This window comes from Carex rostrata, chromosome 29 (assembly GCF_964058835.1).
Source record: "Carex rostrata chromosome 29, lpCarRost1.2, whole genome shotgun sequence".
NCBI lineage: Eukaryota > Viridiplantae > Streptophyta > Magnoliopsida > Poales > Cyperaceae > Carex > Carex rostrata.
Window position 1 is genome coordinate 4548157 of NC_135946.1, and position 72089 is coordinate 4620245.

Consider the following 72089-nt stretch of genomic DNA (forward strand, 5'->3'; position numbering starts at 1 on the left):
CACAAGGATAAAGGACGATATTTATTTTAATATCCATCATTAAATAAAAAATATCAAATATATTATGCAAAACTGGGTATTTTAAAAATTCCTAGACCTGCTATTTTTTGGCCGGTTGGAATAAAAATACGAACCGAACATGTTTTTGGCCGGTCAAGACTTTTTTTTTTAAAAATATTCAACCATATATTATCATTTTTTAAACCTTCAAATATAAGAAGTAATTCTTGATGGTGTGCGTGGTTGGAGCTTATGCTTTAGTAGAAGAGGTCCTTGGTTCGAATCGGGTGTTGCAATTTGTTTTGTTTTCAAATGAGGACTCTAATACAAATGTCCAAAATTAATTATTGCTAGAAGCGGGACTCAAACCCGGGATATATGGTTCTCAATTTTGCCAACAACTATCCTTTTGTGTTGGAGTATATATCTATTGCTATAATACAAGTGTTGGATTAGATAAACTAAAATAAAAACACGATTAGTATAATTACTTTATAATTAGTAATTAATTAGTATATTTTTTTTATAAATAGTTATTAATTAATATTTTTTAAATAGTTATTAATTAATATATTTATTTATTAATTAGTACAATTTGTACCAAAATTAGTATAATTAGTCAATTATTTGGTATACTTAGTTATAAATTACTATACCAATTTATAACTAAATATACTTTTTTTAGATAACTAAAATAATACTAATTAGTATACTGAGATGGGCTACGGTGAGTTGCGAAGTAAAGCGACTATTTTACTTCACGCTCATATTTTACAATTTTAAAGTTCGAAACGTCGATCCGAACTGTTCATCTTGTTCTCCATATTGAAATGTGCTTGGAGACCAAATTTTACATTTTTTGGAATTTTTTTACTATTTATTAAGCAATTTTGAAAGTCGCTGATCTGATGGTCCAGAAAATTTTACTGTTTTTTACTATTCATAGCAAGACAGTAATTTTCAAAAATGCTTAATAAATAGTAAAAAAATTCCAAAAAAATGTAAAATTTGGTCTCTAAGCACATTTCAATATGGATTAAACATCTAACGGTTCGGATCGGTCATTTGGACTTTCAAAATGAAAATACAGCGTGAAGTAGAAATGCGTTTTACTTCGCAACTCACCGTAGCCCATCTCTTAGTATACTAATTTTTTTAGATAAATATACTAATTAGTATACTAACATTTTAGTTTATCTTAAAAAATTAGTATATTTACTTATATAACTAATTAATAACTAATTATATTTATTAATAACTATTTATAAAAAAAATATAGTAATTAATAACAAATTATAAAATAATTATACTAATCGTGTTGTTATTTTAGTTTATCTAATCCAATACCTGTATTATAGTAATAGATATATATTCTAACACAAAAGGATAGCTAGAGTAGGGGTAGTTGACAAAGTTGAGAACCATATGTTACTGGTTCGAGGTCCCGCTTTTAGCAATAATTAATTTTGGACATTTTGTATTGGAGTCATCATTTGAAAACAAAAAAAATTGCCTGCACCAGAAAATTCGAATGAGGGACCTCTTTTAGTGAGGCATAAGTAGAGGTGCTACTTTTACCCGATTATCCGGATCCGATCTGGAACCGGATCTGACCCAGAACCGACCCGGATCCGATTAATTTGGATAGGGTATGGTTTAAAAAATATAACCGGTTAAATTATGGATATGGTTACAAAATTATTAATTTAATATCCGACCCGGATCTTAACCGGAACCGATACTGTAATGAGTAGGATGTGGGTTTCATTTAATTATCCGACCCATAACCGAACCCGACCCGATACCCGTATAAATACCCGATAAAATATATATTAATAACTATTAATATATAAAAATACAACTTTGCATATTAATTTTTGCATAAGCTATGGTGAGCCCAGTACTTTTTTGAATGTGAGAAAACATAATGCAGTGACATATTCGCTATGTTTATACATATAAATGGATACCAAATTTATTTCTTCCATAACAGCAGAATTAATTTTTTAAATAAAATTCATTACTATGGATACATCCTTCAATATTTGTCTTGATATCCTCTGCATAATAATGGAAATTTATTGCTCTCATTGATATGTCATTTCTACAAATTTAACTCGAATTGGATCCTAGATTGATTATTATCAGGTAATTGTATTTGCCTATAATATGTGTTTTCAATTTGTTAAGTTAAATTGGGTACTGGATTATGATGCATATTTAATGGGATAGCGAATCTGAGATTTAAATTTGATTTGTGAAATAATATGATTGTGTGTTCTAAGAAATTGTGAAATGATAGGATTGTGTGAAATGAAATGATACATATATTGTGTGAAATGAAATGATACATATATTGTGTGATTTGTTTTATTGATAAGCTAGACCCAGGTGCTATTGCCGGTTAAATATGTATTCATAATTTAATGTGAATTTGTGTGGATTAATGCAGTCTGTTTGAATGGATTAAATAACCAGTTACTGAGATTTGTAGCTTATTCCGTATTGTTTCTTGGTTGTGCTTTTTGTTTGCGACGTAGGTTGACGGGGCAAAGGATCGATGGATGCGATGGTGCCTCTCTTGTTGCAACTTCTGGCCCGACGACGAAGTTGTGACTGTTATTGCTTTGTCACATCGTATTAAGTATGGTTCTAAAAATTAAAATCGGAATCAGAAAGTCCACAAAAAAATCAGAATCGGATAAATCGGTATGAATCGGCTGAATCAAATAGGAAAATATGATTTTCCGAAATAAAAAAAATGTATTAAAAAATAGGAAAGAAAATATAAAAGACCTTTGTTGATTGAAAGCACGTTATGGGCGTATAGTGTGTTGATATATACTTCATATTATAGAAAGGCCACCATTCTGAATTCGTATCCTCTGAATTAACTCAAAAAAAAATCTTTTGAGTTAATACTCAAAATGCATATGGACCGTCCGATCAGTTTTAAGATTTCTGCAAATTAAATCTGCACTAATATTAAAGACCTTCTATGTTTTAGACAGAGACTGAATGAGCTCCGATTACAATCGAACGGTCGATATGTATTAACTCAAAAGATACTGTTTTGAGTTATTGCAGACGATGCGGACTCCACCCTTCTCTACTTAATAACTTCTATGGACATAACTCACAATGAATCAAGTTATATTCTCCAAACAAAACAGTACACGCACTCGTACATCATGTCAATTCAATATTTTACAATGTTTAATCTTCTTCTCTTTTCTTTTTTCGAGTTGCATGTCACATCTATATTTCTGCCCCAAATCCCTTCGATTGGCCATGCAAGAATACAAAATTGGTTCAGACATTAACCATCAAAAAAAAAAAATTGGTTCAGACAAAATTATTAAAATAGTATAACAGAGAACACAAATATAATCACTTCCATAAAACTTTCTTCTATCCCTTAGTTTTATTAATTCAGAATAAAATTACAAAATATTTTTTTCGTATCAATTTTTCTAGGCAGCATACCTTCATATATGTAAATCTGATTACTGATCTATTCTGTCTTAAATTTATCTTTTCTAACCAAAAAAATCAGTTCGCATCCGGCCGATTCCACTACTAATTGGCCGAGTCAACTCGGTCACTTAAGTCGTGTACATTTTTATCACATTCTTAAGTTTAAACTAGAGGCATATATTTACTAAAAGCACTTTAAATCTAATGAATACTTGAATGTAGTATATATATATATTATATTGTATATTTAGAAGATAAATTAATTGTTACTTTGATTTTGTAAATTGGTAATAATGTTAATAGAGACAACTGTTGGATTTATTGTCAATCTCCACTACTACAGAATAAGTGATTATACACGGACATAAACAAGCGAGCTACACGGATTTCCCGCCGCGTAGGCTGTCACGGTTTAGAAATCCTTGTATATATACACACGGATATTTACCGCGTACAATTACCGAATAGCTACACGGATTATTACATACACAGCCGTTTACAAATACTTGACACTGGCGCTCTCCATAACCGAGCTTCACGGATTATTACATAAAAAACCGTGTACAATTAGATTTCTACACGGTTATTTATCTAAATATCCGTGTAGCTCTCTTATTTTTTAATTTTGTTTAATATTGAAATATCTTTCTACACGGATGTATAAATAAATATCCGTGTAGCTCTCTTATTTTTTAATATTTTTTTAATATATAATTTTATGTATTAATTTTCTTCTTTATTTTTTTAATGTGAAAACACCTTTCTACACGGATGTATAATTAAATATCCGTGTACCTCTCTTCTTTTTTAATATTTTTTAATATTGAATGACCTTTCTACACGGATGTATAATTAAATATCCGTGTAGCTCTCTTATTTTTTAATATTTTTTTAATATATAATTTTATGTATTAATTTTCTTCTTTATTTTTTTAATGTGGAACACCTTTCTACACGGATGTATAATTAAATATCAGTGTATCTCTCTTATTTTTTAATATTTTTTAATATTGAATGACCTTTCTACACGGATGTATAATTAAATATCAGTGTACCTCTCTTATTTTTTAATATTTTTTAATATTGAATGACCTTTCTACACGGATGTATAAATAAATATCCGTGTAGCTCTCTTATTTTTTAATATTTTTTAAATATATTATTTTATGTATTAATTTTCTTCTTTTTTTTTAATGTGGAAACACCTTTCTACACGGATGTATAATTAAATATCCGTGTAGCTCTCTTATTTTTTAATATTTTTTAAATATATTATTTTATGTATTAATTTTCTTCTTTATTTTTTTAATGTGGAAACACCTTTCTACACGGATGTATAATTAAAATCCGTGTACCCCTCTTATTTTTTAATATTTTTTTTATATTGAATGATCTTTGTACACGGATGTATAATTAAATATCCATGTAGCTCTCTTATTTTTTAATATTTTTTTAATATATAATTTTATGTATTAATTTTCTTCTTTATTTTTTTAATTTGGAAAAACCTTTGTACACGGATAAATTTTAAAATGTCCGTGTATAATTGAACTACTTTTTTTTAAAAATTTTTTGCTTTTTTTTGGCTAGCCTCCAGTTTTGCCAGCCATTTAAAATCAGATCAATTCCAGAACAGAGAATTTCCAAAATAAGAATACCAAAACCGGTAAATTTTCGAAATTTCCAAATTATATAAAAAATTAATACAAAATTCATGTACACTGAATTATACAAAGATCATACAAATCCATATTCTGGTTTACAAAATTCTTTTATAAAAAAATCTGCCCACATACATCTAAAGTGATCTAACTGCTCCTTGGAGTAACTCTTTGAATCTGGTGAATACTACAAAAAATTCGAAACATGCAAGTTACAAAAATACGGCAACTACATCTCTGTTTTGCTTTATAGAAATAAATTATTGCAATTATAACAATGCAACTAATAAAACAAGTTTAGAGGAAATCAATATTAATTGTATGGACAAGTCAAGGCAAAACATATGAATTACATACCGGATATGCTGGCCATTTGAATTGTATGCTCTCAACAAAGTGAAACATAAAAATCATCGTGTAATAACCGCACTCCCAACCGCCAATCTGTTGCGGGCACTGATATTTACATTCAGCAGCATATGTCAGAATGACAATAAATTTTTGAACCCAAAAATATGAAATTATAAAATTATAGTGTGCTCACCTCCTTCCAGAGCCCATTCATTTTATTTCTGCTCTTACCCGTGCTCTGCACTCCACCCTCTTTAAGATATTGCCGAAAAGCCCTTACAAAATTGAGTGACTGTAATTAGCAATTCCACAATTATAAAAAAAAAAATCAAACCAAGTGATATTTAGATAACTTACTTAATTATAACAGTCATGACTCTTTTAGACTGCTGAGTGGTGATGGATTTGTCGGGCCGCCTTGAATCCATGACATAAATCGTATTTTCAAGTGGCACAATCACCAACAAACACCAGTGGGAGCTGTGGGGGGAGAAGAATTGTAGTACTTTAGCATAAAATTAGTGACATATATATTTCAGCATGTAATGGTGACACAACTGTTTGCTATGGTTCATTGTGTAATTGTTTAACTGAAAATATAAACAATTAAGAGTTACAAGTAACCTACTTTTGGTGGTATGGCAGGAGAAGAAATTTCTTTTGATCCCCACGAGCATGATGCATCGCTTTACGCAAGTAGTCGACACAATCATCCTCATACCATTCCAACATGTTTCCATTAATTCTGCCGGGGTCCAAAAGTGCACACAAGTTCACCTTACCTTTCGATGCGGTCTTACGGCATTTCTGGACTAGGAACCTGAAAAATCATCATTTTACATTAGAGTATATATATTTGAGTGCTATACACATGATATAAATAATTGATTGGTCACTAACATGAGGAAAACGGTGATGACTCCCACATCGAGCCATTTATCGCTTGACGAGGCGCCCTGTAGAAAGTCGTTGAATTCTGTGAAAGGCAGCACGACCTCCCTGCCATCGTGTAGAAACATACCGGGGGGGACACTGAAGGTAACAGCCGTCATGTCCTTGGGTGCCTTGATCAAGTGGGCGTGGAGAGTCTGCAGCTGACCAGGCAAACGGCTAACCTCTTCTGCTGTGAGCCCCGTACGGTCTAGTGGCGCATCCACTGGCGCATCTACTGGCGCATCCACTGGCGCATCCACTGGCGCATCTACTGGCACATCCACTGGCGCATCAGGCACTTCTGGCGCAACAGACACCAAGTATAATTCCATGTCCCGTACCGGTGACAACGCTTCATCCTCATTGATTGTCTCACCTCTTCGTATCTGTATCAAATTTTGTATATGTCTTTTTCAAGTATTTGAAAAGAATGATTTGAATAAGATATCCCATTAATTTGGAGTTTACGTACATTGTCCAAAATAATTTGATTTTTCGGCCATTGGACTGTCGAATAGCGGGCATCATCAAGCACCACCATTTCATCGACAGGGACAGGAAGAGGTATTCTCACAGCCCAATCCTGCGTGATCTTCTCAATCGCTACGCGGAGATAGTTGGGCCTCAACTGATCACCGGCTGCAGGAGGATATACAGTGCCCTTAGCAATGGTCAGAGGAGTAGTACCGAAATACATGACGAGGTCGCATGCTGTGGCCTCCTGCAATAATTATCAGCAATTAGTTGTCTTTAGAATGAAATAATATTGTCTAGCGAATTAACCGCGAGAATCAACAATACCTTTCGATTATGAACAAGTAGTGGTTACCTTTAGATTGTCCAAGCCGCCTATCACTTCGGTCCCGGATGCCTGACTGCTTCGCCGAATTCCCGGAGAAACGGGAGGTCGGTCCTCGAATGGCTGCCTAATTTGGTGCATTTGGTTCACCATCCTTGATTCCAGCTCAGCCAGCTTCTGGTTGTACTCCATTGAAAGCTCCTCGCGTACCTCCTGGCGCACCTGCGCCAACCTTGATTCCATCTCGTCTTTGTTGACCTTGGCACGAGGTCTTCTCCGGGGTTTTGCTCCATTGAATTCCTCCTTCCAGCCCGTGTAGACCCCTCTGCCCCTAACTCGACCGGTGTGTTCTGGATTCGGGAGCGCCAAGGACAAGGAATCTTCTTGACTTGCGACAGTCCGGGCACCAGAATTGACCTCCTCCACCTCCAACTGTTAATTAAAAAATTGGTTATAACAAAACACTAAGTAATGTACACAGAGTTATGATTTTGTTTGAATGACACAGTTATAACAAAAGACTCTTACCATTTTATGAGCAACGGGCTCCACGTCTTTTGGGAGTACTATCCGCCCCTCAAGGGTTACCTCAGATCTTCCCATGAGCCAATCTTGGCCCCTAGGATTTTTTATCTTAACCACGGGTGAGTCAGACTGTTGGTTTTTCAAAATAACTTTTGCCCATTCTTTCGACTTACCCTCGTAACCACCTGACCCTAATTTGTGCGGGTACTTGTTCATTTTGGCGATCTTCCTGCCCTTCTCACTTTTTTTCTTCGGACATCAAAGTAAATCCATTACTTAAAGAAGATGGGTACAGATTGAGAAAGAACAAAAACTAAGAGCATCTCCAATCCAGCAATTGAAATTAATTGCTAATTTGTGCGGTTATGAAATTAATTCCAACAATTGCTAAATAAGCAATAGCCGTACAACCCAGCAATTACAGAAACAATTGACGCATCAGCATAAGCAATCACTGTTGGAGATGCTCTAATGAGTTACCTAAATTTACATACCTTGAATTCTTCTGTTTTCTTCAAAGCTTGGAACTCCTCCCACACCTCTTGTGTCAGCCAAGGATACACTGGCAACGGATCTTTCCCTTGATCCATGTAAAGTGTTTTCAACCTGCTCTTGAATTGCTTCCAAGCTTCATTCATTATCTTCAAAGACACTCCTTTTATCTTGTCTTTTGGGTCGTCCACGATGTTCCACTGGTCCAGATTGACAACGAAACTACTGCATGTAAGTTCATCTACTCCAAAAAAAAAATTAGAATTGTTAGGTACTTTACCTTCACAATGTTCCACCATTGGTCCTTGTCCTTCTTTTGATCAAACTGATCCCAGCGCTCGACCAGGATAGATGCATGTTTCTTCACCGTGGAGGCGCAAAAATTTGAGTACTTTGCCCGATTATCACCCGTCGCACAGCCGTTCTTGTGGAATTCGATTGGCAATATTTCCTTCTGCTCAGTGATCTTCTTGCACATTGTCGGACCTCTTTTCCTTTTTTCAGGCCGAGCCTGCGAGACCTCTTCTTCCATGACAGCTACATTCTCTCCTTCTACATTATCCATCACAGCTACATTCTCTACATTATCCTCACCTGAATGTGTCATCGTTCTTTCTACAATCTACCGAGCGAGCGAGAGGAGCTTAGAGGTTCACCAACTACAGGAGGACAGAGCGAAACACCAACAGTGGCAGCACTAAGAGAGAGGAACCACGGAAAGAGAGAGGAGGAGACGCGTGGGTTTAGGGTTAAGAGGAGACGAAGGGATTTTGAAAAGAAAGTGACCAAGTGACCAGGCCGACCCAGCGCGCATTTTATTTCGCGCAAACCATTTATACACGGATATTTAATTAAACATCCGTGAAGGAAGACATTTCTAGACGGTTATTTCATTAATAATCCGTGTATAAATTCTATGCGTTCGCGGAAACAAATTCGCGCCTTGGGAAGTTCGAAATGTAAAGACATATTTTTATTTTTTTTTTATATTTTTAAACTTAATTTGCATCTAAACTCAAATATTTATAAATAATAAAATTTCAGAGTTTGAAGCGACGTCGTTCCGACTTCCATTAGATAATTATTTAAAAAGCACATTTTCAGTTTAAATAGCAAATCTTTTAACTTTCTACACGGATGTTTAAGTAAAAAACCGTTTAGAAATGATAGAGAACGTCTCCACGGATATTTCATTAAACGTCCGTGTGCAAATATTTATTAATTTAAAATTCTTAGAAGACGAAACGGCTCTTCAAAATTCTATATGAAACTAGTTCGATCAAGATATTTATATAAATTTTATTTGCAAGTAGAAATGGCCGAAGTCCCTCCGGCCGGCAGTGCTCACCCCTCAAATGTGCCGTGGCCATTGCCCTCCGGCTACGTCCCGCCCGAAGAGGTTGATGTTAATTTCGAACTCCCCCCCGGTTTCGAAGTCCCTCCTGGCTATCTCAGGCCTCCTCCCAACTACAGGAGGACATGGCCGTGGCCGCCTTCAAATGTGCCACGCCGAAGTCCAAGGGGGCATCCACCACCAAAGCCGTACATAAGGAGGGGCGATCGCTGGATCAGGCCAAAGAGCCCCTGGATTAGGAGGACATGGCCGGGGTCGCGCCAGGGCCTTTATGAAGGCATGTTTCATTAATTTAGCTATCTTTTTTTGTTTTCTTCTTCTGTATTTTGTTTAATCAGTTTTTTTTGTGTTATATGATGTATTAGCCAGGATCCTTTTTGATGTAATATATTTTGTTTGATTTAATCAACATTTTGTTTTCTATAAATTTTTCTTTTTTGTTAAATAAATGATGCTATCTAAATAATTAATAATGTTAATATGTTATAGATATAAATTAACGTGTTAAATTAAAGTGTTAAAATACCTTTCTACATGGATATTCAATTGAAGTGTTAAAATACCTTTCTATTAATAATCTCATATTTATATTAATATTTAAGTAAAGATTCATAAAATATAAACAGACAAAATATAAACAATTAAAATATAGACAAATGAAATATAAATTATTTAATATTAAAAATAAAAATAATCTATTTCTTGGTTTTATTTGAAGATTCATCTTTTTTGTCTTTATTGCTTTCTTGATCTTCTTCATTTTTTTTCTGCTTCTTCCTCGCCATTCTCTTCTCCTCGTCTTCCTCTTCTCCTTCCTCCTCATCATCTTCTCCAGCAGCCTCTTCCTCTTCCTCCTCTTCCTCCTCTTCCTCTCCCTCCTCTTCTTCTTCATCGTCGTCTTCGTCATCATCTTCTTCTTCTTGGTCATCGTTCTCGCACCTAGGGCAGATCCATGAATTGTATCTCGGATCTCTGCTGCCTTGGTAAGTATTTGAGCAGACGCATAACGGGTGGTATGAGTCTTGACAGTGGTTGCAATGGAACAACCACTCATATTTTCCGACCTCTTGGCACACTGTGCACTGTATGCCTCCAGTGGGTAAGTCGTTTTGTGAGTCGTCTGAGTCTGAACCTTCAGTTTGCTGGAAGAACTCACTCTCAGAACTATTTGAATCGTTAGAGTTTGAGTAGTCACTGTTATTTTGTGAGTCATCGGATGAGTAGGGATCCATTTTTCCTGGGAACAAATTAAAGAAGTAAGTTCAAAAGAATTGTACAATTCAGATTGTTTTGTAATGGAGTTTCTCGGATTATATAGAATTATGAAGTTGTTTTGATCGTCTTCTCAGATAATTACATAGAAAGGCAACTATTCGAATTCCGCGCTTCAAAATAAATGCAACATTTTACAAGATTCATGCATAACGGACGTCTTAATTAAAATAACTATTTCTACACGGACGTTTGATTAAACGTCCGTGTACGATTCTTTCTAATAGTTTTGGTCAATAAATATGGCTCTATTTACTAAAGGGTTAGGGAATGAATATGGTGCCCTTTCAATTTTCTTTTATTTAATAGTCATAAGTTCCAACGATGCAAAAGCCTGCTCATAATTAATACATGTAAAAGAGTAAAAACTAATTAATAAAGAGTAGGGCTAAAAGTCCGTGTGGAATACCTTTCTACACGGATTTTTAGTTAAAAGTCTGTGTGAAAAACCTTTCTACACGGAGTTTTAATTAAAAATCCGTTTAGAAAGGTTTTCCAAACGGATTAAAGGTCCGTGTGGAAAACCTTTCTAAACGGATTTTTGTTGGTACTTACATAAATAATAAGTTGCCTTTATTTTTTTATTCTTAAATGATGCACTTAATATGTCAACTAAAAAAAAAACACTACATATAAACAATGATACGAAATCATAATATTGAACAACAGATCATACAAAACCATATTAAACAGTAAGAATAAATGCAAAATTTCATAATATGGAGCGTAGTTTCCTTTTCCAGTTTAAATAATAAATGTAAAAACTTAAGAATAAATGCAAAATGGCTGCGAACATTTAGAAAGGTTTTTAAACATTTTAAAATATTCAAAAAAAGAAATACAGAGCTAAAAGAGAGCTACACGGACATTTAACTACATGTCCGTGTAGAAAAGCAATTTGTCATTAAAACTCTTCTTAAAGGAAAAGGGGGCTGTTCGATGGGTTCTCTCACCATCGGTTCTGCTTATCAGATATCTATATTCATAAAATTTATATTTAAAAGGAATAAATAAACAAATAAAATGTAAAATACAAAAACACAGTAAAATATTATCGATCGGTTTACAGTCATCCAAAGATCTCATCAGTAATGCAAATAAACTATGCTTATCTATTCGGCTATTCATCTCTGAAATATTATAAAAGAAATAAATATTATAAATTGTTTTTTTCTGGAATATAAATATGAAATTGTTCACGGTTAAACGAAATAAATATTATACATTGGTTTTTTTTTTCCTTTTTTTCTTTTTTTCCACTGTTTGAACATTTTCCCATAGTCCTTCACTGTGGTCAGATCTCATGTAATTTGCTTCGTCTTGTTCTTCAGTAGTTGTTGCTATCTCAGCCTGCACATCGGCACAAAATGGAGGTATCTCATCGAACTGGTCGTACTCTTCTTCGTCGATTACGTTTTCTATCCCAACAATCCTTCTTTTTCCGGGTAAGACGATGCTCCACCTAGCATCACTCGGGTCAGTGACATAAAAGACTTGGGTTGCTTGCTTGGCGAGTATGAACGGATCATCAACATACCCGACTCTGTTAAAATCTACCACTGTGAACCCGTCGTTATCAACTTTAACACCACGGTCTTCGACCCATTGACACCGAAACAAGGGAATGCTGAGGTGAGCATTGTAAACGAGCTCCCAAATTTCTTCAATAACACCGTAATATGACTTTGATGCCATTACAGGCCGGGCATCCCCTGATCTACTAAATTCTTGAGACGTCGCCACCAACGTCACCCCACTATTTTGCATGGTGCTCTTATCACTTTGTAATTTAGTGTAAAATGTATATCCATTAATCTCGTATCCTTGGAATGTTCTAACAACCATTTGGGGTCCTTGGCCCAGCAATCTAACCGTTTCACTTACGGGCGACATTTCGGAGTGTGACTTCACTCTTTCTTTTAGCCATCCTATGAAACAACGGTTATGCTCGTCAGTAATCCACTTCTGACTTCTCGTGTAGTTCTGTTGTCGAAGGATTGCCATGTGCTCATCTATATAGGGAGTGACATCTGCCATGTGCTGTAGTACAATAAAATGTGCCTTTAACAGTTCATCTCTATCAGCAAGTATGGCTTTCAACCCAATAGTCCCTACTCCTTGGAGCCTTCCCTCGTATCGAGATTTTGGAATGCCAATAGGACCAACACCGGTCATGTAGTTGGTGCAAAACTCAATCACCTCTTCCGTGGAATATCCTTCTACGATGCTACCTTCGGGCCGATGTCGGTTCCTTACGTAACTTTTCAAAATACCCATGAATCTCTCGAATGGATACATATACCGCAGGAACATGGGACCACAAATCTTAATTTCCCTCACAAGGTGAACAACAAGGTGAACCATAACATCGAAAAAAGATGGCGGAAAATACATCTCAAGATGGCAAAGAGTAACGACGACCTCCTTTTGCAGAGAGTCCAATTTTAGCGGGTCTATCACTTTGGAATTAATTGCATTGAAGAAAAAACAAAGCTTCGTGATGGCTTGCCGAACGGGCTTTGGTAAAATTCCTCGGATTGCAACAAGAATCATATGTGTCATTAAAACATGACAGTCGTGGGATTTCGGACCAATCAATTTCATGTCCTTCATGGACACAAGCTTCTTAATATTCGAAGAATACCCTGATGGGACTTTAATACTATGAAGGCATTTACAGAAGCTTGTTTTCTCGGTCTTCGACATTGTGCACATTGCGGGAGGTAGGTATGCCTTTTGCTTCCCTTTATCCTGCGGTGCAAGCTTGGGTCTTATTTTCATTTCCACCATGTCTTTTCGAGCATTGATACCGTCTTTAGTCTTCCCCGGAATATTCAACAGTGTGCCGATCAGACTGTCGCAGACATTTTTCTCAATATGCATGACATCTAGGCAGTGTCTCACTTCTAAATATTCCCAGTACGGTAGCTCCCAAAATATGGACTTCTTTTTTCAAATATTTTTCGGTGGTGCTTTGGCACATTTTCCGAAAACAACTTTAAGATTTTTAACCAGCAGGAAGACACCCTTCCCGTCTAACGGACGACGTGCCACTCCAAGCTCAGTGTTCCCGTTGAATTCTTTCTTCTTCTTACGGTATGAGTGATTAATAGGAAGAAACCTACGGTGCCCCATGAAAACATTCTTTTTACAATTTTTCAACCTCAGCACCTGCGTGTCATCTTCACAGATAGGGCACGCTTTTGCTCCTTTAGTACTATAGCCCGATAAATTTCCGTACGCGGGAAAATCTTTATGGTGCAAAATACCATGGCCCGCAGCTCAAATTGCTCTTTACCGTACGCATCCCACACCCGGACGCCATCCCTCCACAATTTTTGGAGGTCCTCAATTAATGGTGCGAGATATACATCTATGTCATTTCCGGGTTGTCTGGGTCCTTGGATTAGTAATGACATCATTATATACCTGCGTTTCATGCACAACCAAGGAGGAATATTGTAAATGCATATAAGAACTGGCCAAGTACTGTGCCGACTGCTCATGCTTCCAAACGGACTCATTCCGTCTGTGCTCAACCCTAGCCTAAGGTTTCTTGATTCGCCACCAAATTCTGTGAAATCTCTATCAATGTTTCTCCACTGAGGAGAATCAGCTGGGTGTCTTAGTTTACCGTCCCTTTTGCGCTCGTCTTCATGCCAACGCAATAATTTCGCATCTTTGGGATTTGCAAATAACCGTTTGAATCTCGGTATTATCGGAAAATACCACACCGACTTAGCCGGAGCCCGGCCCTTGTTTCCTTCATCGTTACCATCATCAGTGTCCTGGTTCTTACGTCTGTACCGTGAAACACCGCATTTAGGACAAACATGCATGGCCTCGTACTCTCCACGGTACAATACACAGTCATTCGGACAGGCATGTATTTTTTCGACCTTCAAGCCCATTGGACAGATCAACTTCTTCGCTTGATATATTGTACAGGGTAACTCGTTGTTATCTGGGAGCATTTCTCGTAAGAGCTCTAATAAGGACGTGAAACTCTTGTCGCTCCAACCATTGTCTGCTTTTAAGTTCAACAATTTCAACACAGCTGACAGTTTTGAAAATTTGGTACACCCGGGATATAACGGCCTTTTGGATTCATTAGACATATACTGAAATTTTTTATAATTTTTATCACTAATTTCATCTTCCACATCACGTAACATGTCTTCTAGATTTTCAATAAAATCGTATTCTGCATTTTCATCAATATTCACACAATCATCCTCGTTGTAATTAAGTTCAAGTAGATTATCAAAATTTTCGACATTCTCAAAATCATCGTTGGAATGAAGCTCAAAATTATCATCAACTTCTACATTAATATCAACATTGTCTTCCAAAACAAAATTTCTATTGGTAGCACTACATTCCCCAATTTTCTCACCATGCATAAACCAACACGTATATCTCTTCTGAAATCCCCGACAAATCAAATGAGCTCTAATTTCTTCCAAGTCCCCAAATCTTTTAAAATTGCTACAATCTCTACAAGGACACAAGATGTCGTTATCCTTTGTCTTCGCTCTATAACTCTCGGCACATTTTATGAACTCATCAACGCGAGCCAAATATTCTGCAGTATCACGTCGCAATTCGTACATCCAACTTCGATCCATCTGTAAATTAAATTAAAATAATGATTCCAATTAGTCATGGTGGTCGAGCAACATACATTGTTACAAATTCTTGGCTTACAAACGGGCCGGTTTACAATCGTAACCTACTCCTTGAATATTATGCCTCATATGTGAACACATTAATTAGCGGGATTTAATTAGTGTTTAAGAAAAATTCGACAGCATTTCCCCTTAACTCCCCAAGTATGCGTAAACCACATACTCGTAGGAGCAATAAGGAGAAATGCTGACGAATTTTTCTCAAACACTAATTAAATCCCGCTAATTAATGTGTTCACATCCTAAATGAGACACAATATTCAAAGAGCAGTCCCAAACGGGGGACTATCCAAAATTAATCCCTATTAGATTAATTTTGAACGGGCATGGACCTAAAAGCATCAATAGGTCGGTTATTGGACCACAATACACTAATTATTTACATTACCTTAACAGATCAAGCATGCATGCATTAATAAATAATTGACCTAAATAATTAAGCAATAATAAGTACCAGAAAATTAGCGAGAGAAAAGAGGAAGACTAACCCTAGCAAGATAGAGAGGAGAAATGCAAATTAACTTCAAAGATCTCAGCTTCGGTCTCGATCCTTCTGCGCAGAAATCAGACCAACAGAGAGAGAGAGAGAGAGTAATTGATCAAAACGGCGCTGGAAGAAGGCCTTTTTGTAACCCTAAACCTTTCTACACGGACATTTATCTATAAAGCCGTGTAGAAAGTCGAGAGAGCTACACGGACTTTTATATAAACAGCCGTGTATAATTATTTTTTAACTCTTTTTAATTAAAAGAAACAACCTTTTTTAATTCTACCTTTCTACACGGCTCTTTATTAAATGTCCGTTTAGCATTGTATTTTTTTTTGGTTTTTTTTTTTATGTTTTTCAGATAGCAAAACAAACAATTTCCAAAAAAGAGGAAGACATTTAAAATCCTGAATTCCAAAACATATATAGCAATTTGAACAAAAAATTCATGTACATTAATTTATACAAAAATTACAAATTCTTATTGAGCATTAATTACAAAAGTTAAATCCATATAAACTAAAAAATTCTATCAAGGACTGGAAGAGGTGGATATATGAAGGACCCTCAGAATCGGATGGAGAGTCAGATGAAGACGATCTCGTCCGACTCCCCACCCGGCTCTGGTCCTTCATCCGACTATCCGGCTCTGAAATTATCCTCCAAAAAAACTTTAGCGCACAAATCAGACCAATTAATTGGGGAAATGAAGCAATTCGCATGGGAATTCGAGATGTAGGTTATCAATTATATCGGACTGGTCATCTTATGAGCTCCAAAAACAGTAGCTCATCTTTATAGATTTGCGATCCGAAATAATTGATAAACCTAAATTTCCGCCCAATTGTTAACTGCGAGAGGGAGAGTACAGATTGATCAATATGTTCTAATAAAGAAAGAGTTCAATAAAGATTCATATGTAAACTAAAATTTCCATTAAGGACTGGAAGAGGGGATCCCCTCTTCCAGTCGTTAATGGATATTTTTAGTTTACAAGTGGGTGATTCTTTCCTTTTGGTGCCAGTAGGGTTTAGAGAGGGTAATATGAAGATACATATTTTAATAAAGAAAGAGCTAGCTGAAAATAAAAAGTTGGATGAAGGACCTTCAAAAAAAAGAGAAGAGGTGGATGAACAACCTTCAGAGTCGGATGAAGAGTCGAATGAAGAGTCGTCCGACTCTTCATTGGACTCTTCATCTGACACTTCGTCTGGCTCTGAAGGTCATTCATCCCTCCTCTTCCATTTTTTTTGAAGGTCTTCATCCCAACTCTTTATTCGATCAGCTCTTTCTTTATTAAAACATGATCTTCATATTACCCCCTCTGTAAATAATCAGATTACAGAGAGAGAGAGAATTGATCAAAACGGCGCTGGAAGGAGAAGGCCTTTTATATAACCAACTTGGTGCTCGAAAAGGCGCGCCCTTACCAAAACCCTAAAATAACCTTTCTACACGGCTTTTTATTAAACGTCCGTGCAGCTCTCTCAAGCTTTCTACACTGTTATTTAAACAAACATCCGTGTACAAGTTGGACATTTCTTCACGGTTCTTTAATTAAATATCCGTGTAGCTCTCTCAAGCTTTGTACACTGTTATTTAAACAGACATCCGTGTACAAGTTGGTCATTTCTTCACGGTTCTTTAATTAAATATCCGTGTAGCTCTATCAAGGCTTTCTACACTGTTATTTAGACAATAAGCCGTGTACATTCCCTAATAAACGTCCGTGTAGCTCTCTCAAGGCTTTCTACACCGATTCTTTAATAAAAAACCGTGTAGAGATTTCACAGATATTCCGGGCACCCAAAAAATTACAATTTCTCCACGGGTTTTACGTAAAATTGTCAAATCCGTGTACAATGTGCAGTGTACAATGACCATTTTTGTAGTAGTGCTCGTTGGATTTAATGCTAACATTGAGCATATATGTAATCTAATTATGGATTGTTTACTATCATATATGGTTGTCAATTAAAGTGATCAAATAAAGTAATAGACAATTAATATATTCATTAGGATGTGGTTCATAAATGTGTATAACAATTTAAGCAAAGATCAAATAATTGATGGACTGATTTAGAAATTTGCAATTCAGAAAAATACATTTACAGAGGTTAGAAATCTGATTTTATGGAGAGTTGAGCTGTTTGCACGGATATCGATAAAAATAAGTAGAGATGTTCAGTAGAGATGTTCAACCAGTCGAGTAAGCACAAAATATAAAACAAAAGAATGTTCAAAGGGCCAGAACAATAATTTGACATATATATATTTTTTTAAATGCTTGGTAGAGTAATAATTTTGACAAATTCAACGAGTGAAACAAAATTAGATTTAGATTAAATTAATATGGGGTTGGAACTTCCGGGAAGTTAATATAAAAGGAAATAAAAGACGAGACGTTGATGTCCCGTCTGACATTCGTCAACAAAACAAAATAAAAAATTATTGATGAGATAACTGTCCTTTAATGTATGCTACAATGTGAATGGATTAATTATAGAAACGACTAAAATATAATAATTAAAAAATATATATATGCTTGGATGCATCCGGTCATTGTCATGTGGGGTGTCAAGATTGGGCTCTGATTGTTATACAGTTGGCAGGATTTGTTTTGCAGACCGGTTAGTAGAAAATCACCATTTTCGAATGGTCCACAATATTTAGATGAAAAGATTTTTTAACATATCTAAAAGAAAATAATAAAAAAATTGTGAATATGTAAAATTTGGTTTTTATTTACATTTTTATATGAAGATTATGTTCGGATCAGCTGTTAAAAAAATTTAGGATGCTAGCCAGCAAATATATATGAAAGCTGGCCAAATAAAATATTTTTTTTTAGATTCAATATAATATTAGGATCGGTTATTTTGGAAAAACCGATCCTAATAGTACCATTAGGATCCGTTGTTTCAAATAACTGATCCTAATGTTACCATTAGAATCCGTTGTTACAAAATAACCGATCCTAATGACCAACTATTCGGATCGGTTGTTTGAAACAACCGATCCTAATTGTACTATTAGGATCGGTTATTTGAAACAACCGATCCTAATTCAAATTTTTAGTATCAGTTTTTTAACCGATCCAGATTAGTTTAACATTTGTATCGCCTGGATTAGGATCGCCTAGGTCCAATCCTAATGTGCCTAAATAACCGATCCTGATTAGTGTTTCTCTACTAGTAGAGGCAGCGGCTAAGTAAATCTAGAGTTTGAGATTTTTTTTATTTTTGTTTGTGCTGCACTATTTTTGAAAATCTCTTTTATATGTCCACCCATCCAAAGATTAGAACTCCGTCTTAATTTGTGTAAGAAACCAAGCATTCACATGGTGGGAATAATTCTACTATATTGTAAAGTCAACTCAAGGCAGGTCTGTGTTGTATTCATCTTATGAATTAATTAACTGAGTTGTTTGATGCATAAATAATCTTCTCCATCTTATGAATTAACCTACTTTATAAATTCTCTCAACTCTTGAAACACGTTATTTTTCCCAATGTGTTAGAACTATTGACTTTGTCACATCTAGGCAGGGGCGGATTCACATAGTTCTAGGGGGGCAGCCGTTCCCTTGCATTTTGAGTTTTAGTGGTGATCTATTGGTTCCGATCGACTTCGTCCTCTTTGAAAAAAAAAAAAATTTCTCCTCTGAATGTTTGATTTGTAATTTGGATTAAATTTAGGGTTAAAACTAAAATATTTTTTTGAATTATAATTTGTAATTAATTAGAATTATCAAGTCAAGAATCAGAAATTATAATTCATAACATTAAAAAGTATAAGTCAAACTGTTGTTTTTTTTTATAGTACTCAATTAGTTAATGGGTTTAAAGTCGATTCGATATTTTTTTTCGCGCCCCCCCCCCCCCCTCCTTCCCCGGCCCCTGCCCCCTCTCCCCGGACAAAAATCCTGAATCCGCTCCATCTAAGCTGCCCCAATTTGATTTTTTATTTTTTTTAAATATTCACGTACACTTGGGTTTCATGCATGATCCTTTCAAATGGTTATCCCATTCCCACGTCTTATTTAAGTTATGATATCATGCACTAAGTCTAAACTAGATGCATATTTACTAAAAATAACTTCTAAATAAAATCCTATTGTGTTCTCGTATAAGAAATATAAAACCAAATGAATACTGCATGTAGTATTTAAAACCCAGACTTTACAATATATATATTAACTGAGTATGCCAAAAAAAAAAAAAAAAAAATTAATACCAAAGATTCATCACCTGAAACTTGACTTCATGAGTACATTACAAAGGCCAATATCTTTTTTTATGTCTTTCAAGAGTTATAAAAATGTAAAAAGCACAAAAGTAAAAAAGAAAAAAGAAGCAACAAAGCAACAAGATCCAAGTTGAATGGACCCGCTAACGTGATGACCTTCCATCTTTTACCCAGTTATTGTTAAATAGTATCTAGTTTTGTACTACTGATACATAAAAAACTGAAATGTAGCTAGATTCGGATAAAGAAAACAACCAATTTTGTACAGACGATAAATACACCGTCGGATCTTTTCTCATAGGTTTGTACAAACCGTTGGATCAGACTTTTCTCATAGGTTTCTACAATCAAGCACGTGGCGACAACACAGCATGTGCGATAATGTTGATTCCCCGTTGGATCAGACTTTAAAGATATGATATCAACTGCATACATTCCTTGTTGCACTAAATTAACTCTATTTTTCATTTTAGCCCATAATATATTTATTACATTTTGTTTAATCCAAGTTCAACAGTGACTATGTTGAGTAATATATTTATTACAAGGGACAAAGTATCCACTCTACAATTGAGCAAATTCACTTTTAAGAAGTATTAAAGAAATAAAAATTTCAAAATATAGTGATTTATAGTCTTAATATGAGTTAGTCTCGTTATTTCATTATATAACATGTTAGAAAGCACAATTCCAATCAAAATCCGCAAAATTTAATCAGAATATGTTAAATTTCTTCAGAAATTCGTAACGATTGTTGACATATTCATGACAATTAGAATCAAAATATTTAAAATACCATGTCATTCTCAGCTATTTGTAGAGCTATTAAATATCTAATTAAACACACCAGCCGATCTATATCAAATAAGAGAAACACTAATTATAAATTAGTAAGATAACTTTTTTTTCCTTGACAAGTTTGTAATATCTTGAAAAATGGAGTCCCATCATCATCATCATCATCATCATCATCATCATCATCATTATTATTATTATTATAATTATTGCTAACAATGTTTTTTTCTTAATAAATAAAATTGTAGATATTTTGTAAAAAAAATTATATATGATAATAAAAAATATATATTCTCTTAAAAGAAAGAAAAAAAATAAACTTCGGAACAAATATGATCGTTAAAAGAAAATTGAAATATTAAAAATATCGTTCCCTAAATCATGGATCGAATTGGCCGCATTTATTGTCACTGTTAATAAAAAGAAAGGGGAATAAAATATAAATCTTTCCATGGTTAACAAAAACTTTATTATTTTCTATTTGTTACCACCATTCCTCTCTTTATTTCTCTTTATTTCCATGCATTAAACGATTCTTTAACCGACCTCCTAAGTACTCATTTAAAGGGTTGAATTCCTCTGGCTCTCCGTCAATAGAAAAAAAAAACAGAAATCCAATAAAAATAAAATAAAAGAGAGAGAGAGAGTGAGCAATTAGAAATAAATAAGTAAATAAAAGTTAGTGTGATAAACAATTTGATTTTGATTTCAATGTCCGAATTGAATTCCGACTACGTCGCAGTGATTTTGAGCTACCATTGCAATCAAATATCTCGGTATCAGGTAACCAGACTTCTCTATAATATGTGTTTTCATTTTGTATGGTTGATTTGGATATTGGTATTGTGTATTAGATTATGATGACATATTTAACAGGATAGCGGGTCTGAGGTTGGAATTTGATGAGAATGTGTGTTCTGGAAGTTGGGAATTGCCTATGTGACGGGATTCTAACTATGTGAATATGGTGTGACATGTTATAGGGATAACCTAGACCGACGTGCTATCGTCGGTTAAATATGTGTGCATAATTTGATGAATATTTGTGTGGACTAATCCGTCATGCTTGAATGGTTGTTAAAATAAGCCAATTATAGAGAAGCGTGTCGTTAAATAACCGGTTACTGAGCTTTGTAGCTGACTCTATTTTAATTTATTATTTTATTTTCCTTTCTTTTGCGACGTAGGTTGGCGGACCAAGGAAAAGTGCAATGATGATATTATAATCACACTCTGGATGGTCAAAATCTGAGGTGTGACATATGGTATCAGAGCATTCGTTCCTCGGACTATGTTTGGATTCAAAATTTCATTTGTTATCTATATTCAATCTGAATAGTTTGAGAAATTCTGTTTGATTATCCATTTCAAAACATCTATTATTTGTATACCATTTGATTATTATCGGCTTTTTATATTCCCTGTTTATATATGACTCTAGCAGAATAAATATGATATTATAAATTTTAGAGGTGGAAATACGTAATTTTTATGTTTTTGAGTGGTATATAAATTCCTCCTTGTAAACTAATCTACACTAATGGAATAAGCGCAAGTTATTTTCTCATAAATAAAACGCAGTAGTTGTTCACCCTTTTGGTATTATAAGTATTTTTTGCAAATTTCATTCTGTAATTGAAAAAATACATGTCTATTTGAAGAGCGCATTTAATTATTTACGTTCTAAAATTAATCATGTACATAAGATAAAACGTGTTTGGAAGTAAATAAAAAACCGAAGATGTTTTATTGTTATTGTTCTAACAACCTCCAATTAATTGCAAATGGATGTGTCCATTACTTTTTGAAGTGGATGAATCATCTATTTATTATTAAATAGAGTCAAAAAATTATATCGATTTTACCGATCTAAACTAATTTTGGACCTATCTTAAAAATAAAAAAAATTTAAAAAAAAATTGATCTCCAAGCACATTTAAATATGGATATCATGCTGAGCAGACCAGATCGTATGCTTATACTTTTAAATCGGAGATAAAGATCTGGAATATGATTGGAGCATGAAACAATGGGGCATTTGAGCCCTCTTCTATTTTCACAAGTAAACAGAAAAAAAAAAAAATTGCCCATGTAGGTCAACATACACAAAATAAAATTAAACTAAAATTAAATCCAACAACAGCTAGCTTAGTTTCCCCTACCTGCTGCCGCCGATCTTACTGATATTGGACCGACAGCCCCTCAAGGCATCCAGCAAAGGTCAAAAAACCAGATTATTTATTAGATAGATCCTACGTAACTGGTGAATTCACATCCCCTCAGGTTACCGGACCGAGTACAATTGAATAGGATGATCCAAAATTGTTCTTTTTAACTTGGCACGAATCTCAAAGCACAAATAATACTGCCCCCTGCATCATCCCGAAGAAACACAGGCTGTTATTTAGCAAATCAAGTTCAAACTTATTTGAGATTGGCTGTATTTCTTTCCATTGTTAATTTTTGGCAAATCAAGTCGAGAGGAAAAATAATCTCATCTAACAACAACTTGCCAACTCATAAAGAAATACACTGCTACAAAGGGGGACGAAAAATGAAGCATGAAAAGAGGACCCAAAAGAAATCCTATCAATGGATTTCAATAGATATATATGTTGAAGCAGTCAAGCAAGCACAAAATATAAAACAAAACAACGTTCAAAGGCCCAGAACTTCAATTTGACATATTAAACGAGTAAAACAAAATTAGATTTAAATTAACAAGGGATTGCAACTTCCGTGATGGTAATCATATATATAGTAGAACAATATAAAAAGAACTAAGGGTCTAGACATTGATGTCCCATCCAATATCTCTCAAGAAAACAAAACAAAACAAAACAAAACAAAACATAAAGACTGAGTCTATGGTACTATGCATATCACGGGGTGGTCCGTAATACTAATCAATATTTTTACTTTAAAATTCCAATGATCAATCTGAACTGTTCAACATAATCCCCATATGAATATGTATTTGCAGGCCGAATTTTATAATTTGTAGAATGATTTTACTATTTTTTAAGATAAGTAGAAAATCACTTGCTCTGAAAATTGTGGACTATCTAAAAACTGTGATTTTCTACCTATCTTAAAAAAATGTAAATAAATTCAAAACAAATTTAAAATTCGGTCTACAAGTATATATTTATATGAAAATAATGTTGAATGGTTCGAATCGGCTGTTAAAATTTCAAAAAGGAAAATATTGATCCGTATTATAGACCAAATCGTGCTATGCATAGTACCATAGACTCAATCAAACAAAAAATTAATCAGTAATTAAACAACTGTCCAAGCTAGAATTAATGTGAATGGATTAGAGGAAGGTCTAATTAAGCAATAATAAAAAAAGAATTTAGGTCACGAAGGAACAATAACAATTAATATTAAAAACAAATTATTTCAGGTCGTCCATGTGCTACTTGTCGTGATTAGCTAGATAATTGATGGCTATTGCCTCCTAATCAAATCATAATAAGCAAAATAATACAAAAAGGAAGACGGAAACTCATAAAAAATTTAAGTGCCCATTTTACCCATCGTAAAAAATAATTTTTTTGTAACGTTTTAGAAACATACTAGTCTTCTGATTTGACGGTTTTCGAGGGCAAATGGGTTATTTTTTGGTAGGTTATATAAACATCCACCCATACCTATCTTAAACATTTCATTATATATAAATATCATTCAATCACAAAACATATCACATATGTTTTTGTGAGTTTGTATGTCTCTTGCGAAAGCATATTCGCAACTGTTGCTCCTTCCACCAACTCCATCTCATCTTGAGCAACCTAATTAGTTATGTCCTCCCAAATTCTATTTAGAACTATTCTAAAGAGAAATTGAAATTACATTTAAAATTCTCCAATCCTAAATATAATAGGCATGCAAGCCTCAAATGAATTACATGGAAAACAAGTTAACATCATTGCTTATTTAATTAATCTAATTATTTAATATCATAGAGCACCAAAGACCGCGTTACAAGCATTCACACAAGCATTCTTTATTTCACACAAGGCATTGAATAGAGACAAACAAATCCACTTTGATTCCTACAAAACAAGGTTAGAGTAGCATTGCATACATATGAACATTTTATACCTTCTAGCTAATTCCTTTATCTAAAGCAAATATGGTACACCAAATTATTTAAATCCCAGAAAAATAATTTATAATATCTCAGTTAATAAATATCTCATGTCATGGTTTATATATAAAGCAACTCTTTAGGCATTTAAAGAAATAAATCGTTATGGTGTTATTTACATGCCTTTCTTTGTCAATTACTTACTACAAAATCATTTAATATCAAAATGACTTTTTAAAATTTAGAAATAAATCTAAACTCCTTTCTACTATTCATATGAACCATTTAATCATTTAAAGGTCATACAATATCCTTTTAGAAACCGTAAATTTACTATTTATTCTATAATCGATCCTCAAGACTTAATTAAAATTTTAATTGCCCAAAATTAAAAATTTTAATTTTTCATATATCATATTAATGAGATCTAGTTAAGCATAATTTATAAAATTAATTTGGAACAAAGTGGAAAAATACGATCCATTCAAACCGTGGACAACTCCATGGGAGCTGCTGTGCAGTCTGAACTTTTTATATTTTTCCAAACAACATAATATATTTTTTTGAAGAGAAATTATCCTTTCTGGAAACTAGACTCAAATATCTTTAATCTGATCTAAAGTACAAAATTTTTGGTGCAGCCAAACTCCCTGAATCTTGAATTTAATTTCAGAAAAATCTAGAACTGCTTGCTGGAAATTTTCTGCTGAGTTCCGTTTTTATTATTTTTGTATATCTATATGAATCTGAATAAAACCCTTGATATATATTTTCGTCTAATTCTAAACATCCTAAACAAACATTAGAATTTTATAACTATCAAAAATAACATATCCAAAATTCTTTTGACATTTTTGAACAAAAAGGACTAACATCATGAAAGAAAAATTGCACCATATTGCAAGAGATAGATTAACTAAGCACTTATGAATTAAATGACATAATTAAAATATTGCAATTAGCATAATAAATAGCCAAAGCTTTGATACAAATTGAAGGATTTCATGATGCGTTAAGGTGTTAAAACAAAAAAAATTTATCCCTTTTATAAGCATTTACGGATCTACTTTATTATGCTAATTCTATTAAAGCAATTTATATGCATGAATGATCATCTACTCATTCATCTATCATAAATCTGTTTACAAAAAAAGATTCGGATATACGTCTACCAAATGTCAATTTGGTAAGTAGAGAGAAGTCGTATTCTCTTCTACATCTCTTGAATGCTTTCGTTTGTCGAAACAGCCTCCTAAAATGTCTTGCACCAACTTGAGACTTCAAAGTAGAAGCCCTCCACGGTATCCACTAAGAAATGAATTAGAAATTAAAGTTTTATCTTGCTAGAGAGTACTACTTCAATCGGTCCTTAATCGCTATTCTCCAACGAAAGATCTTGAGTTTAGTGTTTGTGGTTTTTCAACACATGAGAGAGATCAAAACAAGAGATTAATAGTTTCGGCTCTCTTTGGACAATGAGAGATCAATGGAATGAAACCCTAGGAAGTAGGGATATGTTTAAATAGCTTTGATACTGTTTAGAAGACTCTCCACCGACCTAGGCACGATTCTCACGTTCTATCACATTCTCCACGATATCGCATGCGACCTAGGCATACTACATGCGACATAGACCTACAGCCTATTTTATATCAAATTGTAGATCTTTTCACAAGCTTTCTGAAAAAGTCATAGCACACTGAAAATGGAGCTACGGTTGATGAGATATGCATGTTTTAAATTTTGTACACAAAAATCGTGGTGGAAATACAGAACTCTTTGCTGCACACAAAAACTCTCTTTTGTGTCTCACAAAGCTTCTTCCATTTTGATATTTTCCCGATATTTGAATTTTATTAATCATTTAATTAAATTCAAACATCTCATAACTATCCTCATAATTATTTATCTCATGTTTAAGTAGAGAAACTCATTTATTAGTCATGTCACACATGTCAAATAAATCTAGGAGCTAGCATTTCTAAAATTCTTTATTAGTGTGACCCTGTGAGATCTATGTCATGTTGGCAATGACATAATAACATTTTATTAACATAAACTATAAGTGGTACTAGCTATATATTATAGTTACCCAAATGACACAGATGTAAAGTATTATTTTACAATACACGATCCCTTAAAGTAATACTATAAATAACATCGCTTGTGTTTATTCCTTACCACATAATATTATGAATTTTATACAAAGTAGGGTTATGTCATATTTGTAATATATATTCGTTTCTTGGTCTCTTAAGTAAATTATAAATACATAATTGTACTTCAGTTATATTGCATGTATTATAATTCTACTTTACAAGGTGTCCATAAAATATCATCACTCGTTATAAATGAGGGGCAATGATACTACTGACATATGACTTTCTCCTGCACAAGTTATATATAAAGAACTAATATCTTTATCACCACTTATGATAAGTAGCTTTTAATACTAATTACATTATATACTTCTTATGTGAAAAAAAAATACATCTCCTATCTTAGAATTCAGAGGCACAATGAAAACATTAATGATATTAACATAATCCATATAATGTTTCCATCTATTGGGTCTATTCAATATATAAAATATTTTATATACTCATGTTATTAAACGATAAACCTTTATCAACATTTATAGAACTACAATATACTTTAATCAACATGACAAACTTATCATGGTATATTAGTGTTCCATACTAATAACCAAGTTTGTGAAAATTTTAGAGATTTATGTTTGTCATCATATAGAATTCTATGGTTCAAAACCAATAGCATCTTCTTGAACACTTCTATAGATAAACATAAATTTCATGCAACAAAATGCATATAACATCCAATTTATAAACATAATATGCAGAAATAATCAACATAAGATAACTTTTAAAATACATAACTCACATTTTTGTCGGTTGTTTTTTATCCAACCGTTGGTTTTTAATAACTATGCGACATCAGTTGGGATATTACACCAATGGTGTAGATGGGGTGATCTTTATCATCCATGATGTAGATGAGTCGTCCGCATTAGTTTGATCAATACCAGCTGTGTTACTTGTTGAAGGGATGGCGATGTTCTCAACTGTGTTCCTTGTGATGTATTGTGTCTCTAAGTTTAGAGCTATACTCGGCAATTATAATGGAATAATTATTTAATAACATAAATATATAATACCAACTCAATAATATCTAATTAAATAATAAGGATTACGTACAAGCTCCTGAAATTTTTGTGTTATAATTTTTTAACATAAAAAAATTCATAATTAAAGTGCCAAGATTAAAATAATAAATACTCATTGTTATCATAAGTTCATAATCAAGATTAAATTAAGTACCAAGGTTAAAGTAACAAGATTAAAAATACTCATCGTAATTAAAGGACCTTATCTCTATCTCTCTCTCTCTCTCTTAAAAAATGACTGAATGATTTTCTCCTTAAGCCATTTTTCATTGGAAATTGGAGAGAAGTCGAAATGTTATGCAACGAGATTAATTTATGCTTTGATATATTAATAGTCTAACAAAATTAGATTTAAATGAACAAGGGATTGCAACTTCCATGATGGTAATCATATATATGCTAGAACAATATAAAAAGAACTAAGGGTTGGAGACGTTGATGTCCCATCCAATATTCCTCTACAAAACAAAACAAAACAAAACAAAAAATTAAATTAATTGGTGATTAGATAACTTTCCAAGCTAGAATGTGAACGGATTAGAGGTAGGTGTAATAAGCAATAATAGAAGGAACAATAACAATAATAAAAATTGTGCTTTGTCGTCCATGTATTAGCTAGATTCTTGGTGATTAGATAATTGATGACCAGTATGAATAATTGCCTCCTAATCAAATCGTACTAAGCAAAATATTACAAAAAGAAAGGTGGAAATCAGAGGCGGAACTAGAATTTAAATATAGGGGGAGCTAAACATCATTTAAAAAAAAAATTAAACAAATTTATAGCACAAAATCTTTCACTTTTTGATTTCATAAAAAAATACAATAGATAACTAACACCAATAAAATACCATGTCTATCAAAACTAAACTAAAAACATGAAATCTGATAGTTGGAGGCATTTCTCTGAATTTCTTTCATATTTAAATAATCTTAAAGAACTATGTGAAGGTTGCTTTTGATCAATATTCATCACAAGCAAAATTTAAAGAACTATGTAATCAATTCAGAAATCTAATTATCAAGACTTGAAATTCATGTCAGAGTTTGAGTTGTTTTCCTTCGCCTTGAAATAAAAGTCTAATGTCTTTCTCTTAGATATAATTTTATCTATACAAATTATACATAAATTAAATAAATTATCATTTTATCCCAAAGTTATAATGAATAATAATTTTAAAAACTATAAACAAACACAAACCTTAATTAAAATTGAATTTTCGCTACACTTCTGATTAACTCTGCTTTCTATAATTTTTGCACATCGCAACTCTTCTGAAGAGATGATTGATTTGTTTTTTTTTAATGAACTGGAGATCAATGCTACATGAGATTTCATATTTAATTAAGAAGTTTTCTTTCTTTCAATGACATTTAATGTTTTTATTTCAATTCTTTGTACGTTGATAACTTTTCAAATTAAAAAATGTCTTCATTTTTAAAATATTGATGGTGCAAAAGTCAAGAGTACATATGAAAGCAAAATTCACAGAATCAAACATATTGCATAATTATTTTTCATATTTTATCTTAAGACCCTATACATTTGTCATATTACATAGAGGGGGCTACTATGTACAAAAAATATATTTTACTCAAACTTCTATATACTTGACAAAAAATAATTGAAATGACAGGGAGGCTTAGCACCCCCCAAACTCTATTATGTTCCGCCACTGGTGGAAACTCTAGTTCCCATTGGCCTTCCACTCACCCATCACCAATTCTTAATTGGTGGAGCCCACTGTCATTGTCATGTGGCTTCCATATATATATAGCACATTACTTATGGTAGGTGAAATATATAGAAGGGCCTATATACGGAGCAGCCTATCTTTCATGTGTATTGAAGACGGAACCTAAGCAACCAAAAGACGGATATCAATAGAAATGTTGGAGCAGTCAAAGTAAACACAAAATATAAAACAAAACAACGTTCGAAGGTCCAGAACTTCAATTTGACAGATTAAACGAGTAAAACAAAATTATATTTAAATTAATAAGGGATTGCAACTTCCGTGATGATAGTCATATAAATGGTAGAACAATATAAAAGGAACGAACGGTCCAGACGTTGATGTCCCATCCAACATCTCTCAAGAAAGCAAAATAAAACAAAACAAAACAAATCATAAAATTAATTAGTAATTAATTAGACAACTGTCCAAGCTAGAATTAATGTGAATGGATTCGAGGAACGTCTAAAATATTAAGCAATAATAAAAAAAGAATTTAGGTCATGATGGAACAATAATAATTAATAATAAAAACAAATTAGTTCGGGTCGTCCTTGTGTGCTACTTGTAGTGATTAGCTAGATAATTGATGGCTAGTAGGATTGCCTTCTAATCAAATCATAATAAGAAAAATAATACAAAAAGGAAGACGGAAACTCATAAAAAAATTTATGAAGTGCCCATTTTACCCATCGTAAAAAATAAAAATTATGTAATGTTTTTGAAAAATACCAGTCTTCTAATTTGACTGTTTTCTGGACAAATGGGTTATTGTAATAGATTATTTAGCAAATCAACAGATCAACAGTTATCTTTAATCATATTTAATATATTTTTTTTGTAATTTAAATTTGCTTATTGTAATAGATTCAGAAAAGTTCCTAAAAAATATGAAACGATTATTGCCAAATTTAGATTGAACTAATGTTGGAAAAACAACTTGCCATGCGGTATCTTGAGCGTTTCTTCGTGTCATTTTGGAACTTTTTCCTGTCATTTTGTGCCGTGTTTCATGTTGTGTTGTGTCTTTTTTTTGCTGAGAACTTGTCACGACATGTGACACACGAGTCACGACATACAATTAGCACATGTACCGCTACGTGCCACAGCTAACTCGGAGGATTGTTAATTAATTGCAAATGTTGTTTTGATCGTACGTAAGGCTTGAGTGCTATGGATAGCATAAGGCCATCCGTGCTACGGCTTCAAAAATCTATCGTATGAAATTGAAACTTCAATTTAAGTAGCTCAATAATAAATTGGTTATATAATGAACTTGTAGAATACTGAATTTTTACTATTTTTGAGATTTTTTTACTATTTTTATGATTTATGAAAGATGGCAAAACATGACTTAAAAGTTGAGAGACCAACGACTAATCCCTTCCACTCGTCAAAAAGAGAAAAAAATAAAAGGTAGAACATAGTTGAAACAAACATTGATTAATGTACAGTCTGAGTCTAATATGCACTCGTCAAGTACTCCCATTGCAACTTCCTCCCCAGAGTAAAACAAAATTATATTTAAATTAATTAATAAGAGGTTGCAACTTCCGGGAAGTAACCATATATATATAGAGAGGGATATACTTGATAGAAGAATATACAACGACTCTAGATTCCAGACATTGATGTCCCATCCAACATATCTAACAATAAAATAAAGAGTTAGTGATTAGATAACTGACTAATGCTAGGAATGTGAAAATATTAGAGGAATGTTTAATTAAACAATAATAGAAAAAAAAAACTTAGGTAAGGAAGAACCAAGAACAATTAATTATAAAAATAGTGATTTCCACTCGTTCAGGAGCTATACTTCATTAACAGTTACTTGATAATTCATGACCAGTACTAAGACTGCTTTCTAATCAAATCATACTGAGCAAAATATTACAAAAGTTTATGTTTTGGTATTAATGGATGCAATAATAGTCTAACAAAAGTTCATGTTTTGTTATATTTTTATATTATGCGCATGTTACAGTTTTTGAAATTATCTATGTTTGTTCGCTGTTTATCCAAAATATACTATATATATATACAAAAAGAAAAAAAAATGGTGTGTCTACTGCTAGCTACAAGGGAGGACAGAGGAGGATGCATGAAAAGAGGACCCAAAAGAAATCCTAATTAACAATGGATTTCAATAGAGATGTTCGAGCAGTCGAGTAAGCACAAAATATAAAACAAAAGAACGTTCAAAGGGCCAGAACATCAATTTGACATATATTATTTTTTTTTTAAATGGTTTGTAGAGTAATAGTTTTGACAAATTCAACGAGTAAAACAAAATGACATTTCGATTAAATTAATATGGGGTTGGAACTTCTGGGAAGTTAATTACCGGATGCTATAATATAAAAAGAAATAAAAGACGAGACGTGTTGATGTCCCGTCTGACATTCGTCAACAAAACAAAATAAATTATTGATGAGATAACTGTCCTTTAATGTATGCTACAATGTGAATGGATTAATTATAGAAACGACTAAAATATAATAATTAAAAAATATATATATGCTTGGAAGGAATTATAGCATGATTTCCACTTATTTAATTAATACGGCACCGCCCATGTGAAAATTGAAAATTGATGACCAGTATGATTGCATCGTAATCAAATCATACAATGCAAAATATTACAAAAAGGAAGGTGGAAAGTGGCAACCATTACCTAATTATACCTATGGTTGATAGATGCACCCGGTCATTGTCATGTGGTGTCAAGATTGGGCTCTGATTGTTATACAGTTGGCAGGATTTGTTTTGCAGACCGGTCAGTAGAAAATCACCATTTAGATGAAAATATTTTTTAACCTATCTAAAAGAAAATAATAAAAAAATTGTGAATATGTAAAATTTGGATTTTATTTACATTTTTATAAGAAGATTATGTTCGGATCAGCTGTTAAAAAAAATTTAGGATGCTGGCCAGCAAATATATATGAAAGCTAGGCAAATAAATTTTTTTTTTTTTTTTTGATTCAATATAACATCATAATCGATTATTTTCAAAAAACCAATCCTAATAGTACTATTAGGATCGGTTGTTTCAAATAATCGATCCTAATAATACCATTAGGATCGGTTGTTACAAAATAAGCGATCCTAGCTAATGGTACTATTAGGATCGGTTATTTGAAACAACCGATCCTAATTCAAATTTTTAGTCTCGGTTGTTTAACCGATTCATATTAGTTTCGCATTTGGATCGCCTGAATCAGGATCGCCTCTAGATCCGATCCTAATATGCCTAAATAACCGATCCAGATTGGTGTTTCTCCACTAGTGGAGGCGGCGGCTAAATAAATCTAGAGTTTGAGATTTTTTTTTATTTGTCTGTGCTGCATTATTTTTGAAAATCCATTTTATATGTCCACCCATCCAAAGATTAGAACTCCGTCTTTGTGTAAGAAACCAAGAATTCACATGGAGGGAATAATTCTACTATATTGTAATTAAAGACAACTCAAGGCAGGTCTGATGTGTATTCATTTTATTTTGTTTAATCAATTCAGTTGCTCTCTTGATATAGTCTACTAATTAATTTAAACTTCGTAGGTGCAGCCCAAAGCTGCTCATTTGTATTTAATTCATTAATCAAATTCAATGGCAGATCTCAAGATCTACTCACTTTATTTGTTTAATTGATCAATTGATTTAATTGAGTTCAGATCTCAAACCTGCACCAAGCTAGCTATTAATGTGTACTAAACAAAAATTCTATGGTGTTCTCTTATAATAAATAAATTTAATGAATACTGCATGTAGTATTTACTATTTTGAATTTAAAAGATAATTAGGTGTTTTCTTGTATTTTGTAATTTGGTAATATGGTTAATTGTAACAACTCCAAGAGAATTTGTGAGAGTATTTTGACTATTTTATCATTTTACCGAATCAACATATACTTTGATTTTATATATAAGAAAAATAAAATATTATCTTTTTTTATGAAAATCTTTGCAGAGGCTGCGGAGTCTTGAGATGAAATTGAACTCTCGACCTTAGATAATCAACCATTATAAAACTTCTTCCTCTTGCTAACTGTGGTACCTCTCTTTGAAAAATAAAATATTATCTAGAAAATTAATTAAAAGACCAAAATATCTAGAAAATTATGCAACAAAGTAGTCATTTATAAAAAAGAAATATTAACCATTAGCCTTGGATGCATCACCTTCATCCCTCCTTAATTCGGCCAATAATGACTTATCCCTCTCTCTAAAATCTAATTACCTAACCTAGTCTAAGTGGTATTTTTGCTCAGTTTAATTTTGAGCTAAATTTGAAACTTTTTTCAAAACTTGTCAAAATCACTAAAATGGCGGAGCTGCGGAAATATGATTTGATTCAAATAATCCCGTAATGTGAAACATAATCCAAAATTAGAGAACCTGAAATCCGTTCCAATAGAATACGATTGGATTGAGTGGCACGGTACCTTCACTGAATTAGATTAAATAGTTAATATATAGCGATCGAGTCTTGTGATATAGATCAGATTCGTTCGAGTGGCACCTGTGTTCCAAAAGTTAGCTGCACAGATATAGGTTTGAATTTGATGATGTAAAACCATATTATTTATTAGATATCTCCTACATATATAATTTGTACCATATGTTCGAAAATAATGTATTCAAGGACCAGAATTCATTTCTACCTGACATATATAATTACGGATTTTTACTGCACATAAGCGGAATTTTATCACATGTCTCTATGTGGTGATATTTTCTTCTACCAATTTCAACAAATAAATGAAGATTTTTACTGTAAAGTGTCTAAAAGACAAAAATATCATTTAATAAATTACAGAATCTAGATTCGCCACACCTGATTGCTTTGGAACAAGTATATTTATTTATTTATTATTTTTTTTTTTTACTTTCTTCTTGTTTAGAAAGGTGTCTCTTTTAATAACGAAAATGAGTATTCTCCCGGTAACCTATTTCTCCTCCCGCTCAGATTATAACTTCTTCCATGAAAAGGGGACAACGAATCATATATGACATAAATAATAATTTTTTTTTCCTTAATAAATTATTATCTTTTGTTTGTAAGTTGTGTACAGCTAGCTAATGTGTGAGAACGTGAACGAAGTTCCTTAACTTGCGAGATATATAAATCCATTATACCTTCTCAAGATCAATACATAAATTCAGGCGGCTTACGAAGCAAGCAAGAAAGCATGAGCAATTCAGCTCGCTCGGCTTCGTCTTCAGCTAGCTCAGCTTCCTATGCCGGCCCACCTGTTATCCTAGTGGACCCACAAGAACTACGACAGCTCCTCAAAGCATGCAAAAAAGGTGATTTCAGCCTCTGCAACCCTGATATCATGTTCTCTACCACTCCTCACAAAAACAACTGCCTTCACATTGCTGCCATGCTCGGCCATCACGAGTTTGCAAGGGAGGTCTGGTTCCAAGCCCCTTCCCTCTTCTCCAGCACCAACATTGATGGCGAGACCCCACTGATAGCTGCTCTGATGGCAGCTAACCTTTCGTTGGCTTCTGACATCATCACTGCTGCATCACAGTATATGCAGCATAATGATTTAGAGGAAGGAAGGTCGTTCAACCGCATGCTCTTGAAGGCCGATAGGCGCAACGAAAACGCGTTGTATCATGCCATGCGCAATGGCTTTGAAGATTTCGCACTACAGCTCTTGGACATAGAGCCAGAACTGTCAGAGCAAGTTACCAATACTGGGGAATCGCCCATGTATATGGCGGCCCGCAGAGGATATTCTAGAGTTATAGAGCGATTGTTACAAATCCCATCTTCGGCAGTTCTTGGTCCACTTAATGAATCAGCTATGCATGCTGCAGTGGAATACGATCACCCAGGTTCATTACTTATAAACCCATTCTGTGAATTTTATTTTTCATACTAATTAGATACTTCATATGCAACCTTACATTCTGTTGTGGTTAGCCTTATGTTTGTATTTCAGTTGAGGAAACATTTTTTTTTTGGCTTTTGACTGACAAATTTGACTTGGAATATTTGTTCTAATTATCTCAAGTCTATAGTCACAAGCATAGTAGGAAAAATCGGCCAATTCCGATCCGATACTCCGATCCCGTATTGGTATCGGCCTGCCCCGATCCGATCCTGAGCCGATCCTCACATAGCAAATCATAAAGAAAAATGAAAAAAAACCCGATTCTGAGCCGATCCTGAGCCGATCCCGATCCGATACTCCGATCCCGTATCGGTATCGGCCGGGACCGATCCCGATACCGATACCGATTTTTCCTACTATGGTCACAAGTCAAAACTAAAAAGTACTCATTTCGTTTTGTGAAATTAACATAGAAGGCAAATTCGGCTGAGTCAGACCGGAATCGGACCATTCGGAGAGGAATTGGACCAGACCGAGCCGAATTTTGTATGAATTTATGGTGAGAGTGAATTTTAGAGGAATACCGAGTGGGAAGACAGGTATCAGAGAGACTTCGATTGGGGAAAGAAGAAAGACAAAAAATAAATAAGAAACTGGGTTGGGGAAATGGGGAGAAGAAAGAAAGAAGAAGGAAACTTTTTAACTAAAACGTTTGAGTGAACTTGGTGCATAAGCCTATACATTTTCTTTTGTTTAGATATACTATCGGTTATTGGCTCACCGTGAACTCTGATATAATATTTGTTTAGATAATTTATAAAATTACTTTTTCTTTCAAATAGTGAAATTTATTTTTTTACCGAATTATTTAAATGTCAGTATTTCTTAAATATATTGTGTTTTCTATGTTACATTTAATTTAAAATTAACTCTATGATGCATTTGCATTTTTGTATTATATTATATTAGTGGATTATTTGAATGTAGTTTTTGTCTCAATATAAATTATTGACAAACCATTTTTTATCATTTTTTTTATTTTTTTTTCTTTAAGACAAACAGGTTTTTGGCAAAATAAATCTGATTTAGTCGATTCTCATTGTAAGGTCGAATAATCGATTCTGATTTTTACTTCTATGTCGCTCTTGCCATCCTAGAAAGTTTTGCATCCGTTATTGTTGCTCCATGAATTTGAACCACTTACATCTCATAGATTTTAGGCAGTCTTAGTAAATGTTCTAATTTTATCGTGACATGTATTGTCAGGTATACTTAAGCAATTGTTGGAAGGACGGTCCCAGCTAGCATACCATAAAGAGAAAGATGGAAACAATCCGATGCACAGAGCTGTAATTGAAAACAAACTCATGTTGGTCAAGATATTCCTAGAATATGATCCTAATTTGGCATATATTAGGCATGAACCAACCGGAAATACTCCATTTATTACGGCAGTGCTAAAAGGCTATCTGCCAATTGCGGAAGAGATCATGAGCACTTGCCCTGATTCTGTGTATACTCCCGACAAAGATGGGGATAGTGCTCTCCACAATGCTATTTTAGAAGAGAAACAACATTTAGTTGACTGCATACTCACAACACCCCAGCTTCATAGATTTATTAACCAAGCCAACAATGATGGCGACCTTCCCCTACATCAAGCTGCTCGCAAGTGCGACCCGAAGAACCTTCGTTCTTTACTAACCCATACAGGACAGGATTATACTGCTGTTAATGTTTCCAATAGTCATGCAGTTGACGTAGTCTATCGACAGACCACCTTATGGAAGACTTTGAAGTGGGTAAGTTATTTAATTTCCATTGCTCTTACACGCAACACTTATTTAATTTTATACAATTCTTTAATTCCACACAATTTTAGTAGAACTTAGGTGTTCCTAAGTTCACGAAGTCTTTTTCTGGACTCAATTCTAAAAACTATCGGATTGGCTTCAAACGACGAATCAAAATCACTGAAATTTTAAATTTTAAATTAATTTTGTATAGAGTCAAGTGGTCAAAAGATGTCCAAAAAATGAATGCATTAAAATTAATTTATAAAACTTCTAATTTGGACCACTTGACTTTATACTAAAATAATTCAAAACTTTAAAATTTTCACATGTAGATGAATCACTTGTACGGTAGAAGGATTTTAACGGTTTGGATTCGTCGTTTCAAGCCAACTCCAATGGGTTTAGAGTTGAGTTCACAAAGGACTTAGTGAACTTAGGAACAACCTAATTCTACTCAGTTTTTTTTTTATATAAGGTCAAGAAAGATCATGTATATATTTTACCTATTTTTATTTGTTGTCACAGAATGAGTCGTTCACATTGTTATCAAATGTAATTCCCTCCGGATGGAATTACCTAATAAGAGATCATTCAAAAAGGACGATCCAGGAGGAAGCAAGAGAGAAGGTCCAGAAACTTACAACAAAGTACACTTCCAACACATCTTTGGTCGCTGCCCTCCTTGCTACTATCACTTTTGCTGCTGCTTTTACATTACCAGGAGGATTAAGTTCTGACTCCTCTGATGCCGGACAACCTCTTTTTGCAAGGAAAGCAGCTTTTCAGGTTTTCCTCATCTCTGACACCATAGCAATGTGTTCTTCCCTTGCAGTCGCATTTCTCTGCATTTTGGCGACATGGGAGGACTTGGATTTCCTGCTCAATTATCGGAAAACAACGAGGGCACTAATGTGGTGTGCCTATGGGGCTACTGCAATTGCTTTTGGTACCAGTTTGTTCACAGTGATATCTCCGAAAAACAAGTGGCTTGCAATTCTTATACTAGTACTCTGCACCATTCTTCCACTCCTCTCCAAGATCATCGGTGAATGGCCCCTATTAATGCTTCGCTACAGGCTTGGTGGTCTTTTTAAAAAAGACCTAGTTCCATTTATTTAAAAATGTGCAAAATATTGGGAACTTTGTTTTTTCTATCGCATCTTTGAACTTTGAATTACAATGTTATGGTTTCAATTGAATGTACTAATTATTTGTCCTGACAATGGTTGGTTCACCTTCTCTTCTCATACTCCCTCTCATCTCATAATTTATCTCTTCCTTGTAATCTCCACTTGTGTGCTCCACTTGTAATCTCACTTTTTTATTACTAATACTAATTTCATTTTTCTCTTCTATCTCCTCCTTAATACTGATTTCATTTTTAGTACTCATAATTTTGTGCTTAATGCTTAGAATCCAGCAGAAAATAAGTAAATGGATTATATTATTGAAAGGTTAACTACTTATCATCTATACATGTACAATAACACTACAGTTCATATAAAACAGAGCACACTTAAGTAAGCGATATAGTTTTTCAGTGCAATTTTTAGTTTGGCTAGCTATGTATTAAGAATTTAAGGCTTATTTTAGTATCTGTGATATCATTATATTTTTATATCATATTAAAAATAAGTATCGAGATAATCATTAGGTGAAATGGTTTTTGCTATAACACTGCAATTTACTTGGCTCTTATATATTTAGAAGAGAAAAGGTTTCCATCCACGGATCTTTGTCCACGGTCTATCCACAACGTTATCCACTCCTGGTTCAACTGTCTTTGACTACCTCCGGTCCCTACCTATTTAAACATGTCATCGCGCGATGGACGAAACTTCCATTTTTTTAATTTCATTTCCATTTCCGATGAGATTTGCTTCGCATCTGGCGATTTCCTTCCGCTTCCGTCACGATTTCTTTCTTCTTTCGGATTTCTCTTCCCTAGTTCGTCGCGAGTTCATTCAAATTATTTAAGCATGATCGCGACGGAACCTTCAGGAGTGGATTTCGATCGGATAGAAGTTGTCAGGGTTGAAGAACATGGCGAAATTTAAGTCTAGTGATTTATTTCTTTATTTATGTTGAATTTGTTGTTTGATTTTATGCAGTAACGGATCTAGCATTGTTTTGAACTTTTATTTGAATTTGTTGTTTGATTTGATGCAGTAAGGGATCTCGTAATTATTTCTTTATTTTTGTTGAATTTCGATATGGAGGAGATATGAGGAGATGATATGAGAGAGGCGACATGGATAAGAGATGATAGAGAGGCGATATGGAGTATTGATATGTTAATTTTACAATATTCCCCCTGTTAATTTTATAGTATTCATCTTGTGATTTTACAGTATTTATCTTGCGGAAATATGGAGGAAATAGATGATAGAGAGGCGAAATGGAGTAGTGATCTTGTCATTTTACAATATTCACCCGTTAATTTTACAGTATTCATCTTGTAATTTTACAGTATTCATCTTGTGAAAATCTGGAGGAAAGAGATGATAGAGAGGCGATATTGAGTATTGATCTTGTCATTTTACAGTATTCACCATGTTAATTTTACAGTATTCATCTTGTGATTTTAGAGTATTCATCTTGTGAACAGTTACTAATGTTTAACAATGTGGTTGTGAATATTTGATGTATTGATGATTTATAGTTTGCATCTATTAGTTTTACTGTTTACATCTTTTAAATTTATAGTATTGATGATTTTATAGTTTGCATCTGTTAGTTTTATAATTTAGATTTGGAAATTTTACAGTATTGAAGTTTTATAGTTTGCATCTTTATGGTTTACAGTATGTGTAGTTTTAATTTATAGGATATAGATGCGTATAAAAATGTTAATAATTGAAGAAAAAAATTATGAATTTATTTTCAAAAAAATTAAAATTAATTTTAATATCAAAAAAGAAAATTTGATTCAAAAAAATTAATTTTGATGCCAAAAATTTAATTTTGTATAATTTCCGGAATTATTTTGAAAAAACTGCAAGTTTGAGATGTGGTTCAATTTTAAAATATTCTTGAAGGTTTTAAAATTGTCATTAACTGTAAGTTAGAGAAGTACATCAAAAGGTCATGCATCAAGTACAGTTAGTTTGGCAAGTTGTGCAAGATGTAAGTACACAAAGTGGTCTCGCTGAATGTTAGAAATTGAAAGTGTGTTTTTTGTAAGATTTGTTATACAAGTTACAGCATTTAATTAGTAATTTTACAGGATTGGCGTAAGTCAAATGACAGTTTTTCTGTTGACAAACTGTGGACAATTAGACGCTTCCTATTTAGAAACTAGCTGCAATATATTGGAACCGCCATATTAGAAGTGGTATTAGATATTGTACCTAGTTACACTTGAAAAATCATTTGACAACTATTACCATTTCCCAGGGTTTCAATATGAGAAATTTATTACACCGGCAAATCTTCCTATTTCTACCAAATAAAGAATATAAGAGCACAAGGATAAAGGACGATATTTATTTTAATATCCATCATTAAATAAAAAATATCAAATATATTATGCAAAACTGGGTATTTTAAAAATTCCTAGACCTGCTATTTTTTGGCCGGTTGGAATAAAAATACGAACCGAACATGTTTTTGGCCGGTCAAGACTTTTTTTTTTAAAAATATTCAACCATATATTATCATTTTTTAAACCTTCAAATATAAGAAGTAATTCTTGATGGTGTGCGTGGTTGGAGCTTATGCTTTAGTAGAAGAGGTCCTTGGTTCGAATCGGGTGTAGGCAATTTTTTTTGTTTTCAAATGAGGACTCTAATACAAATGTCCAAAATTAATTATTGCTAGAAGCGGGACTCAAACCCGGGATATATGGTTCTCAATTTTGCCAACAACTATCCTTTTGTGTTGGAGTATATATCTATTGCTATAATACAAGTGTTGGATTAGATAAACTAAAATAAAAACACGATTAGTATAATTACTTTATAATTAGTAATTAATTAGTATATTTTTTTTATAAATAGTTATTAATTAATATTTTTTAAATAGTTATTAATTAATATATTTATTTATTAATTAGTACAATTTGTACCAAAATTAGTATAATTAGTCAATTATTTGGTATACTTAGTTATAAATTACTATACCAATTTATAACTAAATATACTTTTTTTAGATAACTAAAATAATACTAATTAGTATACTGAGATGGGCTACGGTGAGTTGCGAAGTAAAGCGACTATTTTACTTCACGCTCATATTTTACAATTTTAAAGTTCGAAACGTCGATCCGAACTGTTCATCTTGTTCTCCATATTGAAATGTGCTTGGAGACCAAATTTTACATTTTTTGGAATTTTTTTACTATTTATTAAGCAATTTTGAAAGTCGCTGATCTGATGGTCCAGAAAATTTTACTGTTTTTTACTATTCATAGCAAGACAGTAATTTTCAAAAATGCTTAATAAATAGTAAAAAAATTCCAAAAAAATGTAAAATTTGGTCTCTAAGCACATTTCAATATGGATTAAACATCTAACGGTTCGGATCGGTCATTTGGACTTTCAAAATGAAAATACAGCGTGAAGTAGAAATGCGTTTTACTTCGCAACTCACCGTAGCCCATCTCTTAGTATACTAATTTTTTTAGATAAATATACTAATTAGTATACTAACATTTTAGTTTATCTTAAAAAATTAGTATATTTACTTATATAACTAATTAATAACTAATTATATTTATTAATAACTATTTATAAAAAAAATATAGTAATTAATAACAAATTATAAAATAATTATACTAATCGTGTTGTTATTTTAGTTTATCTAATCCAATACCTGTATTATAGTAATAGATATATATTCTAACACAAAAGGATAGCTAGAGTAGGGGTAGTTGACAAAGTTGAGAACCATATGTTACTGGTTCGAGGTCCCGCTTTTAGCAATAATTAATTTTGGACATTTTGTATTGGAGTCATCATTTGAAAACAAAAAAAATTGCCTGCACCAGAAAATTCGAATGAGGGACCTCTTTTAGTGAGGCATAAGTAGAGGTGCTACTTTTACCCGATTATCCGGATCCGATCTGGAACCGGATCTGACCCAGAACCGACCCGGATCCGATTAATTTGGATAGGGTATGGTTTAAAAAATATAACCGGTTAAATTATGGATATGGTTACAAAATTATTAATTTAATATCCGACCCGGATCTTAACCGGAACCGATACTGTAATGAGTAGGATGTGGGTTTCATTTAATTATCCGACCCATAACCGAACCCGACCCGATACCCGTATAAATACCCGATAAAATATATATTAATAACTATTAATATATAAAAATACAACTTTGCATATTAATTTTTGCATAAGCTATGGTGAGCCCAGTACTTTTTTGAATGTGAGAAAACATAATGCAGTGACATATTCGTTATGTTTATACATATAAATGGATACCAAATTTATTTCTTCCATAACAGCAGAATTAATTTTTTAAATAAAATTCATTACTATGGATACATCCTTCAATATTTGTCTTGATATCCTCTGCATAATAATGGAAATTTATTGCTCTCATTGATATGTCATTTCTACAAATTTAACTCGAATTGGATCCTAGATTGATTATTATCAGGTAATTGTATTTGCCTATAATATGTGTTTTCAATTTGTTAAGTTAAATTGGGTACTGGATTATGATGCATATTTAATGGGATAGCGAATCTGAGATTTAAATTTGATTTGTGAAATAATATGATTGTGTGTTCTAAGAAATTGTGAAATGATAGGATTGTGTGAAATGAAATGATACATATATTGTGTGAAATGAAATGATACATATATTGTGTGATTTGTTTTATTGATAAGCTAGACCCAGGTGCTATTGCCGGTTAAATATGTATTCATAATTTAATGTGAATTTGTGTGGATTAATGCAGTCTGTTTGAATGGATTAAATAACCAGTTACTGAGATTTGTAGCTTATTCCGTATTGTTTCTTGGTTGTGCTTTTTGTTTGCGACGTAGGTTGACGGGGCAAAGGATCGATGGATGCGATGGTGCCTCTCTTGTTGCAACTTCTGGCCCGACGACGAAGTTGTGACTGTTATTGCTTTCTCACATCGTATTAAGTATGGTTCTAAAAATTAAAATCGGAATCAGAAAGTCCACAAAAAAATCAGAATCGGATAAATCGGTATGAATCGGCTGAATCAAATAGGAAAATATGATTTTCCGAAATAAAAAAAATGTATTAAAAAATAGGAAAGAAAATATAAAAGACCTTTGTTGATTGAAAGCACGTTATGGGCGTATAGTGTGTTGATATATACTTCATATTATAGAAAGGCCACCATTCTGAATTCGTATCCTCTGAATTAACTCAAAAAAAAATCTTTTGAGTTAATACTCAAAATGCATATGGACCGTCCGATCAGTTTTAAGATTTCTGCAAATTAAATCTGCACTAATATTAAAGACCTTCTATGTTTTAGACAGAGACTGAATGAGCTCCGATTACAATCGAACGGTCGATATGTATTAACTCAAAAGATACTGTTTTGAGTTATTGCAGACGATGCGGACTCCACCCTTCTCTACTTAATAACTTCTATGGACATAACTCACAATGAATCAAGTTATATTCTCCAAACAAAACAGTACACGCACTCGTACATCATGTCAATTCAATATTTTACAATGTTTAATCTTCTTCTCTTTTCTTTTTTCGAGTTGCATGTCACATCTATATTTCTGCCCCAAATCCCTTCGATTGGCCATGCAAGAATACAAAATTGGTTCAGACATTAACCATCAAAAAAAAAAAATTGGTTCAGACAAAATTATTAAAATAGTATAACAGAGAACACAAATATAATCACTTCCATAAAACTTTCTTCTATCCCTTAGTTTTATTAATTCAGAATAAAATTACAAAATATTTTTTTCGTATCAATTTTTCTAGGCAGCATACCTTCATATATGTAAATCTGATTACTGATCTATTCTGTCTTAAATTTATCTTTTCTAACCAAAAAAATCAGTTCGCATCCGGCCGATTCCACTACTAATTGGCCGAGTCAACTCGGTCACTTAAGTCGTGTACATTTTTATCACATTCTTAAGTTTAAACTAGAGGCATATATTTACTAAAAGCACTTTAAATCTAATGAATACTTGAATGTAGTATATATATATATTATATTGTATATTTAGAAGATAAATTAATTGTTACTTTGATTTTGTAAATTGGTAATAATGTTAATAGAGACAACTGTTGGATTTATTGTCAATCTCCACTACTACAGAATAAGTGATTATACACGGACATAAACAAGCGAGCTACACGGATTTCCCGCCGCGTAGGCTGTCACGGTTTAGAAATCCTTGTATATATACACACGGATATTTACCGCGTACAATTACCGAATAGCTACACGGATTATTACATACACAGCCGTTTACAAATACTTGACACTGGCGCTCTCCATAACCGAGCTTCACGGATTATTACATAAAAAACCGTGTACAATTAGATTTCTACACGGTTATTTATCTAAATATCCGTGTAGCTCTCTTATTTTTTAATTTTGTTTAATATTGAAATATCTTTCTACACGGATGTATAAATAAATATCCGTGTTGCTCTCTTATTTTTTAATATTTTTTTAATATATAATTTTATGTATTAATTTTCTTCTTTATTTTTTTAATGTGAAAACACCTTTCTACACGGATGTATAATTAAATATCCGTGTACCTCTCTTCTTTTTTAATATTTTTTAATATTGAATGACCTTTCTACACGGATGTATAATTAAATATCCGTGTAGCTCTCTTATTTTTTAATATTTTTTTAATATATAATTTTATGTATTAATTTTCTTCTTTATTTTTTTAATGTGGAACACCTTTCTACACGGATGTATAATTAAATATCAGTGTACCTCTCTTATTTTTTAATATTTTTTAATATTGAATGACCTTTCTACACGGATGTATAATTAAATATCAGTGTACCTCTCTTATTTTTTAATATTTTTTAATATTGAATGACCTTTCTACACGGATGTATAAATAAATATCCGTGTAGCTCTCTTATTTTTTAATATTTTTTAAATATATTATTTTATGTATTAATTTTCTTCTTTTTTTTTAATGTGGAAACACCTTTCTACACGGATGTATAATTAAATATCCGTGTACCTCTCTTATTTTTTAATATTTTTTAAATATATTATTTTATGTATTAATTTTCTTCTTTATTTTTTTAATGTGGAAACACCTTTCTACAAGGATGTATAATTAAAATCCGTGTAACCCTCTTATTTTTTAATATTTTTTTTATATTGAATGATCTTTGTACACGGATGTATAATTAAATATCCGTGTAGCTCTCTTATTTTTTAATATTTTTTTAATATATAATTTTATGTATTAATTTTCTTCTTTATTTTTTTAATTTGGAAAAACCTTTGTACACGGATAAATTTTAAAATGTCCGTGTATAATTGAACTACTTTTTTTTAAAAATTTTTTGCTTTTTTTTGGCTAGCCTCCAGTTTTGCCAGCCATTTAAAATCAGATCAATTCCAGAACAGAGAATTTCCAAAATAAGAATACCAAAACCGGTAAATTTTCGAAATTTCCAAATTATATAAAAAATTAATACAAAATTCATGTACACTGAATTATACAAAGATCATACAAATCCATATTCTGGTTTACAAAATTCTTTTATAAAAAAATCTGCCCACATACATCTAAAGTGATCTAACTGCTCCTTGGAGTAACTCTTTGAATCTGGTGAATACTACAAAAAATTCGAAACATGCAAGTTACAAAAATACGGCAACTACATCTCTGTTTTGCTTTATAGAAATAAATTATTGCAATTATAACAATGCAACTAATAAAACAAGTTTAGAGGAAATCAATATTAATTGTATGGACAAGTCAAGGCAAAACATATGAATTACATACCGGATATGCTGGCCATTTGAATTGTATGCTCTCAACAAAGTGAAACATAAAAATCATCGTGTAATAACCGCACTCCCAACCGCCAATCTGTTGCGGGCACTGATATTTACATTCAGCAGCATATGTCAGAATGACAATAAATTTTTGAACCCAAAAATATGAAATTATAAAATTATAGTGTGCTCACCTCCTTCCAGAGCCCATTCATTTTATTTCTGCTCTTACCCGTGCTCTGCACTCCACCCTCTTTAAGATATTGCCGAAAAGCCCTTACAAAATTGAGTGACTGTAATTAGCAATTCCACAATTATAAAAAAAAAAATCAAACCAAGTGATATTTAGATAACTTACTTAATTATAACAGTCATGACTCTTTTAGACTGCTGAGTGGTGATGGATTTGTCGGGCCGCCTTGAATCCATGACATAAATCGTATTTTCAAGTGGCACAATCACCAACAAACACCAGTGGGAGCTGTGGGGGGAGAAGAATTGTAGTACTTTAGCATAAAATTAGTGACATATATATTTCAGCATGTAATGGTGACACAACTGTTTGCTATGGTTCATTGTGTAATTGTTTAACTGAAAATATAAACAATTAAGAGTTACAAGTAACCTACTTTTGGTGGTATGGCAGGAGAAGAAATTTCTTTTGATCCCCACGAGCATGATGCATCGCTTTACGCAAGTAGTCGACACAATCATCCTCATACCATTCCAACATGTTTCCATTAATTCTGCCGGGGTCCAAAAGTGCACACAAGTTCACCTTACCTTTCGATGCGGTCTCACGGCATTTCTGGACTAGGAACCTGAAAAATCATCATTTTACATTAGAGTATATATATTTGAGTGCTATACACATGATATAAATAATTGATTGGTCACTAACATGAGGAAAACGGTGATGACTCCCACATCGAGCCATTTATCGCTTGACGAGGCGCCCTGTAGAAAGTCGTTGAATTCTGTGAAAGGCAGCACGACCTCCCTGCCATCGTGTAGAAACATACCGGGGGGGACACTGAAGGTAACAGCCGTCATGTCCTTGGGTGCCTTGATCAAGTGGGCGTGGAGAGTCTGCAACTGACCAGGCAAACGGCTAACCTCTTCTGCTGTGAGCCCCGTACGGTCTAGTGGCGCATCCACTGGCGCATCTACTGGCGCATCCACTGGCGCATCCACTGGCGCATCTACTGGCACATCCACTGGCGCATCAGGCACTTCTGGCGCAACAGACACCAAGTATAATTCCATGTCCCGTACCGGTGACAACGCTTCATCCTCATTGATTGTCTCACCTCTTCGTATCTGTATCAAATTTTGTATATGTCTTTTTCAAGTATTTGAAAAGAATGATTTGAATAAGATATCCCATTAATTTGGAGTTTACGTACATTGTCCAAAATAATTTGATTTTTCGGCCATTGGACTGTCGAATAGCGGGCATCATCAAGCACCACCATTTCATCGACAGGGACAGGAAGAGGTATTCTCACAGCCCAATCCTGCGTGATCTTCTCAATCGCTACGCGGAGATAGTTGGGCCTCAACTGATCACCGGCTGCAGGAGGATATACAGTGCCCTTAGCAATGGTCAGAGGAGTAGTACCGAAATACATGACGAGGTCGCATGCTGTGGCCTCCTGCAATAATTATCAGCAATTAGTTGTCTTTAGAATGAAATAATATTGTCTAGCGAATTAACCGCGAGAATCAACAATACCTTTCGATTATGAACAAGTAGTGGTTACCTTTAGATTGTCCAAGCCGCCTATCACTTCGGTCCCGGATGCCTGACTGCTTCGCCGAATTCCCGGAGAAACGGGAGGTCGGTCCTCGGATGGCTGCCTAATTTGGTGCATTTGGTTCACCATCCTTGATTCCAGCTCAGCCAGCTTCTGGTTGTACTCCATTGAAAGCTCCTCGCGTACCTCCTGGCGCACCTGCGCCAACCTTGATTCCATCTCGTCTTTGTTGACCTTGGCACGAGGTCTTCTCCGGGGTTTTGCTCCATTGAATTCCTCCTTCCAGCCCGTGTAGACCCCTCTGCCCCTAACTCGACCGGTGTGTTCTGGATTCGGGAGCGCCAAGGACAAGGAATCTTCTTGACTTGCGACAGTCCGGGCACCAGAATTGACCTCCTCCACCTCCAACTGTTAATTAAAAAATTGGTTATAACAAAACACTAAGTAATGTACACAGAGTTATGATTTTGTTTGAATGACACAGTTATAACAAAAGGCTCTTACCATTTTATGAGCAACGGGCTCCACGTCTTTTGGGAGTACTATCCGCCCCTCAAGGGTTACCTCAGATCTTCCCATGAGCCAATCTTGGCCCCTAGGATTTTTTATCTTAACCACGGGTGAGTCAGACTGTTGGTTTTTCAAAATAACTTTTGCCCATTCTTTCGACTTACCCTCGTAACCACCTGACCCTAATTTGTGCGGGTACTTGTTCATTTTGGCGATCTTCCTGCCCTTCTCACTTTTTTTCTTCGAACATCAAAGTAAATCCATTACTTAAGGAAGATGGGTACAGATTGAGAAAGAACAAAAACTAAGAGCATCTCCAATCCAGCAATTGAAATTAATTGCTAATTTGTGCGGTTATGAAATTAATTCCAACAATTGCTAAATAAGCAATAGCCGTACAACCCAGCAATTACAGAAACAATTGACGCATCAGCATAAGCAATCCATAAGCAATCACTGTTGGAGATGCTCTAATGAGTTACCTAAATTTACATACCTTGAATTCTTCTGTTTTCTTCAAAGCTTGGAACTCCTCCCACACCTCTTGTGTCAGCCAAGGATACACTGGCAACGGATCTTTCCCTTGATCCATGTAAAGTGTTTTCAACCTGCTCTTGAATTGCTTCCAAGCTTCATTCATTATCTTCAAAGACACTCCCTTTATCTTTTCTTTTGGGTCGTCCACGATGTTCCACTGGTCCTGATTGACAACGAAACTACTGCATGTAAGTTCATCTACTCCAAAAAAAAAATTAGAATTGTTAGGTACTTTACCTTCACAATGTTCCACCATTGGTCCTTGTCCTTCTTTTGATCAAACTGATCCCAGCGCTCGACCAGGATAGATGCATGTTTCTTCACCGTGGAGGCGCAAAAATTTGAGTACTTTGCCCGATTATCACCCGTCGCACAGCCGTTCTTGTGGAATTCGATTGGCAATATTTCCTTCTGCTCAGTGATCTTCTTGCACATTGTCGGACCTCTTTTCCTTTTTTCAGGCCGAGCCTGCGAGACCTCTTCTTCCATGACAGCTACATTCTCTCCTTCTACAGCTACATTCTCTACATTATCCTCACCTGAATGTGTCATCGTTCTTTCTACAATCTACCGAGCGAGCGAGAGGAGCTTAGAGGTTCACCAACTACAGGAGGACAGAGCGAAACACCAACAGTGGCAGCACCAAGAGAGAGGAACCACGGAAAGAGAGAGGAGGAGACGCGTGGGTTTAGGGTTAAGAGGAGACGAAGGGATTTTGAAAAGAAAGTGACCAAGTGACCAGGCCGACCCAGCGCGCATTTTATTTCGCGCAAACCATTTATACACGGATATTTAATTAAACATCCGTGAAGGAAGACATTTCTAGACGGTTATTTCATTAATAATCCGTGTATAAATTCTATGCGTTCGCGGAAACAAATTCGCGCCTTGGGAAGTTCGAAATGTAAAGACATATTTTTATTTTTTTTTTATATTTTTAAACTTAATTTGCATCTAAACTCAAATATTTATAAATAATAAAATTTCAGAGTTTGAAGCGACGTCGTTCCGACTTCCATTAGATAATTATTTAAAAAGCACATTTTCAGTTTAAATAGCAAATCTTTTAACTTTCTACACGGATGTTTAAGTAAAAAACCGTTTAGAAATGATAGAGAATGTCTCCACGGATATTTCATTAAACGTCCGTGTGCAAATATTTATTAATTTAAAATTCTTAGAAGACGAAACGGCTCTTCAAAATTCTATATGAAACTAGTTCAATCAAGATATTTATATAAATTTTATTTGCAAGTAGAAATGGCCGAAGTCCCTCCGGCCGGCAGTGCTCACCCCTCAAATGTGCCGTGGCCATTGCCCTCCGGCTACGTCCCGCCCGAAGAGGTTGATGTTAATTTCGAACTCCCCTCCGGTTTCGAAGTCCCTCCTGGCTATCTCAGGCCTCCTCCCAACTACAGGAGGACATGGCCGTGGCCGCCTTCAAATGTGCCACGCCGAAGTCCAAGGGGGCATCCACCACCAAAGCCGTACATAAGGAGGGGCGATCGCTAGATCAGGCCAAAGAGCCCCTGGATTAGGAGGACATGGCCGGGGTCGCGCCAGGGCCTTTATGAAGGCATGTTTCATTAATTTAGCTATCTTTTTTTGTTTTCTTCTTCTGTATTTTGTTTAATCAGTTTTTTTTGTGTTATATGATGTATTAGCCAGGATCCTTTTTGATGTAATATATTTTGTTTAATTTAATCAACATTTTGTTTTCTATAAATTTTTCTTTTTTGTTAAATAAATGATGCTATCTAAATAATTAATAATGTTAATATGTTATAGATATAAATTAACGTGTTAAATTAAAGTGTTAAAATACCTTTCTACATGGATATTCAATTGAAGTGTTAAAATACCTTTCTATTAATAATCTCATATTTATATTAATATTTAAGTAAAGATTCATAAAATATAAACAGACAAAATATAAACAATTGAAATATAGACAAATGAAATATAAATTATTTAATATTAAAAATAAAAATAATCTATTTCTTGGTTTTATTTGAAGATTCATCTTTTTTGTCTTTATTGCTTTCTTGATCTTCTTCATTTTTTTTCTGCTTCTTCCTCGCCCTTCTCTTCTCCTCGTCTTCCTCTTCTCCTTCCTCCTCATCATCTTCTCCAGCAGCCTCTTCCTCTTCCTCCTCTTCCTCCTCTTCCTCTCCCTCCTCTTCTTCTTCATCGTCGTCTTCGTCATCATCTTCTTCTTCTTGGTCATCGTTCTCGCACCTAGGGCAGATCCATGAATTGTATCTCGGATCTCTGCTGCCTTGGTAAGTATTTGAGCAGACGCATAACGGGTGGTATGAGTCTTGACAGTGGTTGCAATGGAACAACCACTCATATTTTCCGACCTCTTGGCACACTGTGCACTGTATGCCTCCAGTGGGTAAGTCGTTTTGTGAGTCGTCTGAGTCTGAACCTTCAGTTTGCTGGAAGAACTCACTCTCAGAACTATTTGAATCGTTAGAGTTTGAGTAGTCACTGTTATTTTGTGAGTCATCGGATGAGTAGGGATCCATTTTTCCTGGGAACAAATTAAAGAAGTAAGTTCAAAAGAATTGTACAATTCAGATTGTTTTGTAATGGAGTTTCTCGGATTATATAGAATTATGAAGTTGTTTTGATCGTCTTCTCAGATAATTACATAGAAAGGCAACTATTCGAATTCCGCGCTTCAAAATAAATGCAACATTTTACAAGATTCATGCATAACGGACGTCTTAATTAAAATAACTATTTCTACACGGACGTTTGATTAAACGTCCGTGTACGATTCTTTCTAATAGTTTTGGTCAATAAATATGGCTCTAATTACTAAAGGGTTAGGGAATGAATATGGTGCCCTTTCAATTTTCTTTTATTTAATAGTCATAAGTTCCAACGATGCAAAAGCCTGCTCATAATTAATACATGTAAAAGAGTAAAAACTAATTAATAAAGAGTAGGGCTAAAAGTCCGTGTGGAATACCTTTCTACACGGATTTTTAGTTAAAAGTCTGTGTGAAAAACCTTTCTACACGGAGTTTTAATTAAAAATCCGTTTAGAAAGGTTTTCCAAACGGATTAAAGGTCCGTGTGGAAAACCTTTCTAAACGGATTTTTGTTGGTACTTACATAAATAATAAGTTGCCTTTATTTTTTTATTCTTAAATGATGCACTTAATATGTCAACTAAAAAAAAAACACTACATATAAACAATGATACGAAATCATAATATTGAACAACAGATCATACAAAACCATATTAAACAGTAAGAATAAATGCAAAATTTCATAATATGGAGCGTAGTTTCCTTTTCCAGTTTAAATAATAAATGTAAAAACTTAAGAATAAATGCAAAATGGCTGCGAACATTTAGAAAGGTTTTTAAACATTTTAAAATATTCAAAAAAAGAAATACAGAGCTAAAAGAGAGCTACACGGACATTTAACTACATGTCCGTGTAGAAAAGCAATTTGTCATTAAAACTCTTCTTAAAGGAAAAGGGGGCTGTTCGATGGGTTCTCTCACCATCGGTTCTGCTTATCAGATATCTATATTCATAAAATTTATATTTAAAAGGAATAAATAAACAAATAAAATGTAAAATACAAAAACACAGTAAAATATTATCGAACGGTTTACAGTCATCCAAAGATCTCATCAGTAATGCAAATAAACTATGCTTATCTATTCGGCTATTCATCTCTGAAATATTATAAAAGAAATAAATATTATAAATTGTTTTTTTCTGGAATATAAATATGAAATTGTTCACGGTTAAACGAAATAAATATTATACATTGGTTTTTTTTTTCCTTTTTTTCTTTTTTTCCACTGTTTGAACATTTTCCCATAGTCCTTCACTGTGGTCAGATCTCATGTAATTTGCTTCGTCTTGTTCTTCAGTAGTTGTTGCTATCTCAGCCTGCACATCGGCACAAAATGGAGGTATCTCATCGAACTGGTCGTACTCTTCTTCGTCGATTACGTTTTCTATCCCAACAATCCTTCTTTTTCCGGGTAAGACGATGCTCCACCTAGCATCACTCGGGTTAGTGACATAAAAGACTTGGGTTGCTTGCTTGGCGAGTATGAACGGATCATCAACATACCCGACTCTGTTAAAATCTACCACTGTGAACCCGTCGTTATCAACTTTAACACCACGGTCTTCGACCCATTGACACCGAAACAAGGGAATGCTGAGGTGAGCATTGTAAACGAGCTCCCAAATTTCTTCAATAACACCGTAATATGACTTTGATGCCATTACAGGCCGGGCATCCCCTGATCTACTAAATTCTTGAGACGTCGCCACCAACGTCACCCCACTATTTTGCATGGTGCTCTTATCACTTTGTAATTTAGTGTAAAATGTATATCCATTAATCTCGTATCCTTGGAATGTTCTAACAACCATTTGGGGTCCTTGGCCCAGCAATCTAACCGTTTCACTTACGGGCGACATTTCGGAGTGTGACTTCACTCTTTCTTTTAGCCATCCTATGAAACAACGGTTATGCTCGTCAGTAATCCACTTCTGACTTCTCGTGTAGTTCTGTTGTCGAAGGATTGCCATGTGCTCATCTATATAGGGAGTGACATCTGCCATGTGCTGTAGTACAATAAAATGTGCCTTTAACAGTTCATCTCTATCAGCAAGTATGGCTTTCAACCCAATAGTCCCTACTCCTTGGAGCCTTCCCTCGTATCGAGATTTTGGAATGCCAATAGGACCAACACCGGTCATGTAGTTGGTGCAAAACTCAATCACCTCTTCCGTGGAATATCCTTCTACGATGCTACCTTCGGGCCGATGTCGGTTCCTTACGTAACTTTTCAAAATACCCATGAATCTCTCGAATGGATACATATACCGCAGGAACACGGGACCACAAATCTTAATTTCCCTCACAAGGTGAACAACAAGGTGAACCATAACATCGAAAAAAGATGGCGGAAAATACATCTCAAGATGGCAAAGAGTAACGACGACCTCCTTTTGCAGAGAGTCCAATTTTAGCGGGTCTATCACTTTGGAATTAATTGCATTGAAGAAAAAACAAAGCTTCGTGATGGCTTGCCGAACGGGCTTTGGTAAAATTCCTCGGATTGCAACAGGAATCATATGTGTCATTAAAACATGACAGTCGTGGGATTTCGGACCAATCAATTTCATGTCCTTCATGGACACAAGCTTCTTAATATTCGAAGAATACCCTGATGGGACTTTAATACTATGAAGGCATTTACAGAAGCTTGTTTTCTCGGTCTTCGACATTGTGCACATTGCGGGAGGTAGGTATGCCTTTTGCTTCCCTTTATCCTGCGGTGCAAGCTTGGGTCTTATTTTCATTTCCACCATGTCTTTTCGAGCATTGATACCGTCTTTAGTCTTCCCCGGAATATTCAACAGTGTGCCGATCAGACTGTCGCAGACATTTTTCTCAATATGCATGACATCTAGGCAGTGTCTCACTTCTAAATATTCCCAGTACGGTAGCTCCCAAAATATGGACTTCTTTTTCCAAATATTTTTCGGTGGTGCTTTGGCACATTTTCCGAAAACAACTTTAAGATTTTTAACTAGCAGGAAGACACCCTTCCCGTCTAACGGACGACGTGCCACTCCAAGCTCAGTGTTCCCGTTGAATTCTTTCTTCTTCTTACGGTATGAGTGATTAATAGGAAGAAACCTACGGTGCCCCATGAAAACATTCTTTTTACAATTTTTCAACCTCAGCACCTGCGTGTCATCTTCACAGATAGGGCACGCTTTTGCTCCTTTAGTACTATAGCCCGATAAATTTCCGTACGCGGGAAAATCGTTTATGGTGCAAAATACCATGGCCCGCAGCTCAAATTGCTCTTTACCGTACGCATCCCACACCCGGACGCCATCCCTCCACAATTTTTGGAGGTCCTCAATTAATGGTGCGAGATATACATCTATGTCATTTCCGGGTTGTCTGGGTCCTTGGATTAGTAATGACATCATTATATACCTGCGTTTCATGCACAACCAAGGAGGAAGATTGTAAATGCATATAAGAACTGGCCAAGTACTGTGCCGACTGCTCATGCTTCCAAACGGACTCATTCCGTCTGTGCTCAACCCTAGCCTAAGGTTTCTTGATTCGCCACCAAATTCTGTGAAATCTCTATCAATGTTTCTCCACTGAGGAGAATCAGCTGGGTGTCTTAGTTTACCGTCCCTTTTGCGCTCGTCTTCATGCCAACGCAATAATTTCGCATCTTTGGGATTTGCAAATAACCGTTTGAATCTCGGTATTATCGGAAAATACCACACCGACTTAGCCGGAGCCCGGCCCTTGTTTCCTTCATCGTTACCATCGTCAGTGTCCTGGTTCTTACGTCTGTACCGTGAAACACCGCATTTAGGACAAACATGCATGGCCTCGTACTCTCCACGGTACAATACACAGTCATTCGGACAGGCATGTATTTTTTCGACCTTCAAGCCCATTGGACAGATCAACTTCTTCGCTTGATATATTGTACAGGGTAACTCGTTGTTATCTAGGAGCATTTCTCGTAAGAGCTCTAATAAGGACGTGAAACTCTTGTCGCTCCAACCATTGTCTGCTTTTAAGTTCAACAATTTCAACACAGCTGACAGTTTTGAAAATTTGGTACACCCGGGATATAACGGCCTTTTGGATTCATTAGACATATACTGAAATTTTTTATAATTTTTATCACTAATTTCATCTTCCACATCACGTAACATGTCTTCTAGATTTTCAATAAAATCGTATTCTGCATTTTCATCAATATTCACACAATCATCCTCGTTGTAATTAAGTTCAAGTAGATTATCAAAATTTTCGACATTCTCAAAATCATCGTTGGAATGAAGCTCAAAATTATCATCAACTTCTACATTAATATCAACATTGTCTTCCAAAACAAAATTTCTATTGGTAGCACTACATTCCCCAATTTTCTCACCATGCATAAACCAACACGTATATCTCTTCTGAAATCCCCGACAAATCAAATGAGCTCTAATTTCTTCCAAGTCCCCAAATCTTTTAAAATTGCTACAATCTCTACAAGGACACAAGATGTCGTTATCCTTTGTCTTCGCTCTATAACTCTCGGCACATTTTATGAACTCATCAACGCGAGCCAAATATTCTGCAGTATCACGTCGCAATTCGTACATCCAACTTCGATCCATCTGTAAATTAAATTAAAATAATGATTCCAATTAGTCATGGTGGTCGAGCAACATACATTGTTACAAATTCTTGGCTTACAAACGGGCCGGTTTACAATCGTAACCTACTCCTTGAATATTATGCCTCATATGTGAACACATTAATTAGCGGGATTTAATTAGTGTTTAAGAAAAATTCGACAGCATTTCCCCTTAACTCCCCAAGTATGCGTAAACCACATACTCGTAGGAGCAATAAGGAGAAATGCTGACGAATTTTTCTCAAACACTAATTAAATCCCGCTAATTAATGTGTTCACATCCTAAATGAGACACAATATTCAAAGAGCAGTCCCAAACGGGGGACTATCCAAAATTAATCCCTATTAGATTAATTTTGAACGGGCATGGACCTAAAAGCATCAATAGGTCGGTTATTAGACCACAATACACTAATTATTTACATTACCTTAACAGATCAAGCATGCATGCATTAATAAATAATTGACCTAAATAATTAAGCAATAATAAGTACCAGAAAATTAGCGAGAGAAAAGAGGAAGACTAACCCTAGCAAGATAGAGAGGAGAAATGCAAATTAACTTCAAAGATCTCAGCTTCGGTCTCGATCCTTCTGCGCAGAAATCAGACCAACAGAGAGAGAGAGAGAGAGTAATTGATCAAAACGGCGCTGGAAGAAGGCCTTTTTGTAACCCTAAACCTTTCTACACGGACATTTATCTATAAAGCCGTGTAGAAAGTCGAGAGAGCTACACGGACTTTTATATAAACAGCCGTGTATAATTATTTTTTAACTCTTTTTAATTAAAAGAAACAACCTTTTTTAATTCTACCTTTCTACACGGCTCTTTATTAAATGTCCGTTTAGCATTGTATTTTTTTTTGGTTTTTTTTTTTATGTTTTTCAGATAGCAAAACAAACAATTTCCAAATAAGAGGAAGACATTTAAAATCCTGAATTCCAAAACATATATAGCAATTTGAACAAAAAATTCATGTACATTAATTTATACAAAAATTACAAATTCTTATTGAGCATTAATTACAAAAGTTAAATCCATATAAACTAAAAAATTCTATCAAGGACTGGAAGAGGTGGATATATGAAGGACCCTCAGAATCGGATGGAGAGTCAGATGAAGACGATCTCGTCCGACTCCCCACCCGGCTCTGGTCCTTCATCCGACTATCCGGCTTTGAAATTATCCTCCAAAAAAACCTTAGCGCACAAATCAGACCAATTAATTGGGGAAATGAAGCAATTCGCATGGGAATTCGAGATGTAGGTTATCAATTATATCGGACTGGTCATCTTATGAGCTCCAAAAACAGTAGCTCATCTTTATAGATTTGCGATCCGAAATAATTGATAAACCTAAATTTCCGCCCAATTGTTAACTGCGAGAGGGAGAGTACAGATTGATCAATATGTTCTAATAAAGAAAGAGTTCAATAAAGATTCATATGTAAACTAAAATTTCCATTAAGGACTGGAAGAGGGCATCCCCTCTTCCAGTCGTTAATGGATATTTTTAGTTTACAAGTGGGTGATTCTTTCCTTTTGGTGCCAGTAGGGTTTAGAGAGGGTAATATGAAGATACATATTTTAATAAAGAAAGAGCTAGCTGAAAATAAAAAGTTGGATGAAGGACCTTCAAAAAAAAGAGAAGAGGTGGATGAACAACCTTCAGAGTCGGATGAAGAGTCGAATGAAGAGTCGTCCGACTCTTCATTGGACTCTTCATCTGACACTTCGTCTGGCTCTGAAGGTCATTCATCCCTCCTCTTCCATTTTTTTTGAAGGTCTTCATCCCAACTCTTTATTCGATCAGCTCTTTCTTTATTAAAACATGATCTTCATATTACCCCCTCTGTAAATAATCAGATTACAGAGAGAGAGAGAATTGATCAAAACGGCGCTGGAAGGAGAAGGCCTTTTATATAACCAACTTGGTGCTCGAAAAGGCGCGCCCTTACCAAAACCCTAAAATAACCTTTCTACACGGCTTTTTATTAAACGTCCGTGCAGCTCTCTCAAGCTTTCTACACTGTTATTTAAACAAACATCCGTGTACAAGTTGGACATTTCTTCACGGTTCTTTAATTAAATATCCGTGTAGCTCTCTCAAGCTTTGTACACTGTTATTTAAACAGACATCCGTGTACAAGTTGGTCATTTCTTCACGGTTCTTTAATTAAATATCCGTGTAGCTCTATCAAGGCTTTCTACACTGTTATTTAGACAATAAGCCGTGTACATTCCCTAATAAACGTCCGTGTAGCTCTCTCAAGGCTTTCTACACCGATTCTTTAATAAAAAACCGTGTAGAGATTTCACAGATATTCCGGGCACCCAAAAAATTACAATTTCTCCACGGGTTTTATGTAAAATTGTCAAATCCGTGTACAATGTGCAGTGTACAATGACCATTTTTGTAGTAGTGCTCGTTGGATTTAATGCTAACATTGAGCATATATGTAATCTAATTATGGATTGTTTACTATCATATATGGTTGTCAATTAAAGTGATCAAATAAAGTAATAGACAATTAATATATTCATTAGGATGTGGTTCATAAATGTGTATAACAATTTAAGCAAAGATCAAATAATTGATGGACTGATTTAGAAATTTGCAATTCAGAAAAATACATTTACAGAGGTTAGAAATCTGATTTTATGGAGAGTTGAGCTGTCTGCACGGATATCGATAAAAATAAGTAGAGATGTTCAGTAGAGATGTTCAACCAGTCGAGTAAGCACAAAATATAAAACAAAAGAATGTTCAAAGGGCCAGAACAATAATTTGACATATATATATTTTTTTAAATGCTTGGTAGAGTAATAATTTTGACAAATTCAACGAGTGAAACAAAATTAGATTTAGATTAAATTAATATGGGGTTGGAACTTCCGGGAAGTTAATATAAAAGGAAATAAAAGACGAGACGTTGATGTCCCGTCTGACATTCGTCAACAAAACAAAATAAATTATTGATGAGATAACTGTCCTTTAATGTATGCTACAATGTGAATGGATTAATTATAGAAACGACTAAAATATAATAATTAAAAAATATATATATATGCTTGGAAGGAATTATAGCATGATTTCCACTTATTTAATTAATACGGCGCCGCGCAATGGTTGATGGATTCATCCGGTCATTGTCATGTGGGGTGTCAAGATTGGGCTCTGATTGTTATTCAGTTGGCAGGATTTGTTTTGCAGACCGGTTAGTAGAGAATCACCATCACCATTTTCGAATGGTCCACAATATTTAGATGAAAAGATTTTTTAACATATCTAAAAGAAAATAATAAAAAAATTGTGAATATGTAAAATTTGGTTTTTATTTACATTTTTATATGAAGATTATGTTCGGATCAGCTGTTAAAAAAATTTAGGATGCTAGCCAGCAAATATATATGAAAGCTGGCCAAATAAAATATTTTTTTTTAGATTCAATATAATATCAGGATCGGTTATTTTGGAAAAACCGATCCTAATAGTACCATTAGGATCCGTTGTTTCAAATAACTGATCCTAATGTTACCATTAGAATCCGTTGTTAGAAAATAACCGATCCTAATGACCAACTATTCGGATCGGTTGTTTGAAACAACCGATCCTAATTGTACTATTAGGATCGGTTATTTGAAACAACCGATCCTAATTCAAATTTTTAGTATCAGTTTTTTAACCGATCCAGATTAGTTTAACATTTGTATCGCCTGGATTAGGATCGCCTAGGTCCAATCCTAATGTGCCTAAATAACCGATCCTGATTAGTGTTTCTCTACTAGTAGAGGCAGCGGCTAAGTAAATCTAGAGTTTGAGATTTTTTTTATTTTTGTTTGTGCTGCACTATTTTTGAAAATCTCTTTTATATGTCCACCCATCCAAAGATTAGAACTCCGTCTTAATTTGTGTAAGAAACCAAGCATTCACATGGTGGGAATAATTCTACTATATTGTAAAGTCAACTCAAGGCAGGTCTGTGTTGTATTCATCTTATGAATTAATTAACTGAGTTGTTTGATGCATAAATAATCTTCTCCATCTTATGAATTAACCTACTTTATAAATTCTCTCAACTCTTGAAACACGTTATTTTTCCCAATGCGTTAGAACTATTGACTTTGTCACATCTAGGCAGGGGCGGATTCACATAGTTCTAGGGGGGCAGCCGTTCCCTTGCATTTTGAGTTTTAGTGGTGATCTATTGGTTCCGATCGACTTCGTCCTCTTTGAAAAAAAAAAAAATTTCTCCTCTGAATGTTTGATTTGTAATTTGGATTAAATTTAGGGTTAAAACTAAAATATTTTTTTGAATTATAATTTGTAATTAATTAGAATTATCAAGTCAAGAATCAGAAATTATAATTCATAACATTAAAAAGTATAAGTCAAACTGTTGTTTTTTTTTATAGTACTCAATTAGTTAATGGGTTTAAAGTCGATTCGATATTTTTTTTCGCGCCCCCCCCCCCCCTCCTTCCCCGGCCCCTGCCCCCTCTCCCCGGACAAAAATCCTGAATCCGCTCCATCTAAGCTGCCCCAATTTGATTTTTTATTTTTTTTAAATATTCACGTACACTTGGGTTTCATGCATGATCCTTTCAAATGGTTATCCCATTCCCACGTCTTATTTAAGTTATGATATCATGCACTAAGTCTAAACTAGATGCATATTTACTAAAAATAACTTCTAAATAAAATCCTATTGTGTTCTCGTATAAGAAATATAAAACCAAATGAATACTGCATGTAGTATTTAAAACCCAGACTTTACAATATATATATTAACTGAGTATGCCAAAAAAAAAAAAAAAAAAATTAATACCAAAGATTCATCACCTGAAACTTGACTTCATGAGTACATTACAAAGGCCAATATCTTTTTTTATGTCTTTCAAGAGTTATAAAAATGTAAAAAGCACAAAAGTAAAAAAGAAAAAAGAAGCAACAAAGCAACAAGATCCAAGTTGAATGGACCCGCTAACGTGATGACCTTCCATCTTTTACCCAGTTATTGTTAAATAGTATCTAGTTTTGTACTACTGATACATAAAAAACTGAAATGTAGCTAGATTCGGATAAAGAAAACAACCAATTTTGTACAGACGATAAATACACCGTCGGATCTTTTCTCATAGGTTTGTACAAACCGTTGGATCAGACTTTTCTCATAGGTTTCTACAATCAAGCACGTGGCGACAACACAGCATGTGCGATAATGTTGATTCCCCGTTGGATCAGACTTTAAAGATATGATATCAACTGCATACATTCCTTGTTGCACTAAATTAACTCTATTTTTCATTTTAGCCCATAATATATTTATTACATTTTGTTTAATCCAAGTTCAACAGTGACTATGTTGAGTAATATATTTATTACAAGGGACAAAGTATCCACTCTACAATTGAGCAAATTCACTTTTAAGAAGTATTAAAGAAATAAAAATTTCAAAATATAGTGATTTATAGTCTTAATATGAGTTAGTCTCGTTATTTCATTATATAACATGTTAGAAAGCACAATTCCAATCAAAATCCGCAAAATTTAATCAGAATATGTTAAATTTCTTCAGAAATTCGTAACGATTGTTGACATATTCATGACAATTATAATCAAAATATTTAAAATACCATGTCATTCTCAGCTATTTGTAGAGCTATTAAATATCTAATTAAACACACCAGCCGATCTATATCAAATAAGAGAAACACTAATTATAAATTAGTAAGATAACTTTTTTTTCCTTGACAAGTTTGTAATATCTTGAAAAATGGAGTCCCATCATCATCATCATCATCATCATCATTATTATTATTATTATAATTATTGCTAACAATGTTTTTTTCTTAATAAATAAAATTGTAGATATTTTGTAAAAAAAATTATATATGATAATAAAAAATATATATTCTCTTAAAAGAAAGAAAAAAAATAAACTTCGGAACAAATATGATCGTTAAAAGAAAATTGAAATATTAAAAATATCGTTCCCTAAATCATGGATCGAATTGGCCGCATTTATTGTCACTGTTAATAAAAAGAAAGGGGAATAAAATATAAATCTTTCCATGGTTAACAAAAACTTTATTATTTTCTATTTGTTACCACCATTCCTCTCTTTATTTCTCTTTATTTCCATGCATTAAACGATTCTTTAACCGACCTCCTAAGTACTCATTTAAAGGGTTGAATTCCTCTGGCTCTCCGTCAATAGAAAAAAAAAACAGAAATCCAATAAAAATAAAATAAAAGAGAGAGAGAGAGTGAGCAATTAGAAATAAATAAGTAAATAAAAGTTAGTGTGATAAACAATTTGATTTTGATTTCAATGTCCGAATTGAATTCCGACTACGTCGCAGTGATTTTGAGCTACCATTGCAATCAAATATCTCGGTATCAGGTAACCAGACTTCTCTATAATATGTGTTTTCATTTTGTATGGTTGATTTGGATATTGGTATTGTGTATTAGATTATGATGACATATTTAACAGGATAGCGGGTCTGAGGTTGGAATTTGATGAGAATGTGTGTTCTGGAAGTTGGGAATTGCCTATGTGACGGGATTCTAACTATGTGAATATGGTGTGACATGTTATAGGGATAACCTAGACCGACGTGCTATCGTCGGTTAAATATGTGTGCATAATTTGATGAATATTTGTGTGGACTAATCCGTCATGCTTGAATGGTTGTTAAAATAAGCCAATTATAGAGAAGCGTGTCGTTAAATAACCGGTTACTGAGCTTTGTAGCTGACTCTATTTTAATTTATTATTTTATTTTCCTTTCTTTTGCGACGTATGTTGGCGGACCAAGGAAAAGTGCAATGATGATATTATAATCACACTCTGGATGGTCAAAATCTGAGGTGTGACATATGGTATCAGAGCATTTGTTCCTCGGACTATGTTTGGATTCAAAATTTCATTTGTTATCTATATTCAATCTGAATAGTTTGAGAAATTCTGTTTGATTATCCATTTCAAAACATCTATTATTTGTATACCATTTGATTATTATCGGCTTTTTATATTCCCTGTTTATATATGACTCTAGCAGAATAAATATGATATTATAAATTTTAGAGGTGGAAATACGTAATTTTTATGTTTTTGAGTGGTATATAAATTCCTCCTTGTAAACTAATCTACACTAATGGAATAAGCGCAAGTTATTTTCTCATAAATAAAACGCAGTAGTTGTTCACCCTTTTGGTATTATAAGTATTTTTTGCAAATTTCATTCTGTAATTGAAAAAATACATGTCTATTTGAAGAGCGCATTTAATTATTTACGTTCTAAAATTAATCATGTACATAAGATAAAACGTGTTTGGAAGTAAATAAAAAACCGAAGATGTTTTATTGTTATTGTTCTAACAACCTCCAATTAATTGCAAATGGATGTGTCCATTACTTTTTGAAGTGGATGAATCATCTATTTATTATTAAATAGAGTCAAAAAATTATATCGATTTTACCGATCTAAACTAATTTTGGACCTATCTTAAAAATAAAAAAAATTAAAAAAAAAATTGATCTCCAAGCACATTTAAATATGGATATCATGCTGAGCAGACCAGATCGTATGCTTATACTTTTAAATCGGAGATAAAGATCTGGAATATGATTGGAGCATGAAACAATGGGGCATTTGAGCCCTCTTCTATTTTCACAAGTAAACAGAAAAAAAAAAAAATTGCCCATGTAGGTCAACATACACAAAATAAAATTAAACTAAAATTAAATCCAACAACAGCTAGCTTAGTTTCCCCTACCTGCTGCCGCCGATCTTACTGATATTGGACCGACAGCCCCTCAAGGCATCCAGCAAAGGTCAAAAAACCAGATTATTTATTAGATAGATCCTACGTAACTGGTGAATTCACATCCCCTCAGGTTACCGGACCGAGTACAATTGAATAGGATGATCCAAAATTGTTCTTTTTAACTTGGCACGAATCTCAAAGCACAAATAATACTGCCCCCTGCATCATCCCGAAGAAACACAGGCTGTTATTTAGCAAATCAAGTTCAAACTTATTTGAGATTGGCTGTATTTCTTTCCATTGTTAATTTTTGGCAAATCAAGTCGAGAGGAAAAATAATCTCATCTAACAACAACTTGCCAACTCATAAAGAAATACACTGCTACAAAGGGGGACGAAAAATGAAGCATGAAAAGAGGACCCAAAAGAAATCCTATCAATGGATTTCAATAGATATATATGTTGAAGCAGTCAAGCAAGCACAAAATATAAAACAAAACAACGTTCAAAGGCCCAGAACTTCAATTTGACATATTAAACGAGTAAAACAAAATTAGATTTAAATTAACAAGGGATTGCAACTTCCGTGATGGTAATCATATATATAGTAGAACAATATAAAAAGAACTAAGGGTCTAGACATTGATGTCCCATCCAATATCTCTCAAGAAAACAAAACAAAACAAAACAAAACAAAACATAAAGACTGAGTCTATGGTACTATGCATATCACGGGGTGGTCCGTAATACTAATCAATATTTTTACTTTAAAATTCCAATGATCAATCTGAACTGTTCAACATAATCCCCATATGAATATGTATTTGCAGGCCGAATTTTATAATTTGTAGAATGATTTTACTATTTTTTAAGATAAGTAGAAAATCACTTGCTCTGAAAATTGTGGACTATCTAAAAACTGTGATTTTCTACCTATCTTAAAAAAATGTAAATAAATTCAAAACAAATTTAAAATTCGGTCTACAAGTATATATTTATATGAAAATAATGTTGAATGGTTCGAATCGGCTGTTAAAATTTCAAAAAGGAAAATATTGATCCGTATTATAGACCAAATCGTGCTATGCATAGTACCATAGACTCAATCAAACAAAAAATTAATCAGTAATTAAACAACTGTCCAAGCTAGAATTAATGTGAATGGATTAGAGGAAGGTCTAATTAAGCAATAATAAAAAAAGAATTTAGGTCACGAAGGAACAATAACAATTAATATTAAAAACAAATTATTTCAGGTCGTCCATGTGCTACTTGTCGTGATTAGCTAGATAATTGATGGCTATTGCCTCCTAATCAAATCATAATAAGCAAAATAATACAAAAAGGAAGACGGAAACTCATAAAAAATTTAAGTGCCCATTTTACCCATCGTAAAAAATAATTTTTTTGTAACGTTTTAGAAACATACTAGTCTTCTGATTTGACGGTTTTCGAGGGCAAATGGGTTATTTTTTGGTAGGTTATATAAACATCCACCCATACCTATCTTAAACATTTCATTATATATAAATATCATTCAATCACAAAACATATCACATATGTTTTTGTGAGTTTGTATGTCTCTTGCGAAAGCATATTCGCAACTGTTGCTCCTTCCACCAACTCCATCTCATCTTGAGCAACCTAATTAGTTATGTCCTCCCAAATTCTATTTAGAACTATTCTAAAGAGAAATTGAAATTACATTTAAAATTCTCCAATCCTAAATATAATAGGCATGCAAGCCTCAAATGAATTACATGGAAAACAAGTTAACATCATTGCTTATTTAATTAATCTAATTATTTAATATCATAGAGCACCAAAGACCGCGTTACAAGCATTCACACAAGCATTCTTTATTTCACACAAGGCATTGAATAGAGACAAACAAATCCACTTTGATTCCTACAAAACAAGGTTAGAGTAGCATTGCATACATATGAACATTTTATACCTTCTAGCTAATTCCTTTATCTAAAGCAAATATGGTACACCAAATTATTTAAATCCCAGAAAAATAATTTATAATATCTCAGTTAATAAATATCTCATGTCATGGTTTATATATAAAGCAACTCTTTAGGCATTTAAAGAAATAAATCGTTATGATGTTATTTACATGCCTTTCTTTGTCAATTACTTACTAGAAAATCATTTAATATCAAAATGACTTTTTAAAATTTAGAAATAAATCTAAACTCCTTTCTACTATTCATATGAACCATTTAATAATTTAAAGGTCATACAATATCCTTTTGGAAACCGTAAATTTACTATTTATTCTATAATCGATCCTCAAGACTTAATTAAAATTTTAATTGCCCAAAATTAAAATTTTTAATTTTCCATATATCATATTTATATCATATTAATGAGATCTAGTTAAGCATAATTTATAAAATTAGTAATTTGGAACAAAGTGAAAAAATACCATCCATCCAAACCGTGGACAACTCCACGGGAGCTGCTGTGCAGTCTGAACAACATGGTATATTTTTTTGAAGAGAAATTATCCTTTCTGGAAACTAAACTCAAATATCTTTAATTTGATCTAAATTACAAAATTTTTGGTGTAGCCAAACTCCGTGAATTAATCTTGATTTTAATTTCAGAAAAATCTAGAACTGCTTGCTGGAAATTTTCTGTTGAGTTTTGTTTTTGTTATTTTTGTATATCTATATAAATCCGAATAAAACCCTCGATTTATATTTTCTTCTAGTTCTAAACATCCTAACAAACATTAGAATTTTAGAACTACCAAAAATAACATATCCAAAATTCTTTTGACATTTTTGAACAAAAAGGACTAACATCATGAAAGAAAAATTGCACCATATTGCAAGAGATAGATTAACTAAGCACTTATGAATTAAATCACATAATTAAAATATTGCGATTAGCATAATAAATAGCCAAAGCTTTGATACAAATTGATGGATTTCATGATGCATTAAGGTGTTAAAACAAACAAAATTTAACCCTTTTACAAGCATCTACGGATCTACTTTATTATGCTAATTATATTAAAGCAATTCATATGCATGAATGATCATCTACTCATTCATCCATCACAAATCTATCTACAAAAAAAGATTCGGATATACGTCTACCAAATGTCAATTTGATAAATAAAGAGAAGTCGTATTCTCTGCTAGATCTCTTGGATACCTTTGTTTGTCGAAACAGCCTCCTAAAATGTCTTGCACCAACTTGAGAGTTCAAAGTAGAAGCCCTCCACGGTATCCACTAAGAAATGAATTAGAAATTAAAGTTTTATCTTGCTAGAGAGTACTATTTCAATCGCTCCTTAATCGCTATTCTTCAACAGAAGATCTTGAGTTTAGTGTTTATGGTTTCTCAACATATTAATGATACTAACATAATCCATATAATGTTTCCATCTATTGGGTCTATTCAATATATGAAACATTTTATATACTCATGTTTAATAACATGATAAACCTTTATCAACATGACAAACTTATCATGTTATATTAGTATTCCATGTTAATAACCAAGTTTGTGAATATTTTATAGATTTATGTTTGTCATCATATAGAATTCTATGTTTCAAAACCAATAGAATTCTATGTTAATAATCCGGAATTTACAAAAATTAATTTGATATCAATTCATCCTTAATTTATGCCAACTTGTTCTCAATAATTCAAATTAATTTTTGGTGATATATACGTATTCCACAAACTTTTTTTTTTTTTGTTAACAAATTTAACAACCATTTCTCAATCACCTAAATTTTATTTTATATATATCTTGATTTGATTGGATCCAAAGTTTCTATCTTCAAAATCAAACAACATTTATGAACTTTCACATTAGATGTATAGTTTGGGCCGAGCTTTTCATAACTTGCTGAACTAAACATATCAAATAAAACCAGAGCTAAAGATCTTATTTTTGAACCCAAATTATAAATAGTACATCTTCATATGGTGCACTGCCTAAAGCTGCTCATTTGTATTTAATTCATTAGTCAAGCTCAATGGCAGATCTCGAGATCTACTCCCTTCATTTGTTTAACTCAGTTAATTTAATCGAGTTTAAATCACAACTCTGCACCAAGCTAGCTGTTAATGTATAAATATTAATCTTATGAATTAACCAAATTTATAATTCTCTTAACTCTTGAAACAGATTAATTTTCATAATGCCGAAGAACTATTGACTTTGCCACATCTAGATCCCATAATTGCGCTGCCCGTATTAATTTGAAATTTTTTTTAAGGGAAAATTTCTAGTGTACCCATACAAAATTTTGAAATAGCCAATATCCCCATAAAAACATGATAATATCCAATATCTCCATCAAAACTTAATAATCTTTCTTCTATCCCCATTTAATTATTTAACATTTTATTTAATTATATTAAATTTTGAATTGGCCAATATACCCTTCTCATTTTAAATAGAGATGCCTTGTACAGCAATTGAGGCGATTTTCTGTTAATGAATTGGAATCAGGCATGATAGACCATCTAATTCTTAAACTGCTGAAGGTTTTACTGTTTACTCAGTATCTTTCTCGGTACAGAGACAATACTAATCATTGGTAATTATCCCAGCTTAACGTTAAAGTGAGAATGGCATGATATACCATCTAATTCCTAAGACATTCTCTTACGACAGCTGGGTGAGCTGGTTCAGAGAAGCTAACACCGAACCAGAGATTTGGTCAAGCAAGAACAGCCGGTACAGAAAAAATTGTTGTAAGCGAGAAAGAAAATCTTGAGCCCAATGAGGGTATATATCGGGTATGGGACCCAATAACAGGTTTGATTTGAGGCCAATTATCTTGAGACCGTTAAGCTAGAATAGAGCCAACTGTACCAGTCAGGTTCAAGTCTTCCAGTACAAGGCGGATGACCCGGCCGCTGGTGCACGTGACCCCAAGCCAGGTGGCACAAGGAGACGGGTCAGTGCAGTTCCAGGTTCAGAGCACACCTAACTGGTCGGAGATGGTGCGGAAGTTGAACGGTGAGGTCCCTATCGAGTGAGACGAGTCAGAGGAGATAGTTTAGAGAAGGATTGCAGTTAGGAAAAAGAGGCTTTTTTTTGTCCTTTGCCTAGAGAGGAGGAGGAGGAGAAAAGATAATTGAGAGGGTACGGACATATGGTAATTAAGATTTAGGAAAGAAAAATGGAACTAAATTGCATCTTGTTCTTTCATTACAATTAGCCATGAAGTACAGTTGTATAGAACGAAAAGAGATGAAGAAGATAAATAGAAACAAAAAGACACCTCCATTTAAATTTAGAAGGATATATTTGTCAATTTATCTTCAAAAATAATTAAATACAAAGTTAAATTATTAAATGGGGATAGAAAAAAGAATGTTAAATTTTGATGGGGATATTGGATATTATTGTATTTTTATGGGGATATTGGCTATTTCAAAAATTTGTATGGGTACATTGGAAATTTTCCCTTTTTTTAAATATTAATGTACACTTGGGTTTCATGCATGACGTTTTCAATTGGTGATCGCATTCCCACGTCTTATTTAAGTTTTGATATCATGCACTAAGTTTAAACTAGATGCACATTTACTAAAAAGAACTTCTAAAAAAAAAAATACTATGGTGTCTCTTATAATAAATATAAAACCTAATGAATACTGCATGTCGAAATATAAATATCTTATTTTTGTTCTTTTTCTTTGCCTCTTTCTAAAATGTTAATTATCTAACAAGGTTGAGAGATTAATTGTAAGCAATAATGCAATTTGGTTATCAAAATTGTGTAGCAAGAGGAATATGAACCCACTTAAATTACAATTAAACAATGAACCACTTAGGGCTATAAATGAGCCGAGTTTGAACGAGTTACCTCTAATTCGTGCTTAGCTCATTTAGTTAATGAGTGAGTCAACTCGAGTTGGGATAGTAATAACGAGTTGTAAAGCCAACTCGAGTTCAGTTCATTATCAATTCGAGTTGGCTCACAACTCGTTTATAATTTGTTTGACCAGTTAATTTTCTTAGTTATAGTTATATACTAATAAAGTTTATTCAAACACAAACAATTCAAATGGATTAGTAAGAGTTTATCTAAATATAAATAGTTCACTCTAGGAATTGTGTAATTGATTGATTCAGTTTGAGATTAATTGTGAGTATTGAAATTTAAGCACACAAGCAACAATGGCTTTCTCTAAATCTGAAAATACAAAATATTGAAGTTGGGGGCAGCTAGAGTGTCAATCCAAACCTTGGAATACCTTCTATTTATAGAGAGCTACTAAAAAGAAAGTAAGTGATCCCGAATGCTGCAACGGTTCATGGACAGTTACTACAGTAGGGTAGTTCGAACATGTTTGGCTATGCAACGGTAGATGACTGTTGCAACGGTCCCCACAACGTTAATCCTCTATCTTATTTTCCGGTTGGAACCATGTGATTTGATTTAATGCAGTGCAGTCATTTCTGTGACTTGATTTATTCTGTTGCAACGATTCATGGACCATTGCAATGGTTTGACCTCACTTAGTTCAGTCTCAAGTTTATTTTACCAAATTTACATATTATTTGTCCTTAATCTCGAGTTATGCTTTTGTCATCCATACTCTTATGCTTCATGACCACATCGTTGATGTTATATTGTAGTTCATCAATTCATCCTCGATGTGTATTTATTGTATCTCCAGTTGTCATGAACCTGCACATGTCTCAAGAAGGAAAACTGTAAAATGCAATTATTTATGTTTTGCAAATCCAGTTAAACGAGTAAGTCGAGGGCTCCAAAAGCCAACAATCTCCTCCTTTTGACGATTTGCAAAACATGCATATTAAGTGAGTGCATAAATTGGTTATTCCCACAAAGTTCGAAATATTTAAAAGCCAACCTAACCGATCTAATGAACCGAAATAAATGAACCGTTTGAACTGAACTAATTCAGTTTGGTCCAAAACCGATTAAACCGAACCCAATGAATACCCCTAGTTGTGTCCCATTATAAGGGCTTATTTGTAAATTTATTATTTCTTGTAATTTATTTTTTTGTTATATTTGGCCCTCTTTATAATTTGTGTAACTCAAATAAACTCTTTGGAATTTACTATTGAAGTAAGAGAGAAATCAACTCGAGTCGACTCGTGATTCATAGATAGTACATAGTTTATCAAATTAAAAATTATCAAACAAAGTTTAACAAAATAAATAGTACATAGTTTATCAAACTGGTACACACTTTAAAACTTTATACGATGAAATAGTGGCAAATACAAAATTTAGTACAAAGTTTACCAAATTACTAAGGGGGGAATTTCACGTATACCCTTCAAAAACTTGGAAATTACATTTTTTCACCTCTAAACTTTGAAATTACTTCTTTCCCCCTCTAAACTTTAAAAACTCACATATTTACCTATTTTATTGTCTTTTATATTAAAACTCATTCTATATTTATAAGATGTCCATTTTATCCTTTATTAAAAGCATATAAAGTCCATCAAACTCAAATTTAATCTAAATGGTTCCTCAACCGTTCGATCTGTGTGCATCGCATTAAAATTTGTGTATAGCAATTCAATATTTGTGCTGATCTAGCGTGCACGAATCTTAAAGCAA

General features: G+C 33.6%; 2 protein-coding genes across 2 annotated transcripts; one reads left to right on the top strand and one right to left on the bottom strand.

Annotated features, from left to right (window-relative positions):
• The first annotated feature begins 35292 nt into the window (after nt 1–35292).
• On the top strand, nt 35293–38864 carry LOC144546183 (protein ACCELERATED CELL DEATH 6-like). Its single transcript, XM_078294705.1, has 3 exons — nt 35293–35950; nt 37216–37751; nt 38271–38864. Exons 1-3 carry the CDS (start codon nt 35293–35295, stop codon nt 38862–38864), a joined length of 1788 nt encoding a protein of 595 aa, XP_078150831.1.
• A 12146-nt stretch (nt 38865–51010) lies between these two features.
• Nucleotides 51011–55959, bottom strand: LOC144546184 (uncharacterized). The gene is made up of 4 exons (XM_078294706.1): nt 54583–55959; nt 53363–54324; nt 51741–52038; nt 51011–51068 (listed from the first exon to the last, which is right to left on the bottom strand). The coding sequence occupies exons 1-4, from the start codon at nt 55911–55913 to the stop codon at nt 51011–51013; spliced, it is 2649 nt and encodes an 882-aa protein (XP_078150832.1). The 5' UTR covers nt 55914–55959.
• Between the last annotated feature and the right edge of the window lie 16130 nt (nt 55960–72089).

Excerpts from the sequence above, each read along its gene's own strand:
- LOC144546183 (XM_078294705.1), top strand. The coding sequence starts at position 35,293 with ATGAGCAATTCAGCTCGCTCGGCTTCGTCTTCAGCTAGCTCAGCTTCC. Across the intron at positions 35,951-37,215 it reads AGTGGAATACGATCACCCAG|GTATACTTAAGCAATTGTTG; the intron begins GTTCATTACTTA and ends ATGTATTGTCAG. Across the intron at positions 37,752-38,270 it reads TATGGAAGACTTTGAAGTGG|AATGAGTCGTTCACATTGTT; the intron begins GTAAGTTATTTA and ends TTGTTGTCACAG.
- LOC144546184 (XM_078294706.1), bottom strand. The coding sequence starts at position 55,913 with ATGCATGTTTGTCCTAAATGCGGTGTTTCACGGTACAGACGTAAGAAC. Across the intron at positions 54,325-54,582 it reads ATTTTACCAAAGCCCGTTCG|GAACCGACATCGGCCCGAAG; the intron begins GCAAGCCATCAC and ends AAGTTACGTAAG. Across the intron at positions 51,069-51,740 it reads AATTCATGGATCTGCCCTAG|GCCCTGGCGCGACCCCGGCC; the intron begins GTGCGAGAACGA and ends GCCTTCATAAAG.